Source organism: Numida meleagris, chromosome 1 (assembly GCF_002078875.1).
Source record: "Numida meleagris isolate 19003 breed g44 Domestic line chromosome 1, NumMel1.0, whole genome shotgun sequence".
Lineage (NCBI taxonomy): Eukaryota > Metazoa > Chordata > Aves > Galliformes > Numididae > Numida > Numida meleagris.
The window spans coordinates 178497088-178568712 of NC_034409.1; the positions used below are offsets into that span (position 1 = coordinate 178497088).

Here is a 71625-nt window from a genome sequence, read left to right on the forward strand (position 1 = left end):
ATAGTGAGAATTAGCCTGCTAAGAGTAAAAGTAGGTAATGCTGAATTTCAGTATTGTGGTGGAAAAAAAGGGGGAGAGAAAGGGTTATAATGGAGTGGTGGTGGTTAGTATGAGGCCAGCTTAGTCTATGATGGCAGAGAAAAGCGAAGGGAAGACTCACATGCTCTGACCTGGAATGACTTTCTTGCAAAGAGGGCCAGTGAGCTGAGCAGACACCTTCTCACTGAGGAGCAGGTCGCTCAGCAGGGCCAGTTTACTAAATAGCTTTAGTGGAGCTGCTAACAAGCAGAAGAGCAGCATGGGGAAATATTTATGCACAGCCATAGGCTCAGTCTTCACGTGGCCTCGGCTATATTGGTGCGGTTTTGCTTGGCTCAGTTTCTAGTGCAGGGCTCACCAGAGGGAATCTGATCAGCGCTGGCTGCAGTGGGGGCCTCCGGGCACGGGCAGCATTGGAGCTCCGGGTGGCAGCTCTGCGCCGGGTCCCGGCTGTGGGGAGGTAGCGGGAGGGGGCTGCTCCGCTCTGTACAGATGTTCATTGCCTCTGGGAAGGAGCTGAGCCCAGCCATGATACTGCCCCGCCGGGGACGCGGGTCCCAGAGTCGTTTTGTTTCCGCTGCCGGCTCAGAGAACGAATTCATTCACCAGGAGGAGGAGGATGAGCCCGTGCGCTTCAGTGGAGAAAAACAAGCGTGAGTCTTCCGGGGGCGGCTGAGCGAGATGACCGCTGCCACCCCCTTTCCTCAGCACAGCCTCCCTTACCCGCGGGCGCTGCAACGCGGCGCTCGCCACAGCTCGGGAAAACCCGTCAGAGAACACTGAGCGCATTAGAACTGCCTGCCCTCCTCACCGTACGGCTTCATGGCAACCGTCCGACAAAGAACGGACGGCCCGGCCGCCCACGCAGCACGGGCCCACCCGCGGGGCGGGGCGCCGCCATGACGGGGGGTGGAGCGGTGAGGGCCCGCCCCAAGATGGCGGCGTGCAGCCAGGTAATGTGCGGCGGCGTGGGGGGCGGCTGCTGTGTGCCGGGGAGCTGACCCCGACCCCAACTTCATAGCTGGGCCCAGTGCTCCCTCCGCTGGTGGCGGCTGCTGCTGTTCTGTCGCTCGTTGAGGCGGCTTTGCAGAAGCCACCGTCTCCTGCGCTTCTGCTAAATCTGAGAGTTGGCCTCTGCAGTAATGTCAGAGTCATTAAGGGGTTTGCTGTAACCTGAACTAGCATTGCTGGGGACTGTGCAGGTGTGTTTTTCGGGAGCTTTTCTAATCCTCGTGAATGGAATTGAGAGCAGTACTGAGTGTTCTGTGCTTCCCCCCCCTCCCTCCCCCCCAGTCACGTTGGTCTTTGTAAAGTGGATGTGAGATGCCACCAGATGTATTCATTTACTTGTATGTGCTCGTATACAAGTGGGTGTGATTCCTGAAATTACAGCAGACTGTTGGATTTGTGGCTGCGGAGCTGACTTTGAGTAACAGCATGACTGAGGAGGCACAGACCTCAGGCCAAGTTCGGAGGGGCTGAGCTGTGAGTGCCGTTGTTTAGGCAGCAGTTGGGCCTCAACTGTCCCTTGTGTTGGTTAGCTCAGAGGTAGTGGAAAGATGGAAAATAGTTCTTCAGCACTGATTTCTGTTATTTGCCAAAATGCTGATCTGTTCATTTTTGCTTGGGGGATGTGGGAGTTTGTAGGGACCTTTTGCCTGAGGCCTGGCTGAGCTCAGAGCTGCATTCCCCTAGGATCAAGTGGAGTCACCCAGTTGAGGAGGTGTGGGCTCTATGTACGAGGCTGAGCTGCTCACCTGTTCTTCCATCTGGGTCTGTTTTGCGGAGACCGCCTGGTAGTGGTCTGACTGGTCTGGGAAATATGGATAGAATCATAAAGTGGCTTAGGTTGGAAGAGACCTTAAGGATGAGGCTCCAACCCACTGCCATGGGCAGGATTGCCAACCATGAGATCAGGCTGCCTGGGGCTCCATCCATCCTGGCCTCGAACATAGGTAGCCTCCGTACTTCTTCTGAGCCAGACTTGCCTGGTTCCAAGGTGTCTTTCTTATACTCTTGTGTGAAGCAGTTTGAGACTGCTTATCCTCCCCTGGTGAGAACCAGCATGCAGTGAAGCTGTTGACCTCTTTTCACCTGACAGTGTCAAGGAAGGCTGGGCAGGCCAGACCGTGACCTAGTCTACCTGTTGCACAGCTAGTTCTTGGATGAGCTTGCTGAACAAGCCTGCAAATCAGATGAATCCTGGGAAAGGTAGTCCATTCCTTGCGCTTCAGGTAAGGTACTTACCATAAACTTTTAATACCTGTTTTCATGAGACTTTTTTCTATCAGATACCTTTGTTTGTATTTATTTATTTTCCTGTCTTTTATTCTTCTCATGCCATTCTGCTTCCTGCCGGCAACCAATAGCTCCAACAAAGCATGATTGGGTTTGAACTCTGTCTCAAAACCAGCAAAGAAATCTCAGCAGCTTCCTGTCCTTACAACCTGGTTTGCAATTTCCCATAATATTCTTTTAGTTGTTTATGCAAGCAAGATGAATGGGCGTTTTAACTTTGCCCTTTATTTTTCTCTCTGTTCTTTCTTCCCTGAGTGAGATGTAAACTTACTGAGATTTTTTTTTTATCGAAGCAAACATGATATTTCTTGGTCATTATTTAGAAAAGGAAGGTTAAGTTAACTTTTTGTCTCTGTGTGTTTAACTCTGGTTGAAGCTAAGGTGAAGAATACTCAGTGATAAAACTATTTTGAACTTTTTGTCTTTCGAAGAAAGTGTGATTTTTGTCAAGGAATGAACTGCCAATTGCGTGCATGTTTTCCACTGGGAAGTGAAAATGATTATTTAAGAAAGCAGCACGAAAGTAGAGTATAAAATATGCAAAAAGCCCTTAGTAAGGGCTATTATTTTGAAGAGAGATGGGAGACAGTTGCTAACAGATTCATAGTGAAAAATGATCTTACAGGAAGGACTTTCTCTGTAACACACTGAGCTTTTCAGCTTCTATGTGTTTCTGAAGTCACAGGAAGTAATACCTTCAGTAGTCTCCTCCTTTTTTCTGAAACTGTTCCATGTTAGAGGTTGGTCACTGGTGGGATTACCTTTTCCTGCATTATATGTATGTTGCATATTAGTGGGTAATGCTTGAATTAGTTCTGAATAGAGGCCCTGGGAACTGGTAAGAATTTCTTAGTGGTAGGATGGATCATTTATTAGTTTTTTTGTCAGGCTCAGAGGTATGAGTTTTATATAGTCAGGGTCTCTATAAAGATTCAGTAATGCTGTTTGGACAAAAGGTCAGGGCTCGAACTGTTACAGCCAAGCACATAACATCTCTGACTTGATGGTGGGATTCTGAAACAGTTTCGGAATAGAATCGTTGGTGCCTACTATGCCAGTAACTTGCTAGGTTTGCGAGAAATTATTGTTGTTGTCCGTTCATTTCTTTAACTATTGTTTTAATTCATTTGAGTTTGCTGTAAAGTTGGGTTTGAGAGTGGAAAAGCAAGAGTAGTGGGAGGAACCAACAAATGGTAAGGACGGAAGCAGAAAACTTGAGTCTTCATCAGCAGTGTTTATTTCACTCTTTTTTGAAGTCTGGTATTACTAGCTGCTGTTGTCATTCTGATCCCCTTTAAAGAATTTCTCTTTCAGCACAGGTAATAGTTGTGTATTTTGATGACAGTGATGTAGTAGTTGCCAGGAATTCATATTTACAGCTCCTATGCAACTCTTTAAGATTTTTATGATAATTGTATTTGCGTATTTGCATTTGTTTAGAAGGAAATATTTACTGATGCATTCAAAACCAAGCTGCATCAAATATTAATATGGATTATTTTTTTTTTACCTTTACCATTATCCTGTGATACACTGTCATGTTATCATGATAGTATATGCAGTACCAGGAACCAACTATATAGTCTTGCAAGCTGGAAGATATGCAAATGCATGGTAGTCTGTGAATGCAGCTGACATTTAATATGTCAATTACCATTATATTTACTTCTTTCTTAAAAACAAACTGAAAAGAAACAATAAAATCCTCAACATTTTTTGAGGTTAAGATGAGAAAGAGTGGTATGCTTAGCAGGATGTAGGAAGGTGCTGTGGTCTGAGTGGCAAAAGATCCAACAAAACCTGAGAAGGGCAGTGTGTGAGTTATACTTCAGAAGCTCATTGGCAGGTAAATGATGCTATACTGCCCCTAAATTCAGTAATTAATTGGCGAACATCGTTTTGAGGTGTACAAGTGTGTATGAGGTGTGGAGCATCCCGGTTGCTGGTCTTCTAACATCTACGTGTTGGACACTTTTTTTTTGCTCTCAAAACTAAGGTATTTTTTCAAGAATCATATTCACTTGAAAGTGTCAGTTATGAAAAAGGAGGCAAAATGGGAACAATTCATCTCCAGCTCAAGCATTCACTGAGGCACTGGCTAGCTTAGAATCTAATATATTACAAATCTCTTGGCAGTTTCATGTGTATATTTTTGCTTGACCTGCTTAGGAGAGATTATGTAAAGAGAAGAAGGCAATAACTGAAATTACTGTGTTGAAACAGGAGGGGCAGGCAGTATAAAAACGGGAATTGGATATAGAGATACTGTGAATAAAGGAGTAAAGAGGAAAAGAAGCTGGAAAATGAAATCTAGTAACGTGGCAATCTTTTTATAAAGATTTATTTTGTAGAAGAATCCTCTTGATAAAAGAGCTAAATAACAGTACTTCCAAGATGAGGAAAATTCTGCTATTGACAGAGGAATAGTGTAGTTTGTGAACTCTTTTGTGTCAGCCTCCAGTAGTTCATAAAATCTGGAATTATCAGAATTCCCGTTACTATCCTAAAGATGACGACAGTGATGTCTGCCACATCTCTATAACAGACTGAAGTATTAAGTTTTTCAGGCAAACGCTTACTAGGTGTTGTTACTTCTGCTTCCCAGATCACAAGCATGGAAATTGGCAAAAACACTGAAGACCATTTGAAAGTCCACAAATTGAAGAAGAAGATATTGAGGAAGCAGGTCAGAGCCCAGCACACGTTGATGAGACACGAGGGCATTGAGTGCATCTCCCATGCTACGCAGGTGATTGACACTTCTGATTTTGATGATGTGAGAAAATAGTGCTTATCTGTGTTCTGCCCTCGTATATGTGTTGTCTAAAATGTGGTTCTTTAAAAAGCACTTACTGAGATGGAGGGTTTTCTGTGCTGCTTGATTTCAAAGCAGAACTGTACTTCATCAGTTTAATGCCTGTGGAGAGACTCTGACAGCTTTTGGATATGTTTTTTTTTTTTTAATCTTAAACAGTAGTTCCCTGGGCTGGGGAGAACAGGACAGCATGAAAAATGTTACCTTTTGAAGGTAATAGAGAAACAGAAGAAAGGCCTATGTGATTTTTTTTTTTTCCTTCCTCTTTGGCCCTTAGCTTTTATATCTTTCTTTCTGCTATACTTCTTCATCAAGTATAATTTGTCTCATCTGTTAACTCCCTGTTAAAAACATGTATACCTTAGAAATCTTTTCCACATTTTCTTCACCTTATTTGTTCTAGGCTCTGGTTATGTTGGAGTTGAACTGATTGACTGACTTGTAGCTGTTAGAAAGGGTGAAACCTTCTCTTCACTCACGCAAAAGGGAATGAGAGAGGGGGTAGTTCTGCTTTCTTATGACAATCAGTAAACTTTACCGTGTTACTTTATTCCCTAACCTACCAGAAAATTGCCCAGCTTTTTGGTCTGTTAATGTTCTGCTATGGTAGAATTACAGCAAATCACAGGCGCTTGGCATATACTGGCGTAGCAAAATATGTGTGGCAGGATTTTTCAGATAGAGGATAAATTAAAGAGTCTTACTTCTCTCTGTGGGTTGTGGGGAGTTGCTAACTTTGCTTGAAGCATACTGTAAAACTGTATCATTTACTGTAACTTTGTTCATCTTGATCCCACAAGTTCCTCCCATTCTGGAACATAAATGTCTGTGAAGTCTTTATGCTTCTTTTTGCTTTGTTACTCATTTGTAACAAAATTGGACTTAGTCTTCACTCAGATTTCACACCATATGGGCATATCCTAAAATGACCCAGCAGTCTTGTAGATTTTGAAAGCACTTTGGAGTAGGGGCTGCGTACTTCTAGTTTTGCACATGATCCAGGATTTATTCCCCTTGTCGCTGCCCCAGATACCAAATCATCTGTCTAATGTATCCAAAGGGTAGTTTTTGATTTCAATAAGCTCCTCATGGATGACAGAATGTTTTAATAAAAGACGTATGAAACAAAATAGTAGCACTAGTGATAAACTTGTTGAGAGTACAGAAATTGCTTTCAGTCTTTGTGTAAGAGTCTAATTATACTAAAACTGCTCAGTCATGAGAACGTGAACAGTTGCTGTACATGCTGCTGTTGTGTAGTGAAGGTGTGTGTAGGCAATGTGCCTTCAGCTAGGGAAAGCTCTGGTTTCAGTCTCATTTCCTTTGTACACCTGTGCCTCTCCATTAGTTAGGTTCTAGAAAATAATAATGATGTGTGACAACCTATGAAAAATGCGATCAGTATGGACAGCATGATGTGGTTTTAAAAGTAAGCATTAACAGTAGGCGTAATCACAGCAGTATCTCATGTATGCTCACTTGTTTTAAAATAGTTTTTTAATAATCCCTCTGTTCAGTTTTAAACCCGATTTTCAGATGCTTAGGAAAGTGGAACTCTATCATTTGAAACATTTTAACACTTTACCAGCTGCTTTCAGAAGTCATAGAGCATTTACAGCATTTAAGGAAAAGATTGTCTGAAAGCTTTCTAGAAACATATTACATGAATTCAATCTGAGTAAATTGTTGCTAGTTGTTTGGAGTCACCAGAGCTCTATCAAAACTTCAGGACTGCATCCTCATTTAGGCTTAGAAAGAGTCTTCAACTTCCTTCAACCTCCATGGTTACATTGGATGTCTAGTTATATTATGTCGTTGCCTACAAGTCAAAATAACTTATAAAGTTTATTTTTAAAGGGCTGTGGATTTGCAAAGGATTTTTTTTGTGAAATAGTCATTTGAAAGGTTCTATTTTATTTTGTTCCTGAATACTCTGATAATTTTGTACGTAAATCAGTATGAAAGCCCCAAGTAAAGCAATTAGTCATTGTGCTCAAAGTAATCTGTATTAATAAGGATGGGGCATAAATCCCTTTAGTTTGTAAAAACAAGAGGGTGAATTCTCAGATAAGAGTGCTGGAGCAGAACTCAATGCTCTGCTTATAGAGGTTGCTTTTTTTTTTTTGCTGAAAGTTATGTATGATGGAATGGGAAGGAATATCCATCACTCTATGCTCAAAAAAACTCCTTGGCAAAGATTAGAAAGCCTTTCTTAACAACAGCAAAAAAGAATCACACTATTTGAAGGTTTTTCTGTTTGGTTTTGAACTGTAGCAGGGCTCTAGGAAAATTCCATTTTAGGAAACTCAAAAATGATGTCTGCCAACGTTGCTTTTTGCATACGGTACACTTCACACATCTGCTAGTTTGAAGCTGAAGTGATGTAACAGGGTTTGCAAGCACTTCTCCCAGAATTTGTGCTGGATAGAGGTTACGTTAGCCTCATACATCAGGCTAAAGTTGTGGAATATATAAGAATAATCATGGGATTACTTAATTTTTTTCATTATAGTATGAGCTACTCTCTTAGTATTGTTAGATTTGGATCAATAAACAATAATCAGTAATTGTAATTTTTTTTGTAATTTCTCTTCAATTAGAGCCTAGTTATTGCCAATGCTGGCCTGGGTAATGGGATGAGTAGACATGAACTGCACGGGATAGTAGAAAACTATGGAATTGTGGAAACACTTCTAATGCCACCGAATAAACCGTATTCATTTGTGAAATATAAGTCAGCAGAAGAAACCAAGAAAGCCTTTGATGCCCTGAATGGAAAAGAAGTAACACTGGAAGACTCTGACCAAAACATTGTTTTGTATTGTAATTTTGTGGAAAAAGGTATCATTTTTGTACTTATCTGTGAACTTCTTCCATAGCACTTCTCTTTGCTTTTTCTTTTTAGATTGTAAATATAGCTAAAAGGACACTAATCGAAGTAGAGAATGAAAGCCAGAATTTAAGATTTGGCAGAGAAAATTCTTTTGTCCTTGTGTTGCATGACAAGATAAGTGGCCACTTGAGTAGTTTAAAGACCATTTGATGCTGCACATGAAGGCTCTGTGATTTAAGGAGCTAAGCTGGGACCCAGGTGACTTTTGAATTCATTGGGTTGGTTTGGACTTGATTGGACTCTTTGTTTGATGTTGGTCTTGTGATCTCTATCTCAGCTCCAACATGGAAAATAAACAGAATAAGATTTCTGCGTGTTTCCTTTTTCCTTATACTAGGCTGGCTGTAAGCTAGGACAAGAACTGTTCCTCTTTTTAAAAGGTTTTCTAGTGTTTAGCGTAAGACTTCCTTGTGATGGTTTGTGCATTGAATACAGCACTATCCAATGAATGGCTTTAAAAATGCCCAACCAACTAGGACAGCAAACTGAAGGCTCCTACACCACTAGTATTTCTGTTCTTATAGATACTGAATTATGGTCCTCCATATTGTTACAAATTGTTACAATTGTTTCCCTGTTTGTCAAATATTTATTTTTAAAAAAAGAAATCATATTTTTCTGTGGTGGCTGGAATAGCAGAATTCCATGGCTACTCTGCTTTTCATCTAGAAGCAGGGGTAGATCACTGAAGTTCTAGAATCCAGAAACAACTGGAAAATTTCTTTGCAGTTACTTTGACAGGAAAACCACAGGCAGTTTTGTGTTTGGATAGTGTGGACTCTTACGAATCTTACACAGTAAAATTTAGAAAGCGCTTTTTGTGATGCAAAATTTGGGCCTTAACTTTTTTTTGTTGTGTTAAAAAGGGATTCACCGAGTTAGTCCTCCATGAAGACTCCATTGTATTGTTAAATCAAATATTCCTACAGCCATAGTATATTCCCGTATTTAGTAAATATTCCTATAGGGATCGCATGGCTTTAGTAAGACAGTATGCTTTTTTTTCCATGCACTGCAGTTTTCTGGAAGGATTCTGTTCCCGCAAGCTTGCCTCCAGACCTCAAAGTCATTGAAAATATTATTTCTCCAGAGGAAGAAAGGAATATGCTGGAAAGCATTGACTGGAAAAGAGATGAAAATACTCAAAATGGTGAGCAAAATCAAACGAATTCTGACCTTCCATATTTTTATCCTGTTATTTCTTACAGTTTCTGGTTACAGGAATTCTGCATATGCATTAATGCGTTGTTTGAAAACCTCATGTATTTTCTCTTTATATTGTAGAAATGGGTCTTTTGCATCTATTGCATGTGATAAACTAGTAGGGGCAAGTGATCTGAATTGATTTGCTGATAGATATTTATTTGAATAAGACTGCCACATCTAGAAACAAGTTAAATACTTTTTTAGACAGCTTATGTCCTACTTAAAAGCCATTTCTTCTTTTAATTTAAAGTAAGTTAGTGAAACACTTTTTAGATGCTTTTTTCTTTCACTTGAGTTGTGGGGAATTAAATCTCTTAATAAATTGGACTTGGAATCCACTTCAATATTTCTGTGTAAGTTTTGTTCCTTGAAACAACACCAATGGTTATGCTGACCTTTGCTGAAGTGATGGATTTTGCTCTGTCCTTAGATTATCAATCAAGTGCTTGTCTGGCAGTGAATGCAATGGCCTAATGTGTTTTCAGAGGGTTATAAGGCAGAAGCATGTGCCATGTAGAAAGGGGTTACATACGTTGTTTTAGCTGTTAATGGAGGAATGTTTAGGTTTAACAGATCAGATGTGATAGGGAGGCGTAGCAATTTGCCTAAACTATTTATGTCATCTGTTCTTACTTCGAATTTGTGTCTTTTCACAGCCCAGAAGACTTTAAAGCATAGAAGAGTAAAACATTTTGGATATGAATTTCGCTATGATAACAATGATGTTGATAAAGACAAGCCTTTACCTGGAGGTGAGAACTTCCCCATTAAATAATGCTTACTTTGCACTGAGATTTGAGCCATTATGTAAAGCCTGTAAGCCTCACTCAGGTATGAGTGTGAGATTCTAATTAAAAGAGTGTTGAGAAGGAGAACCATTACTGTATCTGAAGCACACGTCAAACAGTGCTTTTGAATGGGATTCACTCCAGATTGATGTAAGTGCTTGTAGCTTGTTTTCCAGTCACATGCAGCCAGGAGTTGCTGGTCCTTTGCTGAGGTCAAATCAAATAAGGCTTTTGGGATTGTAAACGTCTTTTTTTTTTTTTTAGCTTTTGTTACATAAAACAAATTTTAGTGTTTAATTAGAATGTTAATTTGGGCTTATGGTGTAAATTGCAATGTATATTTCTCTTGCACTTGGAGCTTGCTGGAAACACACCAAAATTTTTCTTTAGACAGAAAGCAATTTTGGAAAAGTTTGAAAGTTCTTATTTGAAGTTTAGAGCTGTGTAGTCAGAGCAAACCCAGTGAGTCGTCTTATGGCCTTACCTTTTAAAATAGTAAAATGGAGGGCTAAACTCTTACGCAACTTGAACGTTTTTAAGGCCATGCATGGGTCCTGTGGTAGATGTAGCTTTCAGTGGATGGATTCTCGTTACATTGTGGTTCTAGCAGTGCAATTGTATATAGTCTTAAAAACATTGATACTTGAACTTTTTCTAGTCTTAAAGCTAGTGAGAGAAGAACATAATGGAAACATTTCACTGGGGGAAAACAAAAATAGATTTGGGAGAGGGCTGCTGTTACCATGCTTGTGTGTGTTACTCTACAGAATATAAATTAAGTCCTTGGGTGAAATAGCAAGCAAAAGATTCAGTCCTGTTTTCAAAACAAGTTTGACTTCAGCAGGTTTATTTGGTGATATTTAATCTAATTCAGTAGCAGATTTTTAGATGGTACTCTTTTTTTAGTGAGCTTTCTGCGCAACTTCTGACTTTCTGCATAATAATTTTCCTTCTCATCTTGCAACTTCCTCATTATAGTGGAAATTTTGCCTTTGATTTGATATTCTTTATATGCAGGAAGAATGCAGTATACCCTTATAAGGACAAATATATAAACGGAAAGGATAAAAATGTAAAAAGTCGTCTTGCTTAAAGCTTTATTTCTCTAACTAGGTCTTCCTGAAATTTGTATCCCGTTCTTGGAGAAATGCTTGAAGCAGGGATATATCAAACATAGGCCTGATCAACTGACTGTGAATCAGTATGAACCTGGACAAGGTAAATTTATCTTTAAAAAAAAATCTTGAGCTCCTTAGATTAATTGAAATAAAGAAGGGAATAGTATCTGTTGGGATGGTATTTAAGCACTTGCTTAATGCATTTCCTCTGTGACCAGAAATATGTTTAATCAAAACTAATGTCTTCGCGCTGTTTTCTGAACCCTGTTTAGAAATGCACTTTGGAACACCATCAATTTCTGTAACAGTGATATCAAAAATTGTAAGTCGATAATATGGGAACTTGGTATAAAAGGTTACAGGAATAAATAGTTGTATTTGGTTTTGCACTCAAATGGACTTTTTCAGTTGTTTCGCCGTCCAGTCCTTGCTCCCTGTACTGTGCGAACAGTCCAGGAAACATCTCCTGCTGTTAGTATATGTGATATAACATTAGTATACGTGATATAGAGGCTCTTAAATATGCTGCAAGAAGAGTTCTCTTGTCTTAGAAATTACTCTTTCTGTAATCTCTCCCACACTGAAGATAAATCTGCTTCTAATCATGCCTCTAGGGAATAAATCGTACACTGTGCTTTTTGCTAAGGTCAGTCATCAAGGCTAACTATCTAGCTTCCTTTCTAGAATGGGTATCTAATTTGTCCTTAGGAAAAAGGGACAGCAACTTTTCTTTCAGATTCAGTGTCTGACAGCTAATTTGGTGTCTGCCAAACAGGGGCCTGAAAATCTGATGCCATTTGTTTGTGTATCTGACAATCTGTTAAACTGATACGGTTGTGTAATTCTGGCTGGGACTTGAGATTAGGTGAATTGTGGGTTTCTATCAAAAATACAAGCGGTGTTTTAAAACCAAAAGAAGAGAAAATACCCTTTCCTAAGTGCAAATTGGTAAGGTATGAGTGAACATTATTACCTTTAGTATCTGTGTTATGAACCAGATTCTGTCACTGGACATTAAACTTGAGTTTTTAAAAAGTGACTGATAACTTTGAGTAAAGCTGTAGAGGCCACGTTTAAGACACATTAAATGATTTCCTTTTTGAGGCTACTTTCTTCAGGATCCTAACAGTTTTTAAAGTTGCAGATTTATGCTTGGATGTTACCATCCATTTTTGAATGCTTAGGTGACTGTCTTGCAATATGCTGCATGTGTGGTGTGTGGACAGCAGGTAGGTCAGAGTGGTCTTTGTTGAATTGTTGAGGTGATGCTGAGAGAGCAGTCAAGGTTCTCTTGTAGGACAATGAAGTGTGCTGACTTCAGTGTGCATCTGAAGACAGAGCTTCAGTGCTTCATACTGAAGCAAAGGTATGAGTGAACACAAAAAGGTTGGACCAGTCAGACTTGAAGAGCAAGGATGCATTTTTCTATCAGAGTAGAAGTTGGCCTCATAAAACATTTGTATTGCTCTTACTGAAAAAATGGAATTCACCGTACTTACATCTGAAAGTAAAATCTAGTATATTAATAAAGAAGGATGTTTTATAAAGCTGACTGACTCCGTTAGGAAGAAGTTTTCAACTAAGATATTTGGTTGTGTCCAAAGTAAATGTCAGTAGAGTTTTTAATAAGCGAGCCTAACTGCATTTGTTTGGACCAGACAGGAATTGCTTGTTATCTATCTGACGAAAGAAGGTGTAGTTGCAGTTCGGTTCTCGTAAGCTGTCTGCAGGCTTCGCTCCTCTGCTGGCTGCAGTTCCCCACCTTGTGGTGAGATCTTGCTTGCACAATGCTTTTTCAGCGCTTCCATGTTAAAACGTGGCTCAGGCTCCAAGGAATGCCAGTTTCTTTGGTAGAAAAAGAAAAATGAAATTCTCAAATTCGCACAATTGCAAATACATACTAATTTCTGGGTAGTACTTCTATTGAGGTAATCCCAGCAATGGTGTGTAGATTTCTCCTGGGAACTGCAAAGCAGAGGGACAGGGTTTGGCTCTGACAGTATCTATTTGTTGAAGTAGGTCCTAGTTCTGAAGCTGAAACCTTTGCACTATCATAAGTGATACAAGGAGAATTTGGGGTGATTCCTTCTGGGGGAAAAGTCTGAGGGAGAAAAACACTGGATGATCTAAGGCCCAAAGATACCCAGTATAATATAACTATTAATTCAAAGGTGAGAAGAGAACATGATGATTTCAGGTGCTTGCTGAAGCAAGGTGAGTATTAGGAGTCTTTAGAGGATGAGCGAGGCCTTTGGGTGCTCTGTCTTCGAGATATTTCCACTGATTAGAAGAGAGACTTCAGTTAACTGTACACCCAATCTGGACATGTAAATCAGATGGGCTGATCCAGTCCTGAATTGTTTTGGAAGGCAAGTGCCTCCTTTAATATAAGTTTTGTTTGTTCAGCAATATGTCCTGTTCTATAAGGACATCCATATAGATACCTTTCTATTAATGTAATGGTTTTTTTTGTGTGTGCAGGAATTCCTCCTCATATTGATACACATTCTGCTTTTGAGGATGAAATAATCTCTCTCAGTTTAGGATCTGAGGTAAGCTTAATATTTATATCTACTTTGATGCTTTACTGGGAAGTACCATTTTTGTATTTTTAATACAATTTTAGTTTTCCATGATGTCTGTTTGCAGTCAGCTGAGTTCAATCTCAGGCATGCAAGGTACAGTGATATGCTAATTAAATAAACAACCACAATGACATACCAGTGATAAGTCATATCCTATTCTAAAATTTTAGCATCCATTTCTCCATTGACCTTCCTTCATTTTGTATTTATCTCAGGAAGTACATAGGATCATAGAATCCTTAGAGTTTGAAGGTGTCTCTGAAGGTTGTCTAGTCCAACTCCCTGCAATGAACAGGGATATAACTTCTGTTTGTTTCTACTTCCATTTTTTCTTGTCATCCCCTGCTTCCTCTAGGTTGCAAAGTTTTACATACAGTTCCAGTAAACTAACATAGGTGTATTAGTTGTAGAGGATCCACTCAAAGCTTGAACCCTGCTGAGCTAGTCACAATGCAGGCAGAGGTAGACCCTGATCTTGTGAGCTTTCAAAGTACACAGATGATGCAGCCATGGAGTAGGAAGTGGAAGAACAGTAGAATACCACAAATCCATGGAATGTGCCAAGAACAGGGTTGAGAACAGTCTATGTATCATCTTGTTTAATTAGTGTTCTTACTTCTACTCTTTCTTCTTAAATTAATCTGCCACACGTGTCCCCACCCCATTTTACATTTTTTTTCCCTGCTGTAAAGCTTCATAGAATCATAGAATGGCCTGCGTTGAAAAGGACCTCAAAGATCATCTAGTTTCAACCACCCTGCTGAGTGCAGGGTCGCCAACCACTAGACCAGGCTGCCCAGAGCCACATCCAGCCTGGCCTTCCAACCCTGTGTGAGGATAATCTAATTTTATGCTTCATTCTGGCAATGGTATGGAGAGGATGTAGGGGTGTGTGTGTGTGTGTAGAGTTGTATCTGTATAGCAATAGACTGCATTCTCATGTTGGAAAACAACTTTGATTATATGCTCTTGGTTTGTTTTACTCTTTAGGCAGAGAGACAATCATGGCTGACAATTTTGAGCACCGATGTTTTCTGAGTGTTTAATCTGTGCTCTGATGTTGTCTTTCTCTTTTCTCCTTGTGAGTTTTTTAGTGGGCATGAAGCTCCTGGGAGTAGGGTTAAGTCTAAGGAAGAACAGCCTTCCCAATAACACGTGTGGCAGTGGCACCTCTGTGTTCTCAGTTGCTTGAAAAGGGGGATGTCAGTGATGCCAGCCATCTCAGATGTATCATGAGTGTATTTGTTCATCTAAGCCACAGTAACATCAGAACCATCCAATTAGAGTCAGAATATCTGGAATTAGTTGTGATGATTTTATGAACAATGTCAGTAGAGTTTTCACTTCTTCTGTTTTGGTATCTGCCAATTTAGATGTGCCTTTCCCATGCTGCCTCTTTGCTTAGCCTTGTTTCTGATCTGTTCAACTGCAGTATTGTCTTTAACAGTGTCAACACCTTTGTGCTAGGCAGCACGTGAGAACATCCATTTCTTTCATGCTATTTCACTTGGGCTGGGGCAATCCCAGGTATTTAGACAAACTGGGGGAAGAACTCCTTGAGAGCAGCCTTGCAGGGAAGGACTTGAGGGTCCTGGTGGACAAGAAGCTGGACATGAGCCAGCAGTGTGCACTGGCAGCCTGGAAGGCCAACTATGTCCTGGGCTGCATTAAAAGAGGAGTGGTGTCAGCGCTTAGTCCAGTTAGAGAGTTCTCTCCGTCGTTGTGGCATCAGAATAGCAAGCATTCTTTATTGTGTTCAACATACATCTTATATATCCTCCACTCCCAGCATTAAATTCACTAACACTTAATTGGCTTCAAGTTCTCCCAAGCAACAGTGATAACAGACAGAGGGTTTCTTAACTCTCCCAGATGTGACAAGATTAACTGCGCATACCAAAGGAGCATCGTGTTTACCCTTTAACCCTGTTTACTCTCTATCTTGCTTTGCAGACTAACTAGGCTTCATAGTGATAAGATCTATCACAGAGTCTGTTGAGCTCCTTGGTGTTACATCTTCCCCCACAGAGTGGCCAGCAGGGAAAGGGAGGTGATTGTCCCCCTCTGCTCAGCTCTTGTGAGGCCCCGTCTGTAGTACTACATCCAGGCCTGGGGCCCTCAGTACAAGAAAGACGCAGAGCTCTTGGAACGAGTTCAGAGGAGGGCCACCAAGATGATCAGAGGGCTGGAGCACCTCTCCTATGAGGAAAGGTTGAGGGAACTGGGCTTGTTTCTCTTGGAGAAGAGAGGGTTCCAGGGAGACCTCGTTGTGGCCTTCCAATACTCGAAGGGAGCATATAAACAGGAGGGGGAATGACTGTTTACGAGGGTGGATAGTGATGGGACAAGGGGGAATGGTTTTAAACTGAGACAGGGGAGATTTAAGTTAGATATTAGGAGGAAGTTTTTCACTCAGAGGGTGGTGACGCACTGGAACAGGTTGTCCAAGGAGGTTGTGAATGCCCTGTCCCTGGAGGCATTCAAAGCCAGGCTGGATGTAGCTCTGGGCAGCCTGGTCTAGTGATTGGCGACCCTGCACACAGCAAGGGGGTTGAAACTCGATGATCATTGTAGTCCTTTTCAACCCAGGGCATTCTATGATTCTATGACATGATTCTATGATTTCTCTAGGGGAAAAGCTATAATTGAACTTCTGTGTGTTTTATAAATCCTTAGTTTATTTTTTTAATACGTACCGAATATTCAGAGCAATACAGCAACAGCAGATGGTCCCCACCTTACTCAGTTCCTATGTTGATCTTGTAATTAAAAATGTTACTTCAGTTTTCTTTATTAAAACCACATGGATGCTGCAGTAATTCCACATCCTTTTCTGCCTCACTCTGCAGCCCCTGGCTTTCTTACCTTTTCCATTTCAGTTAAAAGGCTGATTCTGGCTTGGATGCTCTATTACTCCATTGCTGAGACACCGTGATTATATTACAGCACGTCTTTGTGGTGGTCTTAAACAGATGGCCAAAAGCATAGTGATTTTAATCACCTGAGAAATGCAAACCTTTGTTGGACCAGAACTGCCTGAAGGATTATGATGCTGTTTAAAGAAAAAAAAAAAAAGTATGTATTTCAATCAGGAAAACAGCTTGACTTTGGCCATTTATAGACATTTCGGATGTTGGCATTGGACACAGTCTGTTAGATAGTTCCCAAGTTTCAGTGCCTTTTCCTGATGGGCTATAAATGCTCTATTCAGATTCAGGCAATCAAAGCACACGTGAAGTAAAACAAGCCAGTGGCACATAAAATGCCTCATTATTTGATGCCTTTGCTTTCTGGTACTTTTATAACATTTACAATTTCTTTAATGTGTTTTTGTGCACTTTAGTTACTTACATTTTAAAATCAAATGAAAAGCTAAATAGCAGTTGCAATAATACATGCTTTAGTTATTTTAGGAATTTATTTAAAGGCCCACCTCTATTCCTGTTGCAGTTCATGAAATTTATACACTCTGATGATAAATAATTAGAGTTGCACATATGGCAACAAACTTTTGTGCTTATCTGTTCTCTCTGTTCTCTCTAGTGTGACTTAATATTTTTTTAGCTGAATAAATTGGGCTGCAACATAATGGGGAAAAAAAAAACAATATAGCTGTATGTCTTGTATTTTCTATATTTTTCTCAAAAAGAAATGCACACATTTAAATAGGAGGTGGACCTTGCTGTCCAGCTGATTGTATAACCTATTTCTGAACTTGGCTAACAAGACACTGGAGGAAAAAAAAAAAAAGGAATACAGAAAGCTTCATATACTTTATTCTTAAGTGACGTCATGGAAGTAACTTTTCTTCATAGAATCATAGAATCACAGAATGGCTTGGGTTGGAAGGGATCTCAAGGATCATCAAGCTCCAACACCCATGCCGCAGGCAGGGCTGCCAGCCTCCACATTTAGTACTAGACCAGGCTGCCCAGGGCCCCATCCAACCTGGCCTTGAACACCTCCAAGGACGGGGCATCCACAACCTCTCTGGGTAGCCTGTTCCATCACCTCACCACCTTCATAGTAAAGAACTTCCCCCTGATATCCAACCTAAATCTTCCCTCCTTCAACTTAAAACCATTTCTCCTTGTCCTGCCACTATCTACCCTTTCAAAGAGTTGACTCCCCTCTGTTTGTAGGCTCCCTTTAGGTACTGAAAGGCTGCAGTGAGGTCATCCTGCAGCCTTCTCTTCTCCAGATTGAACAAATCCAGCTCCCTCAGCCTGTCTTTGTAGGGGAGGTGCTCCAGCCCTCTGATAATCTTTGTGGCCCTCCTCTGGACCCTCTCTAACAGCTCCCTGACTTTCCTGTACTGGAGGCCCCAGACTTGGATGCAGATGGGGCCTTTCTTCCCATTGTTTGTCTGCTTGTCCTTCCGGTATCTGACTTAGGCAGGTTCTGAAAATAATAACTGAAGTAAATGCCTTGGCGTACGAAAAAGGAGTCTGTGGCAGACCAGTGAACTAAACACAAGTACAGTCTTAGCCTAGTGCCTTAGTGATCAGTGTAGATTTAGAGACTTCTTACGATATCTTTGCAGAATCCCAGAATTGTTTAGGTTGGAAACAACCTCTTGAGAGTGTCCAAGGCCCTTCTCAAACAGTGTCAGCAACACAAATTGTCAGAGTCTGCGTCCAGTTGCATTTTGCATTACTCCTGCTGGGCAGTCTGTTCCAGTGTTTGACCTCCATCCCAGTGAAACAATTTACATGTGCGCAGGTGCAATTTCATGGGTTTTAAATTGTGCATGTTCTCTCAATTCCTGTCAGTGGGTGCTACTGGGAGGAGTCTGGATCCCTCTTTGTTCCCTCTTATCAGATATTTATACGTGTAGGTAAGTTCTCTCCGAGACTTCTCCAAGCTGAACAATCCTAGTTCTTTCAGCTTTTCCTCATATGAAAGATGCTTCTTAATCATCTTCATGACCCTGCACTGGACTGGCTCCAGTAGTTCATATCTATGTTATACAGGGGAGCCTAACCAATTCCCAGTACTTCACAATACTCCAGATGCATCTTCACCAGTGTTTGAGTGAGTCTTTACCTCTCTTGAACTGCTGGTAGTTATGAAACCTAGGAGACTGTTGGCCTTTCCTACCACAAGAATGCACTGCTAATTCACAGTCAAGTTGTTGTCCTCCAAGACCCTAGTGTCCTTTTTTGGCAAATTTTCTTTCTAGCTGATCAGCATCCAGTGTGTAATGATGCTTGGGGTTATTTCTGACCACATGCAGGACTTGGCACTTACATTTGTTGAACTTTAGGGTTCCTGTCTACCCAGTTCTCCAGCCTATCTAGGTCCTTCTGAATAGCAGCACTGGTATATTGGTCAGTTTTATATTATCCTTGAACTTGCAGGGGGTTACTTTTTTCCATTGTCCAGATAATTAATGGGGACGTTAAACAGTGCTAGCCACAGTATCAACCCCAGGGTTACGCCACTAGCAATGTCTCCAGCTGCCCATTGTGCCGCTGCCACCTTCAGTGATACCTTCTTGTCTAAAACACTATAGAAATTCAGTCTTTTCCTGTGGAGTATGATTTATTCAGTAAGAAAGCACTTTATACTATTCTGTTAGAGGGATCATTGCAAGCATAGTTTGTTTCTGCAGAATTAATTTGTATTGAAGAAGGAATAGTTATTCACATGTAGAATATATACTTTAAATATGAATAATCTTGAGTAAGGCACGATTGTTCTCAGCACTGCTTTTGTTTTGCGTCAGATAACCTACAGCAAAGTTCTTATGCTTTTCTAAGAGGCAGAAATGGTCTAAAGGAGGAAGAAATGTAGGTGTGAGATTGTTTCCCATCTCCTTCACTTGTAACAACTTTCTCTATCAAGTGGTTCAATTTTATTCTAGTTGGTGCAATATGTTGTTTTAGGGAGTTTACGAGTTGGATTAAACTTGATTTGAAGGAGAAAGTCTCTCTTTGGAATTCTGTCTAACTTATGAAAACTACTAAACAGTCTGAAGATAAAGCAATGAGATGTGATGCATCTTGTCCTGTAGTATTCCAGAAAAGGTGACATTGTCAGGACAGGCTAATCACTTCTCGTTATCTTGTTAACCTATTTCTTTGATATCTCATGGGAAACAGCAGAATGAAGTGAGATTCCTCGAAGATCCTGTGGGCTTCTAATGACATTTCCTACACCATCACATTCACCCTTTCTTTATATGAGCTGATACATTAAAAAATATTAATGAATACCAGTTTTTATGCTGTGATACTGAATACAATTTTCTTCAGTTCAGACATTGCCATAGTAGAAAAGAAAGGCAATGGTGTAAAATCAGTTCAGAGTGGTTTTATCAAGTTTAACAGCAAACCATCTGTCCTTTTGTCCATGAATTTGGACAGAGTGCTGCAAAGCAGCGAGTAGTCCTTTCTGTTAAGAATTTTCTGTGTTGATTTGAGGTAGGTGTTATTTTCAGTGTCTCCATTTGGTGTCTCTAAAGGTACGTAATTTTACAATATTTCATCCTAGGAGCCTGGCCAATTTTGCAGCTGGAAAAATCCTAGTGAAAGCCTGGTCAAATTTCCTTTAGCAAACTTGCAGAAGGAGTATGATCAACATTGAGATTTGTTTTTCAACTTTTCCTGATTTGCCATTTAATGTACTGTCATGTAAACATTGATTCATTAGATTTTTACGATAAGCTAAGAGTTACTATGAGAGTATGCAACCCAGAAAGGAATTTTCCCTTCCTGACTGCAGATCTTGCCCCCAGTAAATGCGATACATCACAATCTCTTTTCCTGTCAGCTCTGTCTCATTCTGTCAGAAACTACTGAGGGACACTCTCTGTCCCTGTGCCAGAAGGTGAAATGCAGTCATAATCTTATCAAAAGATGTGTTGTGTTGGCACAGTGCTTTAATTTTGGTATCTTGTTCTGTTTTCCTGATACCTATCCCTGATGTGAAAGTCCCAGGCTTGTCTCTTTCCCTTGGTCAAGGAGGAAAAGCAGAAACTGCCTTACTCTGCTTCCATTCCCTGTGCCTCTCCCTGGCAGAGAGCTGGTATAGAGACAGAGAACTGCTCTGATGCCCTGGTGAGGCCCCTGATGTAACTTCTTTGAAAAGGAAACCCTCAGAGTCTTGAGTCGGACTTGTGACTCAGGGTTAAACAGTGAGGCTGAGTGTGTGGGTCGGCTTTGACTTCTCTTCATCTGAACACGCGTTCATCGTGCCCTAGCCTGCAGATATTAAGGCCCTTGATCTATAAAGAAAAGTTGTGGTTCTCTTAAGCCTTGAAAGCAGAGCAATATTACAAAGAAATACTCTGCTAGACTTTTTGAAATGTCTGTGAGCAGTGGTAGTCATAGAACTGATAGAAGGAGGTACCCTGCTATTACTCTTCTCTCAGGCAGGGAAATTGACCATTTATTTCTGTGCTTTTGCTTCTTATTTGTTAATCTGTTCATAATCTTTTGGTTAACAAGCAGAAACCTGTTCCTGCTTTGGCAGCTAATAAGCTGCTTGAGAGATTTTATCAGAACCCATTAGAAAGTGTAGGTTGTATCCAGCCACTGACAGCACCCATTCCATTTCTTGCATGAGCTTTAACCATATAGGCAGGTACTGGATGTTACTGCATTAACTGTGTGCTCCCAGTCACATATTGCTTATTTTGCTTAGCTTCTGATTGATTTTAATTTACGTTTTACATTTACTTTTCTTTCGTTTTATTTTAAAGGAGGTCATAAAGCATCTTGCTTACTTAAGAAATTACTCTGGTAGCAACGTAAGACAGTTTTTCCTTTGTACATGCTAGCAGCATAATTCCAGTAGGTGGAATCATAACAATAGCAATCAATGCTTAAAATGAGATTGGGTTGGCAGAACTGAAATGTCTCTTAGCCTGAATGGAAGACATTAAAATCATCAGTAAAATCTAATGCTGATTTCAGAGGTTTGCTCATGTGGTTGTGGTGGGATTCCTGAAGCTCAATAGTTGTTTTATTTAAATCCACAAGACAGTTTTCTTGATCTATAACCTTATTATAGTCATGGATTTCATTTCCTTCTGAAGAAGAGTAGTCCCAGCCATTTCTGTGTCATTTAGGTGGACACTCAGAGGCTAGTTTTGTAATTATATATCCAAGTTAGTTGTTCTTTCTACCACTTAAAGTAAATACCTAAGGCTTCATGAATGTGTTGCTGTTGACTGTGTTTATATAAGTATGTCCTGCGTTTCTCTTCCTGTCCATGCCGTTCCACAGTGTACCATTATTTGAATCAGATATAAGAACCATCAAAAGCAAAGGAGAGCCTGCAGCCCTTCACGGAAATTTCTATAATGATCTTACTGTGTTTTTAGGGAAACGTGAATATTCAATAAGGATACTATTCTGAATTTTTATTTCTGGATATCGCCTCACCCTTTTCATTAGGTTTCTGTTCACAGCTATCTACACGTCCTGCTGATGTTTCCACCTGATCATTTACTTTAAGCTTGAAAGCCCTATTATCATGTACATTTTTCAAAGCAAGCCTGTGCTTAGCCCCATTCTTCTGTGACATTGATGGTTTGTAGGCTCATTCCTATTTTGGCAAAGGTAACAACAGCAAGACACCCAGTGTGCAGCTGATGCAGACTAGCAGTTGTTTCTTGAGTGTTTAGCAATCCGCTAAACTTGCATTGCACTGAGGTGGTACAAGAAGAGCTTTCAGACAGAATTACTCCAAGAACAATGCTCTTCTTGTTATTTCTCTAGAAGCTGTATGATAGTCATTTGCAGTGAAACAAGATAACGGTGCGGAGATGACTCTTCCCCTTGGCTACATCAGAGGAGCAAAACTGAAGCTAAGCTATGAGAGAATCTTCACTTTTAAGTTTTGCATATACAAATACTTTTTTTTTTCTTCTTCTCTATCTTGGTGAGATGTTCCAACTTCCAGGGGCTTCTTTGAATGAATTACTCCTGTGGTGAGTCTCAGAGATCTAGTATTTACTAGTGGTGGACCAGTATGGGGCCAGTAGCTCTGGAAAGCTTTTTTCATCTCTCTTTTCTCAGATTTATAGACTTGCATTGCATAATCTCATAGAATTGCTGAGGTTGGCAGGGACCTCTGGAGGTCATCTACATGAATTCTCTTTGCACAAGCAGGGTCATTTACAGCAGGCTGCTCAGGACTGCGCCCAGCCAGGCTTTGAAAAGCTACACAAGTGGAAACTATTTGTACCAGCCTTCCTTCCTGTCTGCAAAAGAACAAAGCTTGTAATCTGCCTTGTGCCTCTGTAGAGCTGTTCCCCACTGTGCAAGACCTACTCACTCATAAATTAGTTAAAATCCTATGTCAGCCCGGAGGAGGAGCAGCCTCTAGTTTCCTTTGTGTGTTCCGTTATTTTGGTTGCTGAGAGAGGAAGGCAGACCTGCAACTCCTGGTTCCTACCACTTCACTTGCTTCTCACTCACGTGGTTGCTCTTTCTAGCATACTGCATTTTCTTTGTGTCATTGCTGTTTAGATGGGAATGTGGGAAGAATGTTCTTGTCCTGCTCTTCTCTGAGCTGTTGCATCAGCTTTGTATCCAAGGTGAATGCGAAACAGGGAGAAACAAAAGAAACCGCAGTTAGAATGAAAGAATTTGAAAACGAAATCCATTCAGTATTGCATGGAGAAATGCATAGTCATACTATGAGAAACGTCCTATAGTTCCACTTAATTTTCTCACAATCACAACAAAATCCTACTATAATTGAAACATTTAGAAATGTTTAAGTGTGCAGCAGGGCTTGTGATTTTTCTGACTGCAGTCCTAGTTGTAAAATAATGAAGGAAATCTTCAGTGTAATTACTTCATCAGCAGGTGTTTTAACACCTGTTATCTTCAAGCCACTTGCTTTTTTGTAGTGTGCTTCTTTTGAATGCGGAGGCAGCATTGTTTCATTTCCAACTCTCAGACATCTGACTGTTATGGCTTTACTGTGACACACAAATACAGAGATAGAATTTTTCAGTTGATTCAAGTGGTGCTGCTAAAAACTGTCTTGCAATTATGCAGATTTTTTTCAGAGACTTCTCGTTGGTTTACATGTCTTATAAAGTATGAAGCTAGCTAAAAATCTTGGGAAAAAAACGGATCTGATTGCAACTCATGATATTCTTTATAAACTAAAACCTATCTTTTGTTCTTGCTTCGCTTCACTCCTCCCATGTACCCTTCACTATAATACATGAACTAATCTGCAGTGGTGGGATAGATGAGCTATTTAAATTTGAAATTACTATTAATTTCTGTGAAAAATGAAACCATTTTCATAAAATAAAAGTAACACACCATTTAAACTTACATTCCAATTAATATTTTTTGCAGCTAAATTCATTTTTGAGTCAAATTTTAGGTTGTCATTCTTGTGTTCTGCTATATTTGCCTTTAGAAGCTCTTGTATTGTTGTTTTGAGTAGAATTTTTTTTTTGTCCTGGTTTCAGTTGGGACAGAGCTGATTTTCTTCATAGTGTCTGGTATGATGTGCTGTTTCGGCTTTAGGAGAAAAGCAGTTTTGATAGCACACTGATGTTTTAGTAGTTGCTGAGCAGTGCCGTACAGAGCCAGAGGCGTTTCAGCTTCTCATCCTGCCAACAAGCAGGCTTGGGGGCACAAGGAGCTGGTAGAGGACGAAACCAGGGCAGCTGACCTAACCTGGCCAAGGGGATATTCCATTCTATATGGCGTAATGGGGGAAAAAAAAGAACTATAAAACTGAGGGAAGTTGACTGGGGGGGCTTCTGCTGCTTGGGAACTGTCTGGGCATTGGTCAGCAGGTCATAAGCAATCGCTTTGTACATCATTTGTTTTGTAACTATATATAAATGTATTCTCATCCTTTTCTGTCTTAGTAAATAGCTTTATCTCAAGCTATGAGTTCTACCTTTTTTTTTTCCAATTCTTTTCTCCATCGCACTGGGGAGGGGGAGGTTGAGTGAAAGGCTGAGTGATGTTCAGCTGTCTGCTGAGTTAAACCACATTGTTGTGTTACGATTTTTAGTTTCTTTAAGATGCTTATCAGTGGAAGTCATTGCTATATCTCTTGTTATTTTCAGAAGATCAGTACGTGGAAATGGAATCCTGGTGTCTGCCACAAATTAACAGTGAACATACTGAACTCTAGGGCATTAAAAAGTCGTTATCTTTAGCTGTTGTGCTCATCAGTACTTCAGCTCTGGAACTCAATAAAGAAAACTAATTTCATTAGCTAGTGATGTCATCTCTATTGTTACAGGAGCCTATTTAAAGACTGTGCCAAGTTTCATGTAGAAATGGCAAGTATTAATATCAATCACAAGTAGTACATAACCAAGGAAACAAACTTAACGTGTTAAGCTCCTGCTGTGGTGTATTTATTGTCTCTCTTGGACACTGATAATATCAGTAAGCGTAGCAAATGGTGTCTGTAATCTGTCTGCCCTTATACTGTTTTGACAAAGCTGAGCATCTTGCATAGCTATGTTTAGCATCTTTTCAGCTATGTTTAGTACTTTGAGAGCGGTTTCTCCACAGATCTTCTATTTTGGTAGAATTGACTCTGGAAAATTTCACTGAGGAACTAGCAATTTAGGACACTTAAAGGTGTGCTTCTCTTGATATAGCCCAGAAGGTGAACTGTATGTTGGGCTACAAGTGCACATTGGTGGGTCATGTTGAATCTGTCATCTAGATCATGTAGTTCCAACTCCCCTGCCATGGGCAAAGTTGCTACCCACTAAATGGGACGGTGGATCAGGCAGCCCATCCAGCCTGGCCTTGAGCACCTCCAGGGATGAGGCACCCACAGCTGTCTGGGCAGCCTGTGCCAGTGCCTCATCACCCTCTGAGTAAAGAATTCCTTCCTTAAAGTTAATCTCAATCTACTGTCTTCTAGTTTAAAACCATTGCCCCTTGTCCTATTGCTGTACACCCAGGTAAAATAATCTACTGCTGTCTTTCTTGTAGGCCGCCTTTAAGTACTGGATGGCCGCAATAACGTCTCCTCAGAATCTTCTTCCCATCCCTTTCATGTAAGAAAACACAGCAATTGTGTGAATTTATAAAGCAATTTTGTAATTAAATTATTTTAAAGAAGCCTTTCATTAACATGCTGTGTTTTGAATTATACTTTATGACCCTAGAGGACATCATTTACCAAGAAGATAAGTTTCATTATGTTTTTTTTTTTTAGTTGTATGCTTTTGTCTGCTAAGGAATCTTCTTTATGTTTTTAAGTGATTTTTGTAAATTCACGTCCAGATCCTTGTCCCTTTGTAGGTTTCTGTTCTACAGTGAAAATAGAAAGGATTAAGAAACAGGCCACATGGTGGCTTCTGTAGCAATGTATTGAAAATTGTATCTTGTCAGCTCTTGTTGAGGTATGATGAAAGAGTTCGTTTGGAAAGGCAGGATTTGGATATCTTGTTTCTGGCAATTCTTTGTTATAATAATCTCTGAGACAGTTGTTAAATGGATTCACGAGAAAAACTAGCTGACTTTTCTTTCTGTCTCAGGCTGAGTAGATTCACCATTTCATCCTGTTGAATTAGAGATAGTTGGCACCAGACTACTTACATAACTACTTACTCAATATGTAGCGGGCAGGATTATAGTAATAATACTGCAGGAAGAAGTTTTTATTAAGGCGAGACAGTTTTAAATAGATTTGAGTCATCTACTGCCAGCAGTGTGCCACTAATCTGTTTTACTGTTGAGACTGGAAGTTTCCTATGTAGAATCATAATATCCAGCATTGAATTGTAACACAGGTAGTCATCTGGAAGCATGTGAGCACCATAGGTAATGTGCTGACAGATAAAAATAAATAAATAAATTGATACTTTTAGAGTTAGTTGGAACTAGCATATTTGATGGTTAATTTTTAATGAATTAGGATTAGCGTTTTCTTCTTTTAGTCTGGTTGTTTAATAAGCAAGGTTAAGCAGTGGACATGGATTTATGAAGATGCTTGTCATAGAATCATAGAACCACCACTGTTGCAAAAGACCTCCAAGATCATCCAGTCCAACTGTTCACATACCAGCAATATTTCCCCACTAAACCATTCCCTTAGTACAACTTCTAAATGTTTCTTGAACATTTCCAGGGATGGTGACTCAACCACCTCCCTGAGTAGCCTATTCCAGCACCTGACCAGTCTTTTGGAGAAGACATTTTTCCTAATATTCAACCTGAATCTCCCCTGGCACAACTTGAGGCCATTCCCCCTAGTCCTATCACTAGTGACGTGGGAGAAGAGGCTGACCTCCTTTGTTCTTTTGGAACAAAGAAGGAATCAGTTTGGGAAGATGTATAAGGGAAACTTAAAATGTTTTAACAGCAGAAAGGGACCTTTGAGTAGGAACAGCAGCAGGTGTGACACTGCCAGAAGTACCACTGGCATCACAGCCTCTGCTGAGGCCTGGCAGAGCAGCTGCCCCATTGGGCACCTTGGGGGACTGGCATCCAGCTGGTGGCGTGGCAGAACAGGGTGCCACAGTGGGACCCACACTTCGAATGCCTGTATGTGATCCTAGTGGGGCTTTTGTCACTGGTGTGTGTGTGGGGAGCCCCATGGGCTGGAGAGGGATGAGGTCTGGGAACCTGTGTGGCCTCTGGGGAGGTGGTGGGCATGTAACTGCACACAGCGGGAGAGTAGAGCTTTGGGGGATTAGTTATGAAGGCTATTTTGAAATGTGTTCATGTTTATTAACATGTTGTAGGCCTCTAGTGTTGTAGTTTGTCTGTTATTTTGGTACTACTGTTGTTTGAAGTATAGTAACTTGCTGGTTGCTTCATAATTACATGTTGTTAATAAATCAGTAAATTAGTTTGATTCTGATTTAACTTAAACCACAGGATTTGAACAGTTTTTCCTGCTACTGTCATACTTAAACGATTGTGACACCTTTATGCCAGCTATTTTGTGCCATTTTGGAAATATGCCTGAGTTCTTCCAGTATGTTTCCAGAAGGTGGGGCAAATGTATTATGCTACGCATTAAGGAAACTGAATTCCTCAAATGATCAGGTGTTTTGGCCAAGGATAGAAGGAGCATACTAAGCTGTATATGGAGGCTATCACATGAATCCAAGGGTTGAACCGCTGATTGTTCACTGTACTTCACTGCTGGTTTGCTCCCTTTCGAAGACCTTGTCAAAGTATGATTTTGGCATTAGTTCATATGAGGACTGTCCACAAAAGGCAGAGTGGATAAAACTATGTTGTTTGATCCCCTTCAGCTGGTGCACTTCACACCCTACTTTCTCTCACTTGTGCTGTCTCCTAGGGAATACATCACATTCCCTTTTTGTGCTTATAAAATTCCAGGCTGGTGAGTTGTAACAGAGTTCTCTTAATGCTTCAAAGTCTAAACACTAAATAATGGACATATGTCAGGGCATAACGCTAAGCAATGTGGATGTGAAGCAGTGTGGATCATTTGGTCTCCAGTCTGGGAATTGTCTCTAACTATCTTTTATTTAGAAATCTAGATGTGCCCAGAGTGTCTAAAATTCAGCCCAGCAGGCATTCTCCAGTGGCAATGACTGGTGATGGGACAGATGACAGAAGATAATGGCATATTTCAGCTCTCCTTATCTGTGTCATAGTGGTTGAAAAACTTCTAATAACTTGTAGATAGTGAACCTCAAGAGAGGCATCCCTACATACAAAAGGAGAGTGGTGTATATTCCAACTAGCTGTGACAAGGCCTGCAGAGGGGTGAAAGAGCCTTTATCCAACAGGAATTAGCATGGAAATTGAAAGCTTTCTTCTTCATGAACACTACCTGGATCTTGTAAACAGAATACTGGCAACAAGAGAATTTGGATTGTGGAGTTAGTGGCATAAAATCATAGAATGGTTTGGATTGGAAAGGGCCTTTAAAGATCACATAGTCCAACCCTCCTGAGGTGCATTTCTCTCTAGACCAGGCTGCCATCCAACCTGACATCAAACACTTCCATGGGGTGGGCTTACATAGCTAGGAGAGGTACCGGTATCCTGTTCAGTGGATACAATCTCCTTGTATTTATCAGGAAAGTTAACAGCAAGACAAGACCTCAAAGAGAAAATGAATGAAGTACTCTGTTTTTTGAAATACTTGAAGTCCAGGATATGTATACTTCAGAGTAAGAAATAATATAGATCATAGAATGGCTTGAATTGGAAGAGACATTCAAATCCACCCAGTTCCAACACCCTGCCATGGACTGGTTGCCACCCACCAGATCAGGCTGCTCAGGGCCCCATCCAACCTAGCCTTGAACACTTCCAGGGATGGGGCATCCACAGCTTCTCTGGACAGCCTGTGACAGTGCCTCACTGCCCTCTGAGTAGAGAATTTTCTCCTACTATCTAATCTTCCTTATTTTAGTTTAAAACCTTCTGCTTTTTCCTATCGCTATCAGACCGTGTAGAAAGTTGGTCTCCTTCCTGTTTGTAAGATACTCTTAAGTACTTTGAAGATACTTAACACAGAATACACAGCAAGATAGTTTTGCATTGCATGGATAGAAGATTAAATACAATTTTTGAAGAAAAAAAGTAATATATTAAATGTCTAACTAAGATCACTGTAGTGCCTAAATAGATAAGCAAGCTTAATGTAAGATGGTGTGCTTTGGTTCAAATCTGATGGATGAGGCCTGGTGCATTTGTTAGAAACTATTGAGGTAAGCAGCACTGAAGCATTTTGTTGTAGTCATCATTATTGCACTCATTTTCTAGAGTATGACTAGAGAGCATGATATAGGATACAAATATTTGGTTATGTAGGATAAATCCCTATGGCGTGGATTGTTTGGGGAGGTTAATCCACTCTCTTCCCCTAAATGTTTGGACTATTCCTGATTCCATGTTTTGGATGCTAGTTTTTGCAGTGAAGGGCACTCTGCAGGGCAATACTGATTGCCTCAGTTTCATGGCGGCCAACAGCCCCTCATCCTTGCGTAGAGCCCCATTGTTGTTTAAGCTCTGTGTGTGGACTTAAAGCTGCACAGCTGCTCTGCAGTAGGCATTCTTTGTCTGTTTTACATGTGGGAAGACTGCTATGTAGGCTGATAGCGTGCCTTTTCTCTCTGAAAAATGAGTAAATAATGTCAGACACTTGAAATGCGTTCCAGATTGTACTTTTTTTCTGGTCTAATTTTCGAGTTTTAGAGTATGTTTTATCTAAGGTAGTCTTTTAACATCAAATAAAAAATTGCATTAGAGACGAAGCTTAGAAAAACAATGCTATTGTTCCATACTGTAGCAGTGAGATCCTTATTGACATTGTCCATATAGTCCCACTGCATTATTTCTGTTTTGCCTTCAGATCATTACTTATTTGATAGACCAGTCATTCACCTCCCTTCTCCTGCACTTCCCCGAGGTACAGTGCTTCTGCAATGAAAGGCAGTGCAGACTTCTCATTCCCATAGGAGTTAAGAAAAACATACATTTTTGTGCTGAATTCTTTACCTTTTTTTTTTTTTGCATTTAGCTATATTTTATGCCAGGGGAGCAATGTTTATGATGTGGATGTCGCTTTGCTTTGTTGTTCAGCCATTCTTGAAAGCTATTTACTGTGTCATGTGCTCCCTTGTCATGAGGCATCATGACAAGATATTTAAATCTATGAGTAGGTATTATTTGCTGTTCGTGTTTCTTTCAAGTGTTTGGTGTATACACAGAGAGAGACTTCTTCCATAGTACGAAGAAAGAAGGTAGAAGTTCTGTGAGATCAAAGCATCAACTATTTTTATTTTTGAATCCTGGGTGATGCACCATGAGCTAGCTGGAAATTTGATCCTTATTGACTCTGCCACCTAAGAGAAGAGACAATAAGTTTTTAGGAAAAAAAAAAAAAGTAATTGGAAATAACTCCTGTGGAGCAGAGCTGTCATGAAGCGGATTGATTCAGCGGTGGCAGCTGCTTTATTGATTGTGAATCCTTAGTAAATTAAAAAGCGGACTGAATGCGTTAATCTTTTGTGTGTGTGTGACAGTGACAATTTAGAATGTTCTGCCAGGAGAAAGATATAGGAGTGGGGGAATATTATCTACTTCAGTCAGTAATAGGCTTTTCAGAGATAAGAACAGAGTTGTTCAAAAACCCGTCTGAGTTAAATGTTCTCTTCTGTACCACGGACAAAAAAATAAAGAAGTACTTTTGCTCTGTTTTTAAGCCTTTGGGTGTGGGTATTCTAGATAAAGAAATGAAACATTAATGTAGAAGTCACATTAATTTTATTCAAATGTTCAAGTATGTTCCTTAAATTCGATTATTTCTCAGAATTGCAGTGTCTAATTTGTTGTTAATAGGAAACTGCAAAATTTTAATATTGTCCAGCTAAGGATCTCTGCTTCATAAGCAAAAGTCAGCTGTGAATTTGGATTTTTGATTCTTCCCATTACAGCTAATTACTTAATGTCATTGCTCATTTGCAAGTAAATTAATCCTTTATTTATATTTTGTCCCAAATCATCACTGCTTGTTATAAGGGTGACATTTGTTTAGAAAGGGAGCAGCCACATGGTGTGAGATAAGAACGCAGAAACTTTACAGAAAAGTAGGGAGCAGGGACAGAGCTGGAATCTCTGCTAGTGAGGACTAGACTTGCCTGATACTGTCACTTCCTGTTTTTCAGCCTTAAATTGTGCACCAACAGAAATTTCCTTCACATATTTCTTGTGGGCTTAGTGTAGCCAATATTGAACCAAGAGCATGTACTGTCTTCTTTTACTGTCTGTTTTCCTGCCACTTCTGCCTGAAAATCCAGTTGCTAGGGACTATTTTTTTCAGTCTGTCATTCCCAACATGTTCTCTGTTATAGGACACTGAACCTCTGCTGGTTTGGGTGAATAGTAGTTTGCAAAGGCACTCTGGGAGCTTTACAGCTGGTAGGGGAAGGGAAATAGGAGAAAATGAGCAGCAGAGAGTTGGAAGAAATATTTGCTGCTTCTTTAAGTGGAGTCCCCAGTTTGGCATGTGGAGATATGAAGGAGGCCAAGGTTTCCTCCCATACCCTGGAGAGAGATGAGAACTGGAAGTGTAGGAGACCTCACAGAGCTGGGAATCAAATCCTAGAGAAAAGCATAGTTCCTGAAGTGGGAAATGGGCTTTGTTGCTGCTGCTGACCTAGGAAGAGGAACAGAGGGCCTCCAGGAAGGAATTTGGACAGTCTCATTTTCAGTTTGTTCTTCCCCATTTCTGAAGAACTCAGTCTCTTACCTCTCGCACCTGTCCTTCAACAGTAGTGAGACAGAGAGGTGGAGGAGCCTGAGATATCATTTCATGCATTTAATCCAGCCACTTTGTTCATCAATTCTTTTTTTTTTCTTGCTTTTCCCTTACTTGCTATCTAGTTTAGTCATCCTCTGGTTTCTTTGCATTGCCAGGTAGCTGCTGCTTCTCATAGAGGCTTGTGCTTAGCCATGCTTTACGTCTGTCTTTAAAAGTCAGGCCAGTTATCCTTGGAGTACTCTACTCTCTGACCTGGAAGTCTCAGATGAGGAGTGGAATAAAGCCCCCACGATTCAGGAGGAAACGATCAGTGACCTACTACTCCACCTGGACTGCCACAAGTCCATGAGGCCGGACGAGATCCATCCGAGAGTACTGAGGGAGCTGGCGGAGGAGATGGCCAAGACGCTTTCCATCATCTGTCAGCACTCCTGGTCAACTGGAGAGGTCTCAGAAGAATGGACACTTGCCAGTGTGACTCCCATCTACAAGAAGGGTCTTAAAGAAGATCCAGGGAACTACAGGCCTGTCAGCCTGACCTCGGTGCCAGGGAAGGTTATGGAGCAGATTGTCCTGAGGGAGATCACGCGGCATTTGCAGGACAACTGGGGGATCAGGCCCAGCCAGCATGGGTTTGTGAAGGGCAGGTCCTGCTTGACCAATCTGATCTCCTTCTATGATCGAGTGACCTGCCTGGTGGATGAGGGAAAGGCTGTTGATGTGGTCTACCTAGACTTCAGCAAAGCCTTCGACACTGTCTCCCACAGTATTCTCCTGGAGAAGCTGGCAGCACGTGGCTTGGACAAGTACACCCTTTGCTGGGTAAGGAGCTGGCTGGAGGGCCGGGCCCAGAGAGTGGTGGTGAATGGAGTTAAATCCAGCTGGTGACCGAGTGGTGTTCCCCAGGGGTCGGTGCTGGGGCCTGTTCTCTTCACTATCTTTATTGATGACCTGGGTGAGGGCATTGAAAGCACCCTCAGTAAGTTTGCAGACGACACCAAGCTGGCAGGAAGTGTCGATCTGCCTGGGGGTAGCGAGGCCCTACGGAGGGATCTGGACGGGCTGGATCCTCTGGGCTGAAGCCAATGGGATGAGGTTCAACGAGACCAAGTGCCGGGTCCTGCACTTTGGCCACAGCCAACCCCAGGCAGTGCTACAGGCTTGGGGCAGAGTGGCTGGAAAGTTGTATGGAGGAAACGGACCTAGGGGTATTAGTCGACGCTCGGCTGAGCATGAGCCAGCAGTGTGCCCAGGTGGCCAAGAAGGCCAATGGCATCCTGGCTTGTATCAGAAATAGTGTTGCCAGTAGGAGTAGGGAAGTCATTCTCCCTCTGTACTCAGCCCTGGTGAGGCCCCACCTCGAATACTGTGTCCAGTTTTGGGTCCCTCACTGCAAGAAAGACATTGAGGCCCTGGAGCGTGTTCAGAGGAGGGCGACAAAGCTGGTGAGGGGTCTGGAGCACAGGCCTTATGAGGAGCGGCTGAGGGAGCTGGGGTTGTTCAGTCTGGAGAAGAGGAGGCTCAGGGGAGATCTTATTGCTCTCTATAACTGCCTGAAGGGAGGTTGTAGTGAGCTGGGGGTTGGCCTCTTCTCTCTTGTAACTAGTGACAGGACGAGGGGGAATGGCCTCAAGTTGTGCCCGGGGAGATTTAGGCTGGACATTCGGAAACACTACTTTTCTGAAAGAGTGGTCAGGAGCTGGAATGGGCTGCCCAGGGAGGTGGTGCAGTCACCGTCCCTGGAGGTGTTCAAGAAACATTTAGATATAGTGCTGAGAAACATGGTTTAGTGGGGTTGTTGGTGGTAGGTGGATGGTTGGTCTGGATGATCTTGTAGGTCTTTTCCAACCTAGCTTATTCTATGATTCTATGGCATGGGATCCTCTTCAGATCTGTGAAGCCACTGCTTTTTCTCCTTCCTCACCTGATGCTTTTTTGAGGATACCTGGAAGAAATTATGATGTGTAAAGGAAGGAGTATGTTAGGAAGTGGCTGCCATTCATTTATTTGTGTAGCCATTTAAGTGTATCACAGTTGTTATTTGGAACTCATATGTAGGTTGTATTCCTGTTCTCCCCTATAGCTCTTCCCTTTCGTGTCCTGCTGTTTGTCGTGTTCTTTTTTTCCTTAAATTTAGGTAGATCAGCAAGAGTAAAAGCTCTTGCTGTTATGTAGGTGGTACTGCAGCATAATTGTTTTTTTTTCCTGAAAACATAAATGTCATTATATTTTTCTCAACTGCACACAGCAATAAATAGTAAATCCTGCAAATGGACTTGCTTGTTCAACCTGTCTGGTGGGTTTTGTTGGTTTTTTGTTTGTTTTTGTGGGGAATGAATGATCATTGCACCATTGTTTCCTTTGTTAAGTGCATCTGTATGCAGAAGCAGAAATGCTTAATTTGTTTTGATCTGGTAAGGGTAGTAAGTCTGCTTTTAAATTGCATGCTTAGCGAGTAAGTTGCAATCAGGTGCCACCGCTTCCATAGTGCTCATTCTCCACTATAGCTGGAAGCACAACTTGAATGATTTTCGACCACCTTTCTTTCTTTTTTTTTTCTTTTTTTCTTGCTATGTTTTCCTTCAGCCATTTTGTTTGCTAAAGGACCTGCTCCTTATTTTTTACAGAAAGAATTTCTCTCATTTGGGAAATGTAAAAGGATAACATTCGTAGCCCAAGCAGAAGCAGAATGTAGCACTGCCATCTGGGCTGTGAAATTGAATTAAAGCTGAAAGCATTACCTCAGTATATTGCTGTGGTTAGAAGCCAGGTGGCAAATGAGAAAAGGCTGCTCTGGTAGTTGGCATGTTAGTCAGGATCTTGGGAGACTCCTTTTGCTGCAAACCTCTAAGAATCCGGGCAGGTTAGAAATGATTTATCTCTCCTAATACTGGTTATCTAAATGTTATGTATCTACTTTGAGTTAATTGTCTAAGCTCAATCTGCTGTGAACGGGTAGGCATTTCCAGAGGGCGTAGGTTCATCCCACATCACTTAACTGCGTTATAGACTAGGATGAATCACCCTGTGGAGATGCTTGTCTTTCTCTGCGTAAACCTCACAAAAAGGCAGTAGTTGAATGCCTTAGCCCAGATGTCTAACTTTTAGGTGCTTGAGTTGTAGAGAATGATCCCTCTTTACATAGTTGCATTTAGCTGAGAGATAATCATTCCTTCCTACTTCACAGGTACATAGATTTAACAATGCTCCTATGTTCTTGCAAAGGAAGTTATTACTGCAAAAGTAAAATGAACTATTTTAGTATTTTAATTATTTATAAGATTAAATATAAATATGCATATATACGAATGTGTTATATATATATATATACAAGTTTTGTAGCTGTCTCAGATTTTTGAACACACTGCTGAGAGGAAGAGATCTTAAGAATGCAGCATAGAGACATTAGGGCCTTTGCTTCTATAGGAAATACACAGCTGTTTTGTGGCAATATCTTGATTAACACACAAAGATAGGACTTGAGAATGCTTAGCTGATGTGCAATGCTGTGTAAGTCATGCTCATTGGTGGTGGGTATTCTTTCTTTTTAGATTGTGATGGATTTCAAACACCCTGATGGCCACACAGTGGCAGTTATGCTGCCTCGACGCAGTTTATTGGTGATGACTGGTGAATCCAGATACTTGTGGACACATGGGTATGTGTAAAAGCCCCTGTATGCTCGTAATAAAGGGGAATGTATGTTATTTGCTTTGATAACAGTATTCTGTATTGAAAATTACTCTGAAAGAAATCAGTCGAAGTTTTGAGGTAATTATACAAATTCTCTCCTTTGTCCAGATGCTGCTCAGATTACACTGAAAAATTGGGGATTTTAGGAAGCTAGTTGTCAGTTCCTGAGCTACAGCTCTTACAAGTTGTTTCACTCTGAAGACCCTTTCACTTTTCACAGTGTGAAAGTCTTCTAAGGTGGCAAGGAATTGATTGTACTGGAATTAGCTTCATTTCTTTTTCCTCTTTTCAGCCCACAGTTTTTCCTGTTGTATCACATATGCCCAAGCCTTTGAAGAAGGGCTGGTTTAGGAGAGTGACTTCCCAGCATAGAGGGCTTTACTGTCACAAAGGGGAGTGAGTCTTCCTGGGCTTCTTCCTGTTGTTTTAGGATCATCTCAACTACTGATAAGGCTTCTTTGTGGTGAACAGGTTTGGGATCCTGGAAAAGAGATTTCTTGAAATATGTCTTGAGGCCTTGCTTATTGTACAGTTTAAATAAGATTTTTGAATCACACACCACAGGGAAGTACTTAAAATAATAGTACTGAAGTCAAAAAGGCTAAAAACTTGGCAAGGTTTGAGTGACAGTAGTTTATTTCAGAAGTATATGTAAACCCTCATATTGCACAGAAATGCCCATGGTAAATGCTGCTTCTTTTGTTCAATCCAAGGAGTCACTGGTTACAGCAGTTAACTGGAGAGACTAATTACATTGTGTAAATTAAAGACCAAATCCTTTTATTGGCAAATTTTCTGCCTTCCAATTTTACTGGTTATTTTGTATTGTGAAGAAGAGTGAATGTGAACTCCCCAGTGGTCTGCACATTGTTCATTTTTGTAGAGCACTTACACCACCTGTGTAATTGCTCATTAAATTAAATAATTGTAAAAAGCAGCTGGTATTCCTGATGTGCATCATTCAGGGCAATGAAGTCCTTTGTTTTTCAGTATACAAGACTAGAGATGGTTCTCAGCATTATAAGCTTCTTACTCAATTCTGTCAAATACTATCTCCCTTTTCTGGAAGGGTTATCTACAGCTCTGAGAACAGTGTTCAGTTTTCATGTCAGTGGCCTTGCTGGCCTGGAGTGGTGCAGGGGAGCAATCAGGTTGACTCCAGCTGTGACCTGTCCCACTGGCCCCAGCCATGGTGTGGGGCAGGTGGAGGCTGCATGGGGACATCAGCCGGGGGTCCAGGCCTGGATCAGCAGAGTTATTGCCATGCACAGACACAGCTGTGACTCATCTGGGCCCTGGCTCAGGCACAGCACAGCAGAACAGCCTCCATTTAAAAGCAACTCCTGGGGGAAGGAGGGACAGCCCTGGCTGAGTCCTCTTCACAAGAGCTTTCTCCAAAACCACTAGCTCTGCTCTTCCCAAGCTGGTGCTGTGTCCAGGCAGCCAAACCTGTGGGAGTGGGATAGATAATGCATGCGTTGCCCTTGCAGCAATTGCCAGCCCATTCGGTTTGGGGTAGTATACCTCCCTGTTAAGGACTAGACTGAGATCAGTACTTAATTCATTTCTACCTTCAATGATGGTTGTGTTTTGAAAACCAAGGATGCAAGTTACATTTGTAATGAAGATTTCAAGTCTTCCTACCCACGTATTCCATCCCCACTGCTTGTTAGCCTTTCCTAAAAATAGTTTTTCTGTATAGTAAATGTTTTGAAAAGCAGTAGTTTGTCAACATACTCAACTGGGGTAAACTGGTATTGGGATCTCAGTATTTCAGAGTAGGAAATACTCCTTAATGTCTTTCTTTTATCCTTTTCCCAATTACATTCTTTATCTCTGAAGTACCTGTTGTTGTAACATCAGGTATTTCTCAGATCATGTCTTCACTGTTGTACCTTGTTGGTAAATGGACATCTTCTGAAACTAAGAAGAACAGAGATAACAAAGTAGGATTGCAGAGCTTGCCAGTAAGGAGCAAGCTTTCCTTTATGCTAGTGAAATGTGCCTTTGCAATCAATAAGATTGATCAACCAGCAAGAAAGTATAGTTAATTCACTTGCATCAGAATGTTTGTAAGATCATTTGTGATGTCTTTTATCTGTTCTTCAGATGTCAAATTAAAGAGCAAAAGATTCATTTTTGGAATAATTCTGGAAATATTTTCACTGTGTATATTTGGATGCCGAGAGAATTAGGGACTTCATTTTAACCCTGTTAATAAAATGCCCATGAAAAACATTTTCATTCTTTCTGATAATGTGTATCTGAAAGAAACATATGGCTAATAAATCATCAAGTAGACCAAAGGATATGTGCTTTCTGTATCTCATAGGTGAAAGCAAAGCTGCAATTTTGATGAGTTTTATTTTTTGGTTGGGAAAAACACGGTTCCTGATGCTGTAACAAAAAAACAACTCTGTCCAACCAAAATGATGGATAATATTGGATGGATAGTATTTTATTTTTGACATTGAGAATCTTATTCTTAGAACGCTAAAGGCTGGGCTTTCTTGTAGCGTGGACAAAAGGAGAATCGTGTAGGTTGAAAGTGTGGAACCTGGAAAAAGACTGTGTCTGAAAATTATTATTGCAGCTTATTGCTGCAAGTACAAATATAGTTTTATGTAAACAGTATAGGCAATAAAAAATCTGCTAACTTTGGGCTTGAAGTTCGAATGTCAGTGGAATCTTGACCATCCTTAACTGATTATTTCACCATAGTTTCATTAGCTGCCATTAGCTGGACAGGGCAGTTCTTTGTTAGAGCCCATCCTTCCCATAGCTGCCTCTAGATTTCTATCCCCGAGGCTGCTCTGTCTTCTTTGTACAAGAACTACGCAGATCATCACTGTGCTGCTTCATGACCTTCAAACAGGAGGGACCCGCAGTCTTTCTCTATGACTGGATTTAAAGATAAGCTTCCCTGTCAAAAGGGGTGACAAATAACAAGTACTAGCATGACTGCCTTCTCATCATTCTGATCATTCTTTTGCTTGGTTAAGTACAGGCACTGATCAGCAGTTTTGCGTAACCTGCAGAAAAGTTCCAGTAGGAATAAGGATTGTGACTGGCAGGTCTGCTTTATTAAAAGATGTAAGAGACTTTTTTCCTCCCTTTTAGCTCAACCTAAGAGGGTTAGAATCATATAATCTTTTTTTACAGGTTAAACTCAGCTAACCAATATAGAAGTCACTTTTACATTGAGAGTTTGTCCTGCTGGAAATCAAGTACTTTGAAGTCAGCAGCTCTGAAGAGGCTTCATTGAGAGGCCAATTCCTTAGAGATGGCTTTTCTTTTCTTTTTCTTGAGGAAATTTCTGCATTAGTCTCCTTGATGACTGAGTTCAGGAAATGTTTCAGTGTGACAGTAACAGCTTTGAAGTGCTAAACAATTTCCTCAAAGAGTTTCTATTTTGTTCCAAGAGTATCTACTTTATCCCATGTGCAAGTGATGGGAAACCATGTGTGGCTGCAGCTGTGTCTCTTCTCATGTATTGTTTCCCAACTTACTTTCACGTTTTCCTCTTGTCAACTTTGAGAGAGATCCACTCCAAAGTTATTCAAAATTCTTGGTACCTTTTTGTAACATATATCTCTTCATAAAATTATTAGAAATTTTGGTCACTCCCAAAAAAAATTCCAAGTAATTTTTGTTTTGAAGCTTATCCTTACAAAAGCATTTTTGTTTTCCATTAAGGTCTGTGCCAAATCCAGAAGTAGCTTAAGAAATCTGTTCCCACTTTGCTTGCTTGCTTGATTTTGGTCAAGGAAAAAAAAGCTACAGTGTGCTACTCTATGGGCATTTTTGCACATCTTCAAAGTGCTATGGTCTTTGCATCTTCTCTAGTCATTAAACAGAAAAGCAATTCTGTTTTAAAGCAGAGTGCATTGAAGAGGCTTGTTTGTAACAAGAAACTTCAATCTGCAAGTTTAGATCTAGTCAATACTATTCTTTTAAATCCGTACCCACCAGTTTTAGTAGTGTATTTCATCTTTAAGAAGTATATTTCTGATAAAGTCCTAACAAAATAATCAGACTTACGAAGGGAAAGAAAGGAAGGGAAAGAAAACATAATTCCTTTCAATTAAATAACACATTAATTAACATCATTAGTTTGTGTCAGTACCTGTTCTCTAAAACATAATAAGCTGAAAACAGAAGCAGTAGTACATTAAATAGTAAGTTGTAATCACACTTGTCAGTGTTTAAGAATTGCCTTCTTGTAAAGATGAATGGTTGTTTTTTTTTCTGATGCAAATTAAATCAATCTTTCATTTTTTGTTACTTTGTTTTAGGATTACACCCAGAAAATACGATGTCATTCAAGCATCTGAACTTGGACAGAAAGTTGGAACAATCACTGCTGACGTTAGAGATTTAACACTAAAACGAAGGGAAACAAGGACATCATTTACATTTAGGAAAGTGAGGAGAAGCTCTTGCAATTGCAGTAAGTGTCCTGAGGTGCTTTTTCAAGTCAAAATTGTTATTTCTGTATCATCAATATGTAACCATTTTTTGAGCAAATTAGTTTACACTTTCAGTTAGTTTTGGCAGTCCTAGTAGCTATTCATAAATAGCTCAGGGTTAGCCATACTGTTTGTCTTGCATTCGTTGTATCTGTATGGTTGCTGGAGTTTCTCAGGAAACACCAGAGTTGGGCAATTAATCTGGAATCTTGGATTTATTGGCACTTCAAATGCTGGAAGAATCAACCATAATAGAAGTAGCTACTGTTCTTTAGGTTCTTATCAATTCTCATTATTTTTCATTGGAGGAGGACTGTAGTTTTGTAAAAATAAGTATGTGAGGGAAGGAGAAGCAATTAGATCTGCAATAATAGAGCCGTGCTTATCTGCAGTGATAGAGCCTTAGGACAGTGCAGATGATAGCTGATAGATGGCTCGATAGTTATGTGGAACTGAAATCCATTTGCGTCCTGAGAACAGACCTGTCCTAATCACTTATAGTCAGCTTCCAGTACACATGGCCAGACTGACTGTTACTAAATCATCAAATACATCTGCAGTTTGGTCTGTGTTTCAGTTTTTGAAAGATGAAGGAGGGAATGAAGCATTTCTTGCATTTCAGTATTTTACTTTTTGGGTTTTTTTTTCCTTAAAAAGTTTATTCAGTATAGAATGATTTTGCTAACATTTTTCTCTTGTTTGTGTATCTGTTGCTGCATCTAGTTTACCCGACTGTCTGTGACAGCCAGAAAGAACAGCGAAAACAAGTAGAACCATCATTTCCCCATAGTGAGATGGAGGCCTCAGAGCTGGAGCAGGAGTATGTACACAAGGTGTATGAAGAGATTGCCACACACTTCAGTAGTACCAGACACAGCCCATGGCCCCGAGTTGTAGAGTTTCTCAGGTCGCTGCCAGAAGGGTCAATAGTTGCTGATGTTGGTTGTGGTAATGGGAAATATCTAGGCATCAACAGGAATTTGTACATGGTAAGTAGGAGCTACCGTCATTTGTTTTCATCGGTACTGGTGTTCGTTGCATCTCGCAGTAGTGGCACATTGGAGCTTCAGTTGTGGGAAAAGTGCCAAGAACAGGAAGCTGTTGCCTGATCCAAGATCAATTACCAATAATGTTAGGCTTCCTCATTCACTTGCTATGTGTGGTAACCTTTTTCTCAAAGCCATTTTTGTTTTGTGAGTCAGATTATATTAATAAAAAAAATAGTTATGGGTGCAGTGGCTTGAATAATTGTAATGGATCTTTTTCCCTTTTTTGCTGGTGTTGTAGAGTAAGATTATTAAAAGGGAAAACAGCAGGACAGTTTGAACTCTTCCAACAAGTGTTTAGTGTGGATGGTGGGTGGGAAATGTACAGGTTGCCAAAATCTCCATGGACAGCGCTTCTTTGTACGCATCTTCTTCGGTTCCATTTGGCCTGATGGCGTGGCTTATTTGTGAGCAACAGTGTTTGGCTTTCCCACCTGAATCTGTGCATAGGCCACATAAATATGCCAGCAAAATTCCTGCTGGAATCTCTGCTTCAGCTCAGATTTTGAACCTTTCTCACTTCTTTTCCTTGCTTTTCAAGAGTTCTGATGTCACTGTTCATGTGTTATCATCACCTTACCTGTCTCACAATATGTAACTTAGCCCAGTTTTACTTATCTCCCTTCCTACTATGGGGACATAAAGGGCTTACAAATAGAAAACAAAATATTTGCTTTTTATTGCAAGTATTTCAGACTTTCTTGCAGCATCAAACTTTTTATTCCTTTTGCCCAAAATAAATATTTGAGGTGTGCGTTATGCTCTCCTCTGTTCCAGAATTGTCTGATTCTTTCTTGTGTTTGTACTGTGAAGCACTTAGAATTTTTCAAACTTGATGGATCTCTTGTAAGTCAAAGCATTCGTTATTAATAATAAGTCAGACTGGTTTGTCTATTACAACAGAGAAACAGAAGTTTCTGTCCTATTTATATACAGCTATAAAGCATAAGTTGTTATTTACAGCCCTGCCTGTATTTGTAGTACATTAATTTCTATTACTCTCTTATAAACTAAAAAAAAAATCAACTTATTTATAGGTAGACATGTTAGTGCCTGACTACAGTAGGCTGAAAATAATTGTTAATGTTCAATACGTTTCAGTCTTTCACTCGTGACTAGTCACTTTCCTGTATGAAAAATCAGTAAACTTAACTAGAGAAGCAAAAACTTCCAGGGCTTCATGTAGGTCATTCGGTCCTAGAATTAATTTGGTAAATTGCTGTTGTCTAGGTCCGTGGTAGGCTTTTGTTATGAAATCCCTTCAAGTTGCTGTATTCAGAAATTCCCAGGACCTGTCTGTTTTCTGTAGTCCATGGTTGATCAAGGGAAAGGTGCATCTCCTGGCTGTTACATGAATGCCGGCCCTTCCCTTTAGTTACCTCAAGAGTTAACTAACTTCATATGTACCTGCAGAAGTGTCTGAAGTGTGAAAGGTAAGGGTGAAAGTGAGGAGACTTTTAAAGATGCAGTTGAAACAGCTGAAAATCAGAATGTGGAAACTGTTTCATTCTGTTGGCCCTTTACTGTGGACTGGGTGTGGATTTTGAGGGTGAGGAGATAGAGGGTATGCTTTGTATATAAGGTGCATTGTTGAGCTAAGGTCATTGGATACAGGGCGTCACTTTCCTCCCACATTTACTCCTCTTGACTTGGGGCAAAAAGTTCAGGTGGAAACTTACTGAGTTGCTGCAGCCTTTCCTACACAGCACTGCTGTGGCCCTTGCTAAGTTTTGATGCTCAGTGCACTGGAGCTGGTAGCCTAAGTCCTGTTAGGAAAGAAGCAAAAAGCAGTTCTGTGGAGTAAGAGTTATTTAGGGGTTGGGTAGAGCACTGTCAGCACAGCCATGTAGCTTGCAGTGTTTTGACTCAGAAATACTGAAAACTAAGTAGAGAGACTTTGAGGGCAAGTAATGTACTGTAGAGATTAGTCTGCATTTATAGACTGGATTTAAGGTGTAGCTGTAATGGAGGGTCAAAGTTAAGGTACCTCTTGATGTTTTAATCTCCATACTCTGTCCGAAAATATCTCCACTGTGCCCCATACTGTCATATTTGTTTCAGGTTCTTTAGATGAGATGTGGTGAATCCAGCTACGTTCAGTGAAGATGACAGTTCTGTAATGGCTGCATTATTGTGACGCAGTCAAGGGACAGCAATTTCATGACAAACAGAAATTCAGGTTAAGAATGTTTGAGAGGTAGAATCCATGTCAGATGTAGTTAGGGAAAGATTGGAGAAAGAATCTGAGACTACTTATCTCAGATTACTTTTCTTTCTCTGTCACTTCCAGCTTTTTTTTTTATTGTTGGAAGGAGAGCAAAAGAGAAATGTCTGTAGGGTTGGTTGTTTTTTTTACGCAATCCCCTCCCCACCCAACTTCATTTGGAGGAATCACTTTGACAGTTTATAGTTCAGTGTTATCAAGCTTAACATCCATATCTATAAACTGGGCTTTTATTCTACAGAATGCAGTATTTCATCCTTTCCCACACGTAAGCACCACAAGGGTTTCATTCCAGAGCCTGTTGACATCACTGCAGTGTATCTTATCCATTTTTATGAGCTGTAGCTCTGTCTTCCAGTTTCCAGTGTCCATGCAGGTGTGATGATGTGCAAATCCCTATAGGGGCATCCCTGTGGGGCTAAGGTGTGACTGAAGGACACTGAAGCCTTTCAGTTTTCTGGTTTACACTTTTAATTGAACGGATAACCTGGTAAGAAATCTAGCAACAACTGAAAAAAGCTGACAACTGAAAAAGGTAGATTTTTTTTTTGGATGAAAAGAAGTGACTCTACTCACCAGAATAGTTATGCTAGGAAGAAAAATGATGGCAATACAGGAGCCCTAATGGTTTGTTTTAATACAAACATTCCTATCCTTTTTTTCACCTCTCTGCATTACTGTCCTAAGCTGAGGTCAGCTGGAATGGTATTTTGTCAGGGTATGGAGAAGAGCAATGGTGAAGATCTGCATTAATGTTGCATAAAATGGATACGCTGGATCCATGTTGCTTGAGAGCAGGTTCCTATCCAAAGGACTTAGTAGTAAGTAAAAACAGGAAAGGTAGAACTAACTGGGAAGGGTATACCTGGAGCCAGATCGCAGCGTATTTTAGTGATTGAAGGGTGAAGCAGAGGAACCTTTCCTGCCCTTTTTTCTCAGTGAATAGGAATCGTTAAAATGATGGGAGGTCTGGGTCTGAAGAGAGCTCAGGAGGCATCCTGACTGTATGGAATGGAGAAACAAAACACTATGTGAAGAGAATATTAAAGGCCAGGCAGACAACTGGAGCAAGGAGATTTGTCTTGCAGAGTCTGTGCTGGTGTCTTTTTTTTCTTCGTGTGTGTATGTGTGCTGGAATGTAATTGGGTTCCTTGAGGCTCTGATGCCGTTAATTATAGCTGCAGTGATTCTCTAGGGAGCCACAGAATTCCATTTGGTGGTTGGATTTCAGAATTAGATGTACTTTTCTTCATCACTTTCTAATGTGCTGCATCGGTCAGGTTTACAGATATTTAAACAAGCTAATTCAGCCGGATAGAGTTAGTAATAATGAGATAACATAGAAAGAAAATACATAATGGGCAACATTGACCTGTTTTTACCTATCTTTATTTAAGCCTGAAAGATTTGCATTACCATTACAAAGCAAGCTATTTATTTAGTGCTCTTTCCCCTCATGATCAATTCCATACCACTGCATTAAGTAGACTTATAAAATTTAGTTTAACTACTCCTGGATGAAATGGCATAGATGAAGTCAGCTGGGTAGCTGAAGATCGGGATGGGATCTCTGCTTGTGTTATTTCATTCCAAGGAACCCAATACAGAGCTCCTGGAAATTCATACAAGTCACATGTTTTACTTGTCTTTCTCTCTTTCCTTTTCCCTTTCATCTTTGTCTTTTTTGATGCTTCTTTCATTTATCTCAAGGTTTGCTGATACAGATTCCCTGGCTTAAAAACAAGAGTTGGAGGCAGGTAGTGTTTATCCAGATACAGTGAAAATTAGTGCCTGAAATCCCTTCTTCTGGGGAAATACTAAAAGATTCAAAGCAACTTGCTGAGAGGTGGACTGGCTAAAAGGTGGATTCAGCTGAGCAGTCAGCTGTGCTGCGTGAGATAGATAAGAAATTGGGTAGCTGAAGCAATGAGTTTGATTTGGAAAACTCAGCGAGTAGGTATATGAAAAGATAGAGAAGACTCAAGAGATAAGAAATATGAAACCTTAAAAATATATACAGCTCAGCTCACCAAGGAATGTTCTAGATTAAGATCCTCTTGATTTTGGACACTGAGCTAATTGCTCTACCTCTCTACAATGTTCTAGAAGAGAACTCAGACTGTACCCTGTCGTAAGCATCAATACCAGCAATATGAACTGGTGAAAATTAAAGCATTATAGTTATATTTTGAGATTTTTAATGGTTTGATTATATGTTTAACTGGAGTGAGGAAAATAGAATCATTTATAAACATTTCTTTGAACTATTTTCTGTGAGTGAAGCATCATCACATCAAAGCTTCACTCATGCTTCAGAATTAGAAATCAGTTAACAACAGAATTGGAAAAAGTTGACTTTGAGGTTTCTGTCTCTTGCTGAAAATGTGTTCTTAGGAGACATCAACCTTGTTCTGAAATACGCTTTATACGTTCATAAAAATCATAGATGGTCTTGGTTTCCACCTGTAAGTTGGTACTGCACCACTGAAATTAGCTACTTGTTGCCAGCTTATTGTTTTTTAAGAGACTGAAACCAGTAGATAAGTGGTTTTGAATGAATGAGTTTCTTGTAAGAATGTGGAAATGTGGTGATTACAATGATTTTAAAATATCACACAAAGATAATTCCAGTAAGGATGCTAAATTTGCTTAGCTCTAGCACCAGGCAGATTTGGGATGGCTCCCCACGTTCAGCATTTATGCATACGTGTGTAGCACCTATTACGATGTTTATATCAAAACCAAGTTGAAGATATGCCTCATGCACCTATCTTAGAGCAGCTGTGCATTCACATCGATCCATTTCAAGGTCTCAATTTTCCTTGCACAATGAAATCTTTTTGCTTTGGATGTAGATTCACTTCAACAAGTATGACATTACAAGTAAGCCTGACTTCGTAATTATTTGATATAATTTAGATGCAAATGAGGAATTCACATTCTAGCAGTCATGCCTTTGTTCTTGTTCTCAGTTCATTGAATTTCATTAACATACAGTGTAGTCCTTTTCAAGGTCGTATTTGGAGAGGAGGATTAAATTTCACTATCCAACCTGTTTTTACTACAGAAGCGTAGGGCCCAAGCAATTATTTCTGGGAAAACTTATGAAATTTGCAGGTACTCTTCTTCCTCCTCTTTCAGCCAGCATCAAATTGGATCCTTTGACTTTTAATAAATACTGCATTCTAATGTCTCAATTGTAAAACAGTTGAGGGCACTGACAGTGAGGCATGGAATCTCCAGCATGCAGGTTGTCTGCTAAATTCATTCCACGATGAGAGTAATTTAAAGACACTTCAGTTGGTATCCAGTGTGGAATGATGGGATTTGTGTTTACTTCCAAGTAAACAAGAATTCCCTCTTTTATTTGCTCTGTGCTTCAGTAAACCCTGAGAAGAGGCCAAGACATAAATGGGAAGAAGGTGCTATTGGGATTGGTCTTTTTAGGTCTGTGTAGAGCTAATTGTCAGGACAATATGTACATATTCATAGTGCTGGTTTTGTGGAAAGTTACCCTGGGTTGTCAGTTTGGCATTTGCACAATTTCATCTACTTTGGACCAAATGTTAGGGTCCAAAGTCTCTGGAAGTCTCTAGAAGGAAGCTCACTTGGAAGCTTTCAGGAGATCTGACTGGAACAGAATCCTGGTTTTCTTCAAAGCTATGATGGTAGATGGAAAGCTAGAATAATTGTAACTAACACAATTACGAGATGTAATGGAAAATATGTTTATTTTTATCAACTGCTGCAGAAGAGATTTTTAATTTTGGCAATTCTATCATCTGTGCTGAGCTGGTGAACTGGAGCAGTTTGCTGTACTTCTTGCATCAGGGATGGTTTAGTATTCTTTCTGCGTGAAATAAGATACACACTGTCAGCAATAATTACTTAGGAATCTGACTGTGCTCTTGGTTATCTGTTTGTTGCTGATCATTGAAAACAAAAATAAATGTAACGTTCTCATGCAGGCTGAGCTTGATATATGACTTTGAAACGGGGCTTTGGTTTGAATACTGTATGTGCTTGGCAGACATGAAAATGAGGGTGGTGTATGCATCACTCCATTTTTCCTTACAGAAGGGTCTTAATCAGTTTGGATTTATTGTTTCTTGGCAAGCATGTTAAAAAAAAAAAAAACAACCCTTTTTCTAGATGCTGTTTCTTACAGTCTTTGACTTGGATACTGGGTAAAGGGAAAAAGGAACATTTGATGAAGTGTTTCAAAGTGGTTTCTGGAGATCGTTTCATTTGGACTGTCCTGGAACTTGGAAAATTGTGTTGTGTTGAATATGAAATCTTAACCTTTTGTGCATTTTGGTGCTGAGGCTGAAAAGGACTGTACCTAAGTACTTCCGTACTTGGGCTGAAATGGCAAAATGTGGATGATTAGTGTAGCTGTGTGACGCACTTCAAAGTCACCACTTTGGCATTTATACTTGTAGACTCAGCATTTTTTAGTTCAGTGTCTGCTGAAGATGTCCTTGTGTTACAGGTGGTAGCTGAAAGGAACTGAAGATACTGGGGCTGGGTTTGGTTACCTCTGTGTTTGCTGTTTTCTGGTCTCGAGATACCATCGGAGCCGGTTTTGAAAAATGTTAGGCTGAGAGCTGTCCTGTCTTATCTTGGTTCAAAACTGAGGTGCGGTAATGAGCTAGTAGCCAGTCTGCTATCTTTCACTTTTAAGTAAACATTTTTTCTTCTTTTGTTGATACCCAGGACTCATATATTTCTCTTACTTCAGGCTATTTTCTTGTGCTCACTCTTGGTTTTGTTTTGAACTAGAACGTGTTACCTTGGTAGGAGACTGTGATGACTCTATTACTGTAAGCATCAGGTGAAAATCATTGTTCAGTCTCGCACTTATCCTTCTTATGAAAAGCTTAATGGAGCGCTTTCTGTTACAGATCGGCTGTGATCGCAGCAAAAACCTTGTGGATATTTGTGGAGAAAAAAATTCCCAGGCTTTTGTCTGTGATGCCCTATCAGTGCCAATCCGGAGCGGTTCTTGTGATGCCTGCATCTCTATTGCTGTCATCCACCATTTCTCAACAGCAGTAAGTCACCCCTCTCTGTGCTCCACTGTGCTCCTGCACTGGTGTGCAGAGCTACTAATATTATTTAAAAACAAAACGAAAAAGCAACAAAACAACTTACTAGATTGGGATCATAGAAACAAAAGAGAACAACAGTATGAAGTGAAAATTGAAGGTGTGCATTTGGTATTAAGCAGTTGTCAGAGCAGAACTAAGCTGCTGGACTGCTGCTACCTCTGAGACATCCTCTTCACATTCTCCTCCCCATCAGGTGCACTTGCTCTTCCTGGCACTTTTGTCTTCTAGATGTTTGTTTCCTTTTGTTCTGCCTGCAGTAAATGACTCTGGAGAAAGTGGGCTTTGCTTTGGGAATCAGGAGATGTGGTAATTCCAGGTTCAGATATTGAACAGATCTCATGGTTTCTCATGGAATCTGTGGATTCATTCTGCATCTGCAGAGAACAGGGACACTTCTCATTTGCTCCCTGTATCTCTGTGCTGTCTTAGCTTCTGGCAGTAGCCATGAAGCTGTAACAAGCTTCTAGACCATGGAACCATAATACCGTAGTGTTGCCTTACAGAAATGAAGTGCATGTTTCCAAATGCAGTATAAAAATAGGAAGCAGACCTATTTTGGAGAAGGCTGACATATTTTCCTTGGGGTAATTAGAGGACCTGTGTTGAAGCTGTGAATGTAACTCCTTTAACTGCAAGCTCCATATTTAAATCTAGAATTTTAGATCTCAGTCAGCTGTATTGATGAGACCATTGCTTCCAACTGGGCTGAAATGTCCAGGAAATCCTGGTCAGCACAGCGCTGTTTTCGAAAGTCAAGAGAACTGTGTTCAGGAAAACTGCTTACCTTGTGCTTAGCAGTCTATATTATGAGTTATTTCCCACTGCTTGGCCATCAGAGGAGTAGAGCACTGTGTGCTCATACATGCCAGGCAGAAAGGGATATTGCTCAGTAGAAAAAAATTCCTCTGACCTTTATTATATCTTGGGGATGTGTTGCCAGTTCTGCTCTCCTGTCTTCTCTGTTTATCTGTATACCAGCTTCCCACTTCTGCTTTCTCTTTATAGGAAAGAAGACTGGCAGCTATCCGTGAACTAGCCCGGCTTCTAAAGCCTGGTGGAACGGCACTCATTTATGTCTGGGCAATGGAGCAAGAATACAAAAACCAGAAGTCTAAATATCTTAAGGAAAAGCATGGCAGCAAAGGCAAGGAGGAGGAAAGTAATACTGGCACGTCCCAGAGACTGCTTGATCCAATGCCTGATAGCAGCAGCCAAAGCTCAGCGTGCTCTGACCGACTCCTTGATGACTCAAAGGACAAAGGCTGTGCTGCAAAGCCCGTAACAGACAGCAGACTGCCCGTGCACACCAACCGAACCTCCTTTCACTCTCAGGATATGCTGGTTCCCTGGCACCTGAAAGGTGGCATCAAAAAGAAAGGGGAAGCTGTTGATGAAGGGTCATTTCCAGCTGGCTCTAAGGAATCGCAAGAACTCGGCCCTGTTTTCCACCGCTATTACCATGTGTTCCGTGAAGGGGAACTGGAAGCAGCGTGCAGATCTGTGGACTGTGTGAGGATTCTAAAGAATTACTATGATCAGGGAAATTGGTGCGTGGTTCTGGAAAAGTTGTAGACCATGGTACTTCCTCGATTGCCTTTCTTTTTTGCAGGAGTATTTTTAATGCAGACTGTAGCTATTACCTCTTCTAAAATATCGGAATAAAAGATTGTTTATTAGCAGTAATGAACACTGTGAACACGTGTTAACAAAATAATGACCAAACACAGATAAACAAACACTTTGCGAGGAGTGAGCTACAGGGAAGAAGATTCAGTGGGTAAAATACTGGCTGCGGAAGTCAGCAGGACCAGGACTGAGCTTTTGAAGAGCAAGGGCTGGGTTCTCCATTCTGTTACACCAGTTTGTGCTGATGGAGCCATAGTGGGCTCCCTGCATGCTACCAGCTAAATGGAGTGGAGCTCTGAGCTGATCATTGCAACCAGGAAATGTAAAACTGTTTGCAGAACAAAGCTTTGGGTCAGGCAGGAGGGAATGAATGGCTGCAGAGCCAAATCATTGCCTGAAGTCTAGCAGGGGGCCCTGCCTGCTTTCTTATCTACCAGGGGGTTATAAATCCCTGTCAGCTTGACATTTACTCTCTTTTTGTAATGATGGTACTTACCATTTCCTCAAGGGGAACTAGAAAGCCAGTGGGGATACCACAGTTATTTTTTTCTTTTTCTTGACCCTCAAGCACAATTCCATGCTGTCACTCCCCAGATTGTCTTTTCATTGTAGTGTTGTTGGGAAGCTCCTCTGAGGTTACAGGTTGCTTGCTTGGACTGTTGGAGCAGCTCTGCTGAATCCCCCCTCCCGTGATTGACTTTCTCAGGTGTTGCCCCAGGAGTGGTTGGGACATCAGTTACATTAAGGAAAGGGGGACTCTTGGTTTGTTTGCTGGTGCATTGTCCCTTACACTGATTTCTTTTGTTTGAGCCACATGGAGGCAGAGGCACATCTGCAGCAGACGAGCCCTCCTGGGAATGTCTGGGAGTTGGTTTGCATGTATTCAGCACATGTAGCATAGCTGTAAGCACTGGGCTTTGTTGTGTTTGTGGATTGACTAGTGAGTTTATTTCAGGAGGAACCTTCCTCGCTCCTTGATAACCTGTGTGGTCAGCTTGTGTGTAGGAGTGGTGTGTGCAGGTCCTGCTGTCATCAGGTGAGATGTGTTGCTGGAAAGTGAAGACCTGCTCTGGCAGTAGTCTAGGTCTTCACAGGGTGTTACAACTTGGTATGTGTCTCAGCAGAGCCGCAGGAGGCTGAGCTCAGACCCTTGCACCCTGCAGGCTCCAGCTGCTGGTGTCTGGGCACAGCGGTGCACCTTGTGACTTTGGAGCAGAGCTAGCCCAGGTGGCTCCCAGTGTGGTGACTGAGGGACAGCCACAGCTGGGTCTCTGTGCACTGACTGGCTGAACTGGGCTGACTGTCATTTCAGGTCACCGTAGATTCTGTTCATTCAGGAGGAGGTAGGAGGGTGTCAAGAAACACGGAGATGTGGCACGAGGGGCTTGGTTAGTGGGCATGGTGGGCATGGTTTGACTGATGGTTGGACTAGATGATCTTAGTAGTCTCTTCCAACCTTAATGATTCTAGGATTCTGTCATGGGGGTCACTGGCTTGGGAAGCTCTGAAAAGTTAAACTTGCTGTGCATAATTCCTTACCGCAGGTGGTTCTCCTGAAGTTCCTAGCACAGTGCTGCATAGAGAACAGGATTCTGCATGCCTATGAGGGCTGCGAGCTGTGGTCCTGGCTGCAGAAGCACAGCAGATCTTCAGAGGAGTTAGAAGAGTTGAAATGATTCTGATATCCTCCAACGCTTGGAAACGTTATGAAATATTTATTTGATTAAAACCAGATGGACTCTTTAGATGCTCAGAGAGGACACAAATACTGAAGGAGAAAATGACACAGGAGGACACAGGTAGATGTTAACAAAGTGCTTTGCAGAGGTTTACTGAGGAGCTTATTACCGAACAGAACTGATGCCACTGCTGATGCCCTCAGCAGTACTTGTCACCTGTCTTTCTCCTGGAAGTGTGAAGAGCTGAAACTCTTTCTGGTCAACAGTTGGATTTAAATGTTATAGGTTTCCCAGTGCTTTCATAATAAATATGAACCTGTTTAGGCCTTATTTGAATAACAAACGTGCTTAAATGGTTGTTCATTTGCAGTCTAACAGACAAGAGGAAGGCAGAGCCCCACATGGGTATGACCTGTACGGCAGGCAAATGCCAATGCATCTCCCGCAGCAGTCCTCCTCAGGGCAATGCATCCTCGAGGCGCATCCAGCAGGTGGAGATTCCTGCCCTGTGCCAGCAAACCTCAGATGTTGTGACCAGAGGTGTCAGTTGTGCTGGAGGTCACTGTCCCCGTTGCTCCCAGCCTCCAGTTCCAAGGACCCCTAGGCTGCCCCACCTGCTCCTGTGTCAGACTCAGCTGATCCCAGCTTCTCTTGACCTCAGAGAGGTCATTAAAACTGTCCTGGTGCAGCGCTGCCAGAGACAAAGCTCCCCTGGACCTTAGAGAGGCCAGGTTTCACTGGAAGTGCTTAAATTCAGCATAGGCAGAGGCTTAGGGGACTGTCCATGGGGACCTCACTCTCTCCTCTGAGAGCTGGAAGGACTGGCCTTGGCAGAGGAGACAACCTTTCGTGCAGCTCTCAGTGGCTGAAGGAATTCAGCACAGGGGAGAATGTGGTGAGAAAGGCAATTTCCCTGCTCTGGAACTTGACCAACAACTTTACATATGATGTAAGAATTCTTGATAGGTTTATGTCAGTCCTCGATCAAATCATCAAAATCTATTGATGGGAACATGTTAATGATGAATCTTCCAAATTGTCATTCTGAGAGAACACCCAGGTCTTTACTGAACAATGGAAGTCTCAGGTGTGTAACTTGCCTACCTCCCTTTTTTCTTTCTTTGGAAGTTCATCAAGATCTTCATTTCTGTGTGCACGATTTCCAATGCAATTTTAGTGAAGTCTCTATGAATTTTGCTTCAGCCATCAGAATACCTAGTTAGTTTTTTTTCTTCCTTTTTCTCAGGAAAGAGGCCTGAGGCAGTAGAGATTCCCCCAGCTGAAGATTCTTCCACAGACCCCCCCAGATCTGTCCTGATGGGCCACATGGCAGGAGGTGGTGGTGTTTGACTCCCTCCAGAGGTTTTACCTGACACACTCTCTCTGTGTTATTTTTTTCCAAATCAACAAGGTGATGGAATTCACACAGAAATCGCTGGCTTCACAAACAGCATTCCAGTTTCTTTCTTCCAGAAGAGCTATTGCAGGACAAGAAATGGTGAAACCCAATGAGGACTTAAGAAGATGTGAACTTCAGAAGAACCTACACGGCAGTCCAAGAATCATAGAAGCATTTAGGTTTGAAGGGATCCTTAAAGACCATCTAGTCCAATTCCCCCACAATGAGCAGGGATACCTACAGCTCCATCAGGTGCTCAGAGCCCTGTCTAGTCATCCTCTAATCCTGCAGACATCAGTCTGCTCTTTGCAGACAAAGCAATTAATCTGTACAAGAGATGCAGATATTTAGGTCAAGGTCTTTTCTCTCACTTTTTATACTCAGAGTAGTTCGAGAGGTACAGAAACACAATGTCTGGAGCTGAGCACAGTTCATTTTATCTCAGGTGTCACAGACTTGTTTGAAGGGACAGTGTTTTAGTGAGGGTTTGACAAACACAATGGTAGCCCAATGCTGATGCTGACAGAAGCCAGCAGTAGTTCATGTTGAAAATGAAGGTCCTCTGGAGCAGACAGCACTATTTATCCTGTATGTGCATGGTGGGTCCAGAGGAGTGTCTCTAGGCTGAATACAGCCGTTTCTCTTATGTCTGTTTATGCTGTGACTGATGACGACTGTATCCAGGAGAACTCGGTATCTCTGAGCTTCAGGGACATTGAGGAGTCCTGATTTAGTGTGTGGCAGTTTGTTCTTACGGGGCAGCCAAGGCCTTAGCTCTCTGGGGCTTGGGTGCATCATGTAAAATAAAATTACTGACTCTAAGACCTGAATTTACAGTCCCACATATCCTTCTGTGCTCCCTCTGACCCAGAGCCATGGTTTCCTAGAATCACAGAATTGTAGGGACTGGAAGGAACCTCTAGAGATCACCTAGTCCAACCCCTGCTAAAGCAGGCTCCCTGTAGTAGGTTGCATAGGTAAGTGTCCAGGTGGCTTTGAGTATCTCCAGAGAAGAAGACTCCACAGCCTCTCTGGGCAACCTGTTCCAGTGCTCCATCACCCTCACACTAAAGAATTTCTTCCTCGTGTCTTATGATACGAGTTTCCTATGTTCCAGTTTGTGCCCATTGCCCCTTGTACTGTCTCTGCACACCACTGAGAAGTGTCCAGTTCCATCCACTGAACTCCCACCCATTGGATATTTATAAGCATTGATAAGATCTGTTCTCAGTCTCCTCCAGGCTCATCAGCCCCAGGTCTCTCAGCCTCTCCTCCTGAGGAAGATGTTCCAGGCCCCAGTCATCTTTTTAGCCTTCTGCAGGATTCTCTCCAGCAGTTTACATGTCCTGCTGTATTGAGGCACCCAAAACTGAACAGAGTACTCGAGGTGGGGCCTCACCAGTGCCAAGTACAGGGGCAGGATTCCTTCCCTAGTCCTGCTCACCACATCATTCCTGATCCAAGCCAGGATGCCATTGGCCTTCTTGGCCACCTGGGCACACTGCTGGCTCATATTCAGCCGACTGTCCACCAGTACACCAAGGTCCCTTTCCTTCAGGCAGCTTTCCAGCCACTCCTCCTCAAGCCTGTAGGGTTGCCTGGGGTCGTTGTGACCAAAGTGCAGGACCCAACACTTGGCCCTGTTGAAACTCATATGGTTTACCTTGGCCAATCGATGCAGTCTATCCAGGACTCTCTGTAGTGCCTTTCTGCCCTCCAGCAGATCAACAATCCCTCCCAACTTGGTGTCATCTGCAAACTTACTGAAGGTGCACTCAATCCCCTCATCAAGATCACTGATAAAGATGTTGAATAGAAGAGGCCCCAGTAGTGAGCCCTGGGGGACACCGCTCGTGACTGGCCGCCAACTGGATTTAACTCCATTGACCACAACTCTCTGGGCCCGGCCATCCAGCCAGTGTTTCATCCAGCAGAGCGTGTGCCCATCCAAACCATGGGCAGCGGCTTCTCCATGAGGATGTTGTGGGGAACAGTGTCAAAGGCCTTACTGAAGTCCAGGTAGACCACATCAACAGCCTTACCTTCATCCACTAAGTGGGTGAGGGGCAGTGGATGTGTGAGTGCCCTTCTGGAGAAAGGTGAGCACTGGGAGTCGAGAATTCTGAAGAACTCTTGAGATAGGAAGTAGGAACTGTGCTGCTGCAGCATCTCACCTGAAGGAAAACAAAGCTAGCCATACTTCACAGGAAAGGCTTCATCTTGTGGGGCTGTCACGAAGGGCCACCTTGTGAGGTTTGGGCACTGGTTTGAGATGCAGACAGAGTGAACGTACAAAGCAGAACTGCAACTACACAGTGCAAACACTCAGGCCTGCGGTGTGGGAGGTTATCTCGTTGCAATTTTAGTTGTGCGTTATTTTAGATCTATCTCTGTCTTCCCTATTTCCCTGTTGCTAGGAATCAAGATGTGATGCGCACTTGCTAACAGAATAACCTACTATGGGTTACGTGTCCTTGGACCAGCTCTATTTTTGAGTGTGGAAGAGGTGGCCAAGTGAAAGGCCTCAGAAAGCACTCTTGGACTCTGGAGTGGCAGTGAAATAAAGAAAGAGCTCACTGTATTTCAAAACTGGCAGAAGGAAAGGGCATGTGCGTGAGGAGTCTGTGGTGTTGCTTCATCATTATGTTTAAGCAATGAGAATGGTGGAAGACCTGAAGGAACGTGCATGGGGAGCTGTGCTCCTCTGAACTCACGAGGTCTGCGCAGTGCCCTGTGGTCGAGACTGCAGTGCTGGTGCGTGTGCAGACTGAAATACTGAAATGCAGTGATTATTCATGTGATGCTTCTTTCTCTGCTCTGTCTGATGGCTGAGAGGGACGTTTGCTCACTTTCTGGCTGCGCAGGGATAAAACAAACAGAAAGGGCAGGAGTGGGGGGATTCACTGAATTGTAGGGAGCATATAAACAGGAGGGAGAATGATCATGACGGTGGATAGCAATAGGACAAGGGGAAATGGTTTTAAACTGAGACAGGGGAGATGTAGGTTAGATACTAGGAGGAAGTTTTTCTCTCAGAGGGTGGTGACGCACTGGAACAGGTTGCCCAAGGAAGCTGTGGATGTCCCGTCCCTGGAGGCATTCAAGGCCAGACTGGATGTGGCTCTGGGCAGCCTGGTCTAGTGGTTGGCAGCCCTGCACTCAGTAGGGGGGTTGAAACTCAATGATCTTTGAGGTCCTTTTCCCAGGCCACTCTATGATTCTATGATTCACTGGAGATGAAGCACCTTGGGCTGTTAGCTCAGTGGCCTGAGGCTGAGAGGGAAGGACTTGCTGGCAGGATTGTGTGCTTGTTTGTCCTTGAATATTGTAAAGATGGAGCTCCTAGCCTATCTGCCCAAGAGATGGCCAGAGAGCCAGTGGGATGCTGTCACTGCAAATCATTTTATGTTTTGGGGAGGGGAGAACTTGCCAACTTGTATGGAAGAACAAATGAATTGGAAAGACAACGCTTGCTACTGGTAGGATGCCTGACTTGAGAACTTGAGTTGCTTTGTTCCCTTGTGTTAAGGGGACAATGGGCCCAACAAGAACATTTCCACTTTAGCAAACACAAAATGCAAAGTCTGGTTCCTGGGCAAGAACAACCCTGTGCGTTGCTGCAGGTGAGGGACTGACTGGCTGCGTGGCACTTCTGCAGCAAAGAAACTGGGTTCCAAGTAGGAAACAAGCTGGGCATGAATCAGCCCTGAACATGGCCCAGACTGCTCATGCAATACATTCCTCAAAGATTTTCAGAATTAACCTGGGCAGAGGCCTGAACCCCTTGCTTTGACTTTGAGCAGGAATTTGGACTGTGTGAGAACCCGAGGTCCCCTCCAACCCAAATTCTTCTCTGACCGCACCAAACCTCCAGCATTTCCTTATGTTTTTTTTTTCATTCATGGGTTGGGGAATGGCTCCTGTGGGCGGTTCCTCATTGCCTCTCTGCATTTCTGTTTCCCTTGCTTCAGAATGATCCCCCTGCTACTTGCTGCTAGCAGTGACTGTTGGCTGCAGTAGTGAGGGGGCTGTGTGGGGAGCAGCAGAACTTCTATGGACAGAAGTTTCTGTGTGGTTCCTGCTGTGAATCCATGCAAAGCCCATTCACTGCTCCAAGGGATGGGTGCTGGCAGTCTGGCACAGGACGAGGGGCCAAATGGGGTTCTTCTGAAGTCAGGGGAGACCCTTGTTGCTAAGAAGGCTAATGGTGTTCTTGGCTCCCTCAGGCAAAGTACCACCAGCAGGTCAAGGGAGATGATTCTTGGCCTCTGCTCAACTCTGGTGAGGCACCTGGAGTGCTGGGTCCAGTGCTGGGCCCCACAGTTACAATGGAAACCTGGACATCCTGGAGAGGGTCCACCAAGATGATGAAGGGACTGGAGCGCCTCTCCTATGATGAGAGGCTGAGAAAGCTGGGACTGCTCAGCCTGGAGAAGAGGAGGCTCAGAGGAATCCCATCAATGCCTGTAAATATATGAAGGGAGAGTGCAGTGAGGATGGAGCCAGGCTCTGCTCAGTGGTGCCCAGTGCCAGGAGGCAGTGGGCACAAACTGGCATGCAGGAGGTTCCCTCTGAACACCAGAAGCACTGGCACAGGCTGCCCAGAGGCTGTGGGGTCTCCTCCTTGGAGATCTTCCAGAGCTGCCTGGACGTGGCCCTGGGCACCCTGCTCTCTGTGTCCCTTCTGGAGCAGGGCTTGGGCCAGATGTACGTTACTGTGCAGTCAGAAGCAGGCTGCTGTGGTAGACAAACACAGCTCTTTTACTCTGCGTTCCTGATTTGACTCTGAATCGTGTTTATAAATTCACCTGCTAAGACCTGATACGTTGTTTTGTTTCTGAAGAAATTCCAGCACTCCTGTCCCACTATAGGGAAGCTGCAATAAAAGCACTTTCCCTCCATTTCATCCCATCTGCCTGAGTCTGGTCTGTGTGCTTGCTGATGGCCACTGGTTGCTGCCTCCTCTAATGACAAATAGAGGTGTTGTTTCACATGAAACCACCAGGACAGTGACAATACTTGAACATACAAGCAGTTTATAAAAAAGGATGGTGTAATGGTCCCCAGGCCTTCCCTACTAATACTAGAACAAATGAAAAGACAAAAAAAAAAGACCCCAAAAAACAAGAACAAAAACCAAAAATGATCAACCTCAGCATTTACCTCATCTTAAGTATTTGAAGGCTAAGGTAAAAGCAAACTTTCAGCGAGTGTCCATGTGTGTGTGCATCATTTCCTTAATTGGTAAGAGAAAATATCTCTGGCAACTCTCACCAGATGTGTTTGCATGGTATTATGTCAGAAGTTGCTGTGACACCTGGAAGCTGTCAGCCGAACTGGATTTAGCACTGTGCATCACAGACACTGCTCCGGGCTAGCTGAGTCAGTTTTGTACTTAGGCCACGAGCTCTCTGTACAGTTTCAGACTAAAAAACCAAAATGAAATAGCTCAGATACATGCTTGGGTTTGGACCTAGGCATGTGGCTGTAGATCCTTTCTTAAAATTCTTCAGGCTGCTGCTGCTTCCTTTCTCCTATGAAGCCCTACCAGGGAAGATCTTTTTTGAAGACATCTTTGAATGGACACTAAGAATGCACAAAAATGCTGCTGGTTTGCCATAGTTTTAGTATCTGAAATGCAGCAGAGAGGTGTATTACTGCATCTTGAGGGTGAAGGAGGAAAAAAGGTGGTTATATGCCATATTACTCTTCTCCCCTGACAAATATCCACCACCCTTTCTTGCTAAATAAAGAGCTATTTTAATCGATCACAAGGTTGCTATAGGGCTATGCTTTCTGAATGGCACTAGCTTAATGGGCCAGAAAAAGGAGTAACCAGTATGTTGCAGGCAATGCTGCTCTTTCTTCCTCCTCTCTTTCCAACTTGGATTGCAGAGATCCTGAGTTTCTGTGCCTGAAAACCATTCTGCACAATCCTGAGAAAGAAAAGAAAGGTGGTAAAGGGGAGCACCGATGGAGAGGATCTATGCAAAAAATAATTCGGAAGGCAAACCAAGAGAATAATTGTTTCTTATGCCATTAATGAGATTCCAAGTGCTGGGAGAGTGTGAAAGAGCAAAATAGACCTGGGTAGGAGGAACGGTGACCAGGAGGGAGAGCAGTGTGATTTAGTGTAGGCAAGTGCATTCTAAAGAAGGTAGCTGCAGAGACTCCTTCAAAAATCAACCAGCAATGGAGCCAGTGAGCTGGAAAGATCTAAAACATTGTGCTAAGTGCAATGGGCACCTTGCCTTCATGCTTGAAAAGTCAGAGATTGAAAAGCATCAAGGTTTTGGTCAGAGTGTGAAGAGCAACACTGAACACATGTTAGCAGCCTCTTCTTGCCCAGTACAGTGTGACAAAGGGGAGGCAGAGGATGAGAAGGAGATGAGGATGGAAGCTCTGGGACAGAAATCAAACCTGTGTAGCTGGGAAAGCAGAAAGTAGAAATAGAAAAACAGTGCCAATGGGTGATGGAGGGTGTTACAAGGTGCCTAAAGGTCAGACATAGGATCATATAAAGAATAAGTTTGGAGGGGACCTCGGCAGCCATGTAGTCCAATCTCCTGTTCAAACCAGGCTTAATTCCCAAGTTATAGCAAGACGCTCTCAGGGCCTTGTCCAACCAACGTCAAAAACTTTTCAAAGATGGAAGTTCCAGAACTTCTGTGGGCATTTGGCCTCAATGCAGACCAAAGATGCTTTTTTGGTAGTGCTGATTTACCATTAAGAAACTCGTTCCATGGAAGCTTCTGTATTACCAATTCCAGAAGTAATCCATGCAGCTCAGAGGAAGCACATTACTTTTTATCCTAAAAGGTAGATAGTTTGGGCATTGTGAAAAATACCAGAAGGAAGGAACCACCTTTCAGGCACTTTCTTATTCTGTCGTCTTGTCTTGGAGGTGTGTAGCTCCCTCAAATAGCCATGGAACGCTCGAGTTCTGAGTTTTCCTTTTGAAGGAGGAACCATACTGGCTTTTATGCCCCAAATCTTATTTGTGTCTTGCTTTTGTCCTTGTTGAAATAATCTCCCTTTCTTTACTCACTTTTTTGATTTTCCTGACTTTTAATATTTGTTCTTTTAAGGTATTGCCTTTCTTCATGCCTTGGGAAATAGTGATCTCCTGTTCTTATGCCAGGATTACTCACCTCCTCCTCTTGGCAGAACTAAGAATACGAAACTTTTCAATGTGCTGAACCCTATAGTCCGTATAAATACAAATACAAGCATGTGCTTCATGCATACAAACGAGACTCAAGTGTATGTCTCACTACTGGCTTTTGACTGAGAGAGCTGATTTCCATCACATCTCTGTTGACAGAGGATATAACATAACTAACTCACAGTCTTCAAAGAAATAAGAAGTGGAGGAAGTCAGGAAGTTGCTTTATTGTATTAAGAGATTGGAGAGGAGAGAAATTATGAGAATGGGTTATAGAGAAGAGCTTGGAGAATAGAAACTATAATGCAATACAGCATGACAGCAGAGAGCTGCGTCTAAGAGTGATCAGTTAAATGGTGTGATCCCAATGGGAACAATTAAAGTAAATGTCTATCAGAGATATTAAATATAGGTTAGAAAAACAGCAATCAGTCTGAGTGATAGCAGGCTGCTGGTGTGCATACAGAATGAAGAGAACTCCTGGAAAACAAAACAAAGACAGACATGTAGGTGAGTCTTTCCTAAGCAGAGCTCAGGCATGCTCTACATTAAGTAAACGTCAATGAGCACATCTGGGGAACCACGTGCCAGAAATTAGTGTCATGCAGCTGCCACTGCATCTAGCAAATGTTGTGAATTTTGCAAAGCATTCCCATGACAAAGTATGGGAAATACTGGGTGGACGGGGAGCCATTCCAAACACTTACATAATGAGAGATTTAGAGTAATAGCATTTTCCGTACACTAGAAATTTTTTGGATTTACTGGAATGCAAACAAAATTTAGTCTCAAAATTTCAGTTCTGTTCATAGGAACAGTTTCTATTTGTGAAGCGTAAAGATCTGTATAGGAATATTGAAGAAGATTAATAGTTGTTGTCTCCAGCATGCTTTGTTTTGTGTATTCTTCTTGCAGCTACAGTTAAGGAGTTCTTGTCATTATCACTTTCTGTGTGTCACTATGTTTTTCTATAACTTACTGGGGAGAAAAGAAGGGAGGGCATTTAATCCATCATTGCAAATCTCTTTTATGTGTGCTAATGCACTTTATATGAAGTGATTACACTGACAACAGCAGCATGTGGACCCTAATTTATTATGCAAATAACTTGCCTGGCATTAACTAATATGTGTCCTCCTGGGGCAGAATCAAAATTGCATTGCTTTGTTAAAGCTGCTCCTAAAGGCCATACCTGACACCTCAAGTAGCCAAAAATGAATTGTTTTCCTTTTCTTGCCTACTTCCTTACCAGCTATTTGCTGCAGAGGTACTTGTTGGATGCAGACATCCTCTGCCTGATGTGCTCTTGTCCACAAGCTGGATACAGCTTTCCAGGCTGAGCTACCTCACCGAGCTATAGAAGACATTAGCGTTCATGCCTACATCTCAGGTCAACGTCTAGACTCTCTGAATAATTATCAGAACTTTATGGTTTTATTTACCTGACTGACTTTATTTTGCACATAATATTCAATGTCAACTTTCAGATGCTGTCTTCAAAGAGTTACACAATTACGACTTTCTCTCAGCCAAGACTGTGAGGTAATGTTGCAGTTTCATCTTCCCCGACATTCATTTTACCTTTGAGAATGCCACTTATGTTCTTCTTTTGAAAACTTCTCTTCCCCTTGCTCCTGTGACGCTTTTCCTTCCTGAGTCTCCTGCATTTCTAGTCACTTTGTGCAAGTCCTTGAGTGAGGTTTTTCTTCCTTCCTTTAGATAGACTTCATAAAGCCCGGCCCTTGTTCATCTCTTTTTTCTTATCATGATGTTGTCTCATCTACAAATACCAATTTTATTATCATCGGTATGCAGGCAACTTAGAAGTCAAACTCTTCCTTCCATTAATGTTTCTTTATGACATTAAAATCATGGTCTCCCCTTTGCATAGCTAGCAGACACAACTAACTGTGGCTAAAATAGTTTATTAGCCTCTCTCAACCTGCAGCTTTTCATGGCTGGTTTGCTGTGACATTTTTCTTCTTTTGGCCTCAGCAATGTAATGTTACCGCATTTATATCTGGTTAGATTCCTATATCCAGTGTGCTATTGCATATCATCCCAGCTTCACGCTTTGTCTTCTCACACTATGTTCCTTCGTTGACCTTTACTTTGTCACATCTCATTTCTTAACAGCTTTCAAGGTCTTTAGGATGTATTATGAACCACAGTGTTGAGTGAAAGATAAAGAAGGTCATATGTCCTGGAAGTGAAGAAATATACTGCATGTGATGCAAGAGGCCAGCAATAGAAGCTTTCTGCAGCTGAGACTCCCAGGAGTACTCCTGTTTTTGCCCAGAGTGGTGGGTCTGGGTGTGTCTGTGCATTATTCGTGTCAATACATTTGGTCACTGAAGTGCAGGATTTGTTGTTTTGTTTCAATGGGAATTTTCTGCACACAGATGTGTAGATGCGGTTAATAGACAGCTGAACTAATGCAGATGGAGATAATTGCTAAAGAAAAATCATGGGCTGCAAGGAAAATTAAGAAGAGCAAAGGGGTTTAAAGTTGTATCTCTGTTGTACTTCTGCATTTGCAGCAAGCCAATTGATGGATTTTAGCAAAGCTTTCAATACTGATTCTCACAGTATCCGTCTGGAAAAAAGTGTCCAACATACAGCTAGGCAAAACCACAATATGATAGGTGAACAATTGGCTGACAGCTCAGGCTCAAAGGGTAATAGTAAATGGGGGGTACATCAAGCTGATGGCCAGTCACAAGTGGGGTTACACAGGGCTCCATTATAGGGCCAATTCTCTTTAATGTTTTCATCAATGACTTGGTTGTAGGACTTGAAGATGTACAAAATAAGTTTGCACGTCACACTAAACTGGGAATTGCTGCTGACCCCCTTGAGGCTAGAATAGCCCTACAGAGAGATCTCAACAGACTGGAGGGCTGAGCAATCACCAATCCCATGGCATTTAACAAGAACAAGTGCCAGATCCTGCACATGAGGGCAGCCCTGGATCTCTGCAGAGACTGGGGAATGAGAGGTTGGAGAGCAGCCCTATGGAAAGGGATCTGGAGGTTCTGGTCATCAGCAAGCTGAATGTGAGTCGGCAGTGTGCCCTGGTGCCCAACAGGCCGACCAGACCCTGGGGTGCCCCGGGCCCAGTGCTGCCACCAGGAATGAGGAGGGGCTGTCCCCTCTGCTCTGCACTGTGCAGCCTCACCTCCAGCACTGGGTGTGGGTTTGGGTGCACAATATTGGAACAGCATAAAGCTATTAGAGAGAGTCTAAAGGAGGGCTACAGAGATGCGGAATGGCTTGGAGGGCAAAGGAGCAGCTGAGGTCCCTGGCTGTGCTCAGCCCAGAGCAGAGCAGGCTGAGGGGAGGCCTCGGGGCGGCTGCAGCTCCTCACAGGGAGCAGAGGGGCACCGCTGAGCTCTGCTCTCTGGGACAGCGACAGGGCCCGAGGGAACGGCATGGAGCTGTGCCAGGGGAGGGGCAGGTGGGGGTGTGGGAAAGGGTCTGCACCAGAGGGCGGTGGGCATGGAAGAGGCTGCCCAGGACAGTGGGCACGGCCCCGAGCTTCTAGAGCTCAGGGAGCATTTGGACAGCGCTCTCAGACATCGGGTTTGAATGTTGGGTGGTGCTGTGTGGAGCCAGGGGTTGGACTTGATGGTCATTGTGGGTTCCTTCCAACTCAGGATATTCCATGATTCTAAGCAAATAGTTGTGTTTAAATACTGTACAATTATGAGAAAATGCAATGATTTCAAACTATTTTAAAGGTAGTCTTGTTTACATTTAATCTAACCTGTAATTTTGTCCTAGTACCGTGTAAATTATCTCCCTAAATAAACTTTTTTCCTGTCAAACCACAGCTTTGGCTTTGAGGAACTAAGGGTAACACAGGGAGGAAGCTAGAGAAAAGGTGGATGGGTTTTTTGTCTTGTTTGCCTCTCCTTCCCCTTCACTTCCAGTAAATAAAATGCTCTATGTCTTTTATTTTAAGACTTCATAAAATCTCCCTGGGAGCGGATAGAGTGTTTCCACCCTCCCTTCAGCGAGCTCTGGGTCAGGCTCTGAGGAAGGTGCTGCAGCCAGCAGGGCTGCACATGGTGCTCTGACACAACATCAGAAGATTGGAGGTGTTTGTTGGTCCAATGAGTGCATCAAGACCTCAATGGCCCCTCCTTATCGACTGCTCTACAGAAATATACCTGAGAAATAATGACTGGATCAGGCACACGCAGTTAGTTATCTGAAATGAAACTTGTTTACCCCTCTTTGTCTATGTCTGTGCTTTCCCATTACTAAACAGCAACCCAATGACAGCAGTCGTTCTTCTTATGATTTTGCAGAAACAAAGGCAAAAAAAAAAAATCAATTCACAAACAAGATAGAGAAATGCATTGTGGCAATAGTAGTAAATAAATATCTCCTTCAAATGCAGAGATACTCTGTATTATCAATCTACCAGGTTGGCAAGCTAATATTTACTGTAAAACTATTATTACCATATATCTAAAAAAAATGAAAAGAATATCAGTATTCTATCATGATAATCAATAATATCAAATGATATATTCATTCTTAGCTCTTTGTCTTTAAATTAAAAGGAAAACTACTGAACAGAAGCGTAAGGCTGAATAAATTAGTGCAAAATACACGTTTTTCTAAATGATGTTGGGCTTTTTCATGGGATGTCTTGCTTAGAATCTAGATCAAAACTGAAATAGAAATTCCAAGCCCTAGACAGAATTTAGAAATTAATGCTGAAAATAGTCTGCTGCTGAGCAATTCTGTCTCCTCTGCTAGTTCATCTTTGATGCCTTCTGCAAAGCAGAAGATGGAGAAGTACATTTCTTATCACACTCCACTGCTCAAACACACATCACTCCTTAATGTCAGACTTCTCATATCCTTGGATGAGTTCAAAATATAACCTTTCAACTGAAGAACTGCTAAAGCATTCATCTCAGGAAGATAGTCCTTTACAGTATGCTGCAGCTCCCTCCAGCAATCATTCAGGCTGCAGTCTGACAGTCTCTCAGGATAATTGCAGCAACCCCTGTACTACTGCTATTGAAAGGCAAATCCCGTCCTCAGGTTTCCATTTTCAAAACTCCCTAGCTTTTCACACTGCTGTGTTCTTTTACTTAAAGAAGGCAAGGCTGAGAACAGTTTGCTCATTCCTTTTTCCCCCTTGCCTCTTGCTCAGTGGCTGAAAGTGATTTTCATGGTACATAGTCTTGATACATTCTTTTGTTCTCTCTAAATCTAGCAACACAACTCCGCTGTTTTCCTTTCCAAGTCAATCTTGTGTGCACAACATCCTTGTCTGAGGAGGACTTGTTTGTGTGCACTGTCCATCTTTTCACCTTGACTAATGTACGTGTTCCCTCTCTGTGGCCTCTAAACTCTCATCTGCGCCAGATTTCCTAATACACCAGAACAAAAACAATCCTTTGACTCACAAAGCAAGTAATGCCATGTCTCAGTCTCTTGAAAACTCAAATATTTCCCATTCAAATACTCTTCTCAGATTATTTACTCCTTACTGCAGGACTTTATGCAATCTTTTCCATATACACATTTATTTTTACTTCTAACCACCTAATTTTATGGCTCTGTTTTAATCAAGCAGTGGCTTCTGAAAGGATATTGGACATCCTGGAATTCTTGAGCTTCAACAAAAAGGCCACCTCATCATCAGTTCTGCACTCCTCTGTGTTGCTCGCATGCCTTGAAGTTGGGCTGATCACTTGCTGGTTGCGTCCTTGAACTCTCTTTGTCTTAGGTATTCATACAGGAGGCAAGCATGACCAAAAACGTGACTTCCACAGAGCTTAAAGGAATTGATCTTAGAATTTAACAATGAAGCTGTAAGACTACATGAATCTTCAGACAATAATTTTTGCTTCCAGAAAAATAGAACTGTTTTAGGAATTTCAGGTTTTATAGTTTTCACACAAAGCCCTTTAGTAGTTATTCTGTCTGATAACAGCCTGATGCTGTTTTTAATTTGCTGTAAGAACCAGTTCATAGCTGTTTGTAGCACAGTCCTTTTCTTGAAGGTTTACGCCCTTCAATAAGCATGGTTTCTCTGAGGAATGCTTCCTATCTTTTTTTAAATTATTATTATTATTGCTACTCTAATTATTTCTTCTTTGTACTCACTTCAGATCTCACCTCACCCTACAGCCCATATTCTAAGGAAGAATGATCAGAGGATCTTTCATGTAGAGTTCATCACCATATCTCACCAGGGCAGCAGAATGAGAGGATATATTTCATCTGGCTCTATTGTTTGGTTCCAGGTCTTCCTTCAGATTGTGTCCTCCCAAATTGCCATGATGTTAAATTTCTGCAAAGACACTGGAAACTAGCATCCACATTCAGAGTTGTAAGAATTATTTCTGAGTCCTCCAAGCAGTCTAATATCTTCTTTAATCAAAACATAATGAGTTAGACTGTCCTCCAGTAACAAAGCTCTGTACTCCAGCCTCTGTGTTACTGGGATTTGAAACCAGCCCTGTAGGTGATGCATTAAAGGACATCTGGATCTGGAAGGTAGTTTGGTTCAAGAACTTCTATGGCGCTTGGTGAGAGGGGGCTGTCACCTGCAACTTCTACCATTGTAGGCCTAAAGGCAGTGCCTATTACAAACCTCTAAGGTGGAGGCCAGAGAAAGCCTGATCAGCATGGAAGGTTCCTGGCAGAAAGCAAATGGTCACTATTTTCTGGCTAAGCGCAGCCAGCACTTCTGGTGGTGCCTACAGTCTGATGGGAATGCATGACTGCTACCCTGGACTCTGGTTGGTTGCACAGCTACGCAGACCAGGGGAAAGCTACTGCAGTATTTTTCTCTCTGCTTCCTCGCAAAGTAACACTGTCTCCTTCTCATCTAGATTAACTTAAGCCTGCAGCAAAGAAAGAAAATTTCTAGGGGAATCAGAGCATCACGTTGTCTGTATTCAGTGAAAATTAAATGAACCGAGATGAGCTGCATACCAAGATATCTCTAGCTCATATCACCTTTTTGTGCATTACAAACATGTTCAGTGAAAGCAGTGATTTACCACAGCGCTCATTAAAGCAGAGACTTTCCTTCCATTAATAGTTCTTGTGTCAGTGTATAGGAGGCAAGTACTAGAACATAGGATTGAAATTATTTCTTGTTTTTACTATAAAAGATCTTTAACCTATCTTTCTGAAGCAATGCTATGAAGAAGATAGCAAAAAACCATGCTTATTTATTTTGCACTTGGGTCTCCGGCTGTATGTGGCAAGGATGTAAATTGGAAGATGATGTGAAGTGAAACATATTCACACGGATTCCTTGTAATGAAGCAATGCTGATGGAGATTTGGCTTATCTGTGAGTTAGAAGGAATTAGTATTTACAGCTATTTCTGGGTCAAGGGCTGAGATGAGGGTTGGATATGAAACTACCCTTCCCTCTTAGTACAATACTGTAAAATAAAGAAAAATGAAAATCAATTTCATGAATTGTGGGTGAAAATTGGAGAGAAGCAAATTGTTCAAGCTGCTGCCAAAAGAGATGATTATGGACACTCTGTGGCAGTCAAATTCTCTTTACGAGTATCCTTACAGTGCTGTAGTGCTTGGAGCCCTTTCCATGGAGCAAGACCTCACGGGTGTCAGTACTTTTTTCAGTGAGTGTTCACCACCTCATTTGACAAGGCCAAGCTCCTATCCCCACTTATTATTTGATTCACCATTGCAATGGAAGGATATGATACTATCCTCCTATGATACTCCACAACCTGAGTCCAGCTGGGAGCGCTGCAGCAGCTTCTTTCACTTTGCTGGGTGCTGCCCGCATAAGCATGCATTGAAATGAGCAGGAGAGGAGGACAGGCAGCCCTCGAGCGTGTGGGAGATGGCTGCTGATGGAAGGCTGTGGCTTCACATTACAGTGTCTGTAATACCAGGTTAGGGTATTCCTGTTCTTGTAACTATAGGGCTGACACAACTGCCTGTGTGACTAGGCTACAGGCTGGCTTATGTAATCAGCCTGGCTTCAGAAAGCAAAGTTATACTTTAATCTCACTTCAAAAATTGAACAAATAAGCCCAATGCACTGAATGCTTTGTACAAGATTGTTTGTGCTACTGTTGCATTGATCTGGTGCATTTGAACTGATACCCTAAAGCCCCAAGGTGTTAATTTCTGCCCCGGCCAGATGATCTGAGTCAGTATTTCTGTCTTGCTCTGGAAGCAGCTGGCTCGAAGCTCCCTGTTGTGTGCACTGTTGGATCTCTCCAACTTGAGCAGGCTTAGAAAAGATCTTTCCATTTCCCCCAAAGAAATGATTTTTGAAAAGATCTGTTATCATACTCAATAAAGAAAGGCCAGGACAGGTGTTATCACTGCTTCGTGCTTGCCAACTGATAAAAGCCTTTGTTTTCAAAGTCTCAAAAGATAAAAACAGCATGTAAAATCCCCACAAGAAATGAACAAGTTATCATTTCACATGTGTAACAGTACAATTTGAACTTCTATAGCTTCCTCACAAAACATTTATTAGTAGCTGTCACTAGAGAATTTACCAGATGAAGAATTCTCATTACTGCAGTTATGGAGCTGGGATGGGGAAAGAGAAAACAGATGTAACCTCACATCCCTGGTCTGCCAAACTATAGTTGAAGAGATCACTTGTTTTCAACATAGCTGAGCAAATTAACAGAATAATTTGCTTATGGGCAGACCCCACAGGGTTTGCTATTGAAAATGGAACAATAGGTGAATCATTATCCAGTCCATCACAGATTCCTTGTTAATTTTCATGGTGAGCTGAACTCTGATTCCCAAGGCAGGCTGGCCTGATTCTCATTGTCACAGGGCTCTTCTGCTGCTGCCGAGAACACTCTTTCTGATGGACAGAAGAAAGTTTTCAATTCAAGCCCTGACTGCAAAATTCAGTCAACTAATAACCCGGGCATTGCTACTGCACTGTTTTCTGGGCAACATGTTCTATCATTTTTGGCACCAAAGTTGGACACAGTTACTTCAGTTTTCTGCTGAGGAAACGCCATTAAATTTCTATGAAAGAAATATGCCTTCTTCTTGTGTCTTTCTTTTCTCTGTAATTTCTTAATGGATTCCCATTTTGATTTTTTCTACGAGACATTGAAAATTCCCATCCTGGTCTATGTTACCCTTAAGAATCAAATCAAAGTAACTGCTCAGAAGACAAATGGCAACCAGATGGTTTCAAAAATGAAGAGGATGAGAACTAACTAAAACTCAGTCCATTTTGACTTGAGTGTACCTTCTCTGTCCTCTCCTCAGCATTCTACTGGATGCTGTGTTTCTTTAGTATGAACACTTTAGAATGTATTGCTAAAACTGAAGTGAGAAGCTCTCTCCCGTGGCAAGCTGGATTTACCCATGTGCTTACAGCTTCTTCACCACTGTGGAAAAAGTTTTGTGTTTTCAAAGCAAAAAACCCCTTTTCCCTGGTGAACCACTGTCTTTCGCTTAAAGAAAACAGTAGAGGATCAGTCTGAGAGGAGAGGATTTTTTCCAGCCTTTTTCTTATAAAAATAAAATATCAGAGCTGAAGGCAAGTAGTAAAGGTTGCAGTGTGAAGGTTTATAACACAGGTCAGCCGGAGAGTCATCAGCTTCTTTGAGGGAAAGCATAAAATGTGCCATTAAATGGGAAATAATAATTTTCTCTGCAAGGTCAACACCTCCCTGTAGGAGTTCAGCAAGGATCAGTATCTCTGAAGCATTATTGTTTCACTAGTGTGGTTAATTTTGGCAGCGGGAATGAGATGACTGAGCAGAGGTGCCCTGCTGACCATTAAAAGTAGTATATCAGGGTCCTCAGGGTTCACTGAAGATTTCTGAGCACATTAGAATTACTCAGACATAGTAATATCTTCAACAAAATGAGACTAAAGTTTCATTTTTTTGCTTGCTTCCTCTGAAAAAATCCTTTTCTTAGACAAGGAGATGAAATAAGATTAAAGTATGTCAACCCTTCCCTAACGTCTGACCTCAGAATTAAAGTCAGCTCTCAAAAAAAAAACAAAAAACAAACAAACAAACAAAAAACAACAACCAAAAAAAAAAAAAACAGCAGAATGATCACATTTATGAAATACTTTTCTAGCTTTAATAGTTCCTTCAGATTTTGAGATTCCAGAGTGCATTTGTATCATAGTGTCTCTTCTAAAATCAGAAGTATTTGAAACTTGGATTTAAATGAAAACTTACAGTACTGTCTAATTAATGAGGTGGAGGATTACGGATATCAAGAATAGCACCCAATAGTGCAAAAGGTCAGACACTGCTTGGAGTTTTCTTTGTACCTTCCTGCTGTAGAAAACACTCCATGTTCTCCTGTTGCTGCTGGAGGAAAAAATTGTCCACAGCTGTTGCAAAACCAGCTTCTGTCACAGCTCCCAGGCTTTCTTTTGCAGGTATCTCTTCCAAGTACCTCCTGAACTGATTCAGTCAAAAGCAGTCAGATCAACTCACAGGCTGTCAATTCACCATCTAGGTTCAATATAAATCTATTAAACAAATATGCCTGACTGCCTGGAGTGAATTAGGGAGCACCCATCTGACCTCCTCTGCTGGCTGCCTGGAGCCAGAGGTAAACGCAAACCAGTTTGTCAGTAAAAAGAGCACATCAAGATCAGAGAACAGGCTTTCCTTACTGAGCCAAACAGGTGCTTTGCTACCTTCTTCTCTTTCAATCAGTGTGCTTTGCTGCAGATAGCTATGGACTGAGCATGCATGGCATTTTTCAGCCCTGCTGGAACATCTTTTGTATCCATCTGTTTCCTCTGTATGTGGCTCCCCAAAGGGGGCTCTTGCACTGCTTTGCCAAACTGCTTATGAAGCTTTATCAGTTATCATTCCCTACCTAGTGGTGATCTATGACAGTTTTTTTCTTGAGATGTTGTTAGCTGTCATAGAATAAATCAAATGCAGCAAAAAGATGCAAATGTGATTTCCACATTTAATACCACCATGCAGATGATGATTAAATTACTGTTATCACTTTGGAAACATATTGTCCAATGCAAATAGCTAACAAATTACCAGAACACTTTCCTCAGACCTTTACCTAAATAATGTCATTACTTGGCAACTGTGAACGTGTCTGGTGTCACACATATTAATGCTCTGATCTCATCCCAAGTAAATTATGTTTTGGATGAATATTTGCTTCACCTGAAATATAGAAGTCCTGTCAAATACTGTTGGTCAACACCAATTTGTGAGTGCCTTTTAACATTTTTTAATTTTTAATGCATTTTTCTAATTT

At 41.6% G+C, this 71625-nt stretch overlaps 1 protein-coding gene and 1 long non-coding RNA gene across 4 annotated transcripts; one reads left to right on the forward strand and one right to left on the reverse strand.

Annotated features, from left to right (window-relative positions):
- On the reverse strand, positions 614-870 carry LOC110389681. Its single transcript, XR_002433337.1, has 2 exons — positions 763-870; positions 614-671 (listed from the first exon to the last, which is right to left on the reverse strand). It is a non-coding gene; the product is annotated as an uncharacterized LOC110389681 (long non-coding RNA).
- On the forward strand, positions 819-50182 carry ALKBH8 (alkB homolog 8, tRNA methyltransferase). 3 transcript variants are annotated; one of them, XM_021380498.1, is made up of 13 exons: positions 862-992; positions 2141-2273; positions 4943-5086; positions 7753-7993; positions 9064-9195; positions 9908-10003; positions 11153-11257; positions 13639-13709; positions 35504-35610; positions 39941-40095; positions 40838-41103; positions 48289-48438; positions 49501-50178. In XM_021380498.1, exons 2-13 carry the CDS (start codon positions 2205-2207, stop codon positions 50065-50067), a joined length of 2103 nt encoding a protein of 700 aa, XP_021236173.1. In that variant the 5' UTR covers positions 862-992; positions 2141-2204; the 3' UTR covers positions 50068-50178. The 3 variants fall into 3 exon arrangements, with proteins under 3 accessions (XP_021236191.1, XP_021236173.1, XP_021236182.1); XM_021380507.1 differs by lacking the exon at positions 862-992 and adding an exon at positions 1020-1241 and having other exon boundaries at positions 49501-50182; XM_021380516.1 differs by lacking the exon at positions 2141-2273 and having other exon boundaries at positions 819-992.

Bases quoted from the DNA above. Each gene is read 5' to 3' on its own strand.
- ALKBH8 (XM_021380498.1), top strand. From the start codon at position 2,205: ATGAGCTTGCTGAACAAGCCTGCAAATCAGATGAATCCTGGGAAAGGT. The intron at 10,004-11,152 runs GTGAGAACTTCC...TTCTCTAACTAG, and splicing joins AGACAAGCCTTTACCTGGAG to GTCTTCCTGAAATTTGTATC. The intron at 41,104-48,288 runs GTAAGTAGGAGC...TTTCTGTTACAG, and splicing joins TCAACAGGAATTTGTACATG to ATCGGCTGTGATCGCAGCAA.